At 37.5% G+C, this 72089-nt stretch overlaps 2 protein-coding genes and 1 long non-coding RNA gene across 4 annotated transcripts; 1 reads left to right on the top strand and 2 right to left on the bottom strand.

Annotated features, from left to right (window-relative positions):
- Window positions 1–24057: 24057 nt before the first annotated feature.
- Window positions 24058–56000, bottom strand: LOC134530236 (uncharacterized PPE family protein PPE62-like). The gene is made up of 3 exons (XM_063364910.1): window positions 55940–56000; window positions 28333–29226; window positions 24058–25962 (listed from the first exon to the last, which is right to left on the bottom strand). The coding sequence occupies exons 1-3, from the start codon at window positions 55968–55970 to the stop codon at window positions 25874–25876; spliced, it is 1014 nt and encodes a 337-aa protein (XP_063220980.1). The 5' UTR covers window positions 55971–56000; the 3' UTR covers window positions 24058–25873.
- On the top strand, window positions 46913–54286 carry LOC134530235 (uncharacterized). Its single transcript, XM_063364909.1, has 2 exons — window positions 46913–47099; window positions 51622–54286. Exons 1-2 carry the CDS (start codon window positions 47068–47070, stop codon window positions 52943–52945), a joined length of 1356 nt encoding a protein of 451 aa, XP_063220979.1. The 5' UTR covers window positions 46913–47067; the 3' UTR covers window positions 52946–54286.
- Window positions 56001–62845: 6845 nt separating the features above from the next.
- LOC134530234 (uncharacterized) lies at window positions 62846–70319 on the bottom strand. 2 transcript variants are annotated; one of them, XR_010074795.1, is made up of 4 exons: window positions 70244–70319; window positions 66650–66775; window positions 64905–65031; window positions 62846–63029 (listed from the first exon to the last, which is right to left on the bottom strand). It is a non-coding gene; the product is annotated as an uncharacterized LOC134530234 (long non-coding RNA). The 2 variants fall into 2 exon arrangements; XR_010074796.1 differs by having other exon boundaries at window positions 70231–70273.
- Window positions 70320–72089: the final 1770 nt, after the last annotated feature.

Here is a 72089-nt window from a genome sequence, read left to right as displayed (position 1 = left end):
AGAATTTTTTTAATTAATGTTGAGCCTGATAAATAAACTGATAAATAAAACAGTTGCTTTTCAAATACCAAACTTTCTGGATTAGAATCGCACACACGGTTTCTGCACACCAACAGCTGCACTGCCTAAAGTGTAAAAGTTGTTTACCACCATCAAACGTAGATATAAATTAGCAACACGAAACAAAAGGAAATTTTTAACTATTAAAAACGCTCTGTTAAAACCCCGGTTTCGGAACTGATTTTTAACAAGGAATTTTACTAAAATACTGCCCATCTTGTTTAAATTCACTCAACAGTTATAATTATTCTATGCCATTACTAAAATATGAAACTGAAAACTTTTGTTTGTATTTTTTTTTGTGCTTAAACGACTGAAAACAGTCCGTGAATACCTCTTACAAAACAAACCTCAACCTTATTGAGTTGATTCAATACAATTTTTGTTATATTATAACGTTATCAAAAAAGTAAAAAAGAAAAGTTTCTAGTGACGAGATTTCAGCCTTGCCCCCCGAGATAACCAAGCTGTGCTAGTATACTTTTTACAAATTTGGAAGGAGAGTATGTATTTTATATTGTAATGCCAGTTTTCTTGCGTTTTTTTAAACTTGTGATTACTTTTTTACCATGACCATTTTAGTTTACGAAATATATTCCAGGGTATTTCCACTATTAAAAAGTTTCATTTGGCACATCAATACGTTTGGTATGTACCATAATTAGAGACCGAAAAAGTTCGCGATTTCAAATCCCTAAAGGATAGACTCCATGATCCTCTATGCACTCGTGCAAATTACATCTGCTGATTGGTTACCGACTCGTAACACCTGTTGACTGGAATGATCGTGATTCACTAATTCTTCTGTTAAAGATTTTTCATTGGCCCAGAGTCCTTCAGATAAACTGTGGCCCAATCACTGAAGCAAAATAATGTCAAAAGTATTTGGACTCTATCCTATCGCGAAATGAATCCGCGAATTTTACAGGTCTCTACCCATAATGTTTACGGAAGTGACTATATACAGGTTTGTGTTGCTACACGTGGGTCCGCCATCTTTGTGAAACATTTCCGTTCATCGACTTCCGAACCATTTTCAAGAAATTACTTCTACTAAATGCCGTATACACATCAATAATTCACCTTAGAGTGGCCTCTGGTTTCAACTGCGCAAACAAGATGTCCGCTCGCACGTACGCGCATACGGGAAAGTTGAAAAGAAAGAAAAATTGGTTGCCTGTAAAGTCGGTTTACGGACGATAGTTTAACGTGACGTCATAACAAAAACATTGATGAAAAGTTTGCATACTTTTATGAATAAAATTGAATCATTTTTATTGAATTATCACTATTTTGTATGGATACAAAGAGGGAGTGAAATGAAATCTACAATTTAATTGATAAATTTACTTTTATTGCACTCATTAATTCAAATATGTATATTACTTTAACAAAGAGATTATTTTAACTATAACTTGTATACATGTTTGCTATTTAACTTCTTCCAATCTGTGTTATTCTGTTAAGGATAGGACGATGATAGGAAAAGTAGGAAACGAATGGGAGTGTTTCAAGTTTAATGTGCCTCGAAAAAGTCAAATCGATGGTTGTTCCAATCGAGTGGAAGAGAAATAGATGCGGCGCAAGTGTACAATGAGCGTAACGGGACACAGCGTAACGGGACAATGTGCGTAACGGGACACTTTTTCGTGCGTGCAGCCGGCGTTCATCGATTTATTAGACGTTGTCACGTCAAAAATGAGCTTGTCCCACGTAGGTACACACGCCACGTGATAGGTGAACGGCATCAGGATACACCCACATGCGAACGCAAGATTAGTGAGAAATACTTTGCACGATGCACACATTGAAACGAAGAATTTTATTTCCATAAAGGCCGTGCTACAATGTATCGGTTCTTGTTGCTACTGCCGTTCTTCTACCAGCGTCGTACTGGTTCAAACGTACTTGCATACTATATTATACAATGGCTTGGATTACGCGCATCTGTGTTTTTCAAAGAAAATAAATCGCAGAGCTACTATAATGAATAACCAATAGACTTGACGTCAACTTAATAGAACACTTAACACTGACTGACAGCGCACAGCTTAAACCGATGAGTCCAGATGTTTGAAATTTTTCATAGGATTTCTTTAGGTAGGTTAATCCACTATTTATCCCCCTTAGGGGGTTAAATGAACGTATGTTTGGAAGTTTGTTATTCTTTAAGTTATAAATATGATTAAGTCAGCTGTGTCAGTGTTTTTGGTAACCCAGCAACAAAATAAAAAAATGAAAAAAAAAAAATTTACTCATATTTTCAGAAGTGCCAACTTCATGATTAAAGGTGAGGAGATTGAAAATCGCACTAAAGCACACGTTTATTAACACCAATAAACTAAAGAGAAAGAAAATAATTGACATGTTGATTGAATATTGAAATTCGTTAAATTCTGCAGAAAATTAAATGGCAAATGTGGTAAATTAAAAAAAAAAATATGAGTAAAAATACACCAAAAGCTATGCACATATTTACCAAGAAATGAAATTGCACGGTTATATTTAAATCATTCTTGCAACGAGAAAGGTTCTTGGACATTTGCCATTGTAACTCCGCAGCTCCGCATCCTTGGATAAGGTTGTCGGTTTGGAACTGCAGGGGTTGGATCGGAAGATACGGGTGTCAGAAGAGGGTATCGCACAATTAGAAGTGGAGCAACTGGTTCACTTCGGTTCACCACGAGCGTGAGCTCAGGGGAGCAGGAACACGTGCAAGTGTACGTGAACTGCGCAGTGCAGTGCAGAGCGGAGAGCGCTGATGTCAGGGTGTCCACAAGGAAAAAAATATTTTGTACCAGTTTAGGCGAGAAAATAGTACTATATTAAAAAAAAGTACTAAAATATAATTTGTTATGGTTTTAACAATTTAGGAAGTTATTATGACATTGCAATGCTCTAACTTAAATATCACACCCAGTGGCGTAGCCAGGATTTATGTATGGGGGGTGTTGAGAAGAATGCCCCCGCCCCCCCCCCCCCGCCGCCGTATTAAAGCGGGGGGTCGGGGGGTCCTCCCCCGGGAAAATTAGGTTTTTAAGGTGTAAAATAGTGTTATTTTAGCAGTTTTCGGTACTTAAATTTAAATATTGTAATGGTAAAAATTTTATTAATTTTAAAATGAAATTTGTTTGAGTGATGAATAAGAAATTAATTAAAGATTTGGTGCTAAGGGGGAGGGGGTTTAAACCCCTAACCCCCCCCCCTGGCTACGCCCCTGATCACACCACACACACATACATTCCATATTTTTTAAAAATTAATTACGCTTAATAATAAAACATATTGGAGTTACTGTAATATTGTTATATTAAAGAAAAAAAGTGGGTACTAGATCTGAGCGTAAATGCACTAGACCACTATAAGTACTGGATCTAGTAGGAAAGAACTAACTGTGGACTCCCTGGCCTGACGTACCTATGGCGGCCAGCAGCAGCGCGAAGCGGGCGGCGCTTCTCATGACGACGGCGGCGGCTTCCAGGCGGTGACTGAGCTGCGACGCGGCGGTATCGCTGCTCCCAGACCGCGATAACAGCGCCGGATGTGCGGGCGACACGCACTCCTCCTCCGTCTGGAACACAGGCGCGCGTCAGTCGCCCCTCCCCCTTCCTCCACCCCCTCCCCTTTACACGGCGCCGAGGGGAGACGCCCCGTCCAACGAGGTCGGCAAACCTCCTTGGTCCCGCCGTCTCTCCGCCTCAATTATATGTCAGCCGGCGCCGTTGCCTGGCTCACAAACCCAGCAGCTCCGTAATAATCAGGGGTGCAACAACTAAATTTCCAAAAGGGGGGGGGGGGGCTTATACCTTTTTATAAAGGTATATTGAAGTGGGGGGTCCGGGAAAATTTGTATTTCAAGGTGGAAAATGGTGCTATTTAAGCAGTTTTATTATCTAAAAATTGATTACACAACACTTTCTTTGCCCCCGTTTGCCCCCACTTCCAGGTTTCAGAAGGGGGGGGGGGTGGGCAAAAAACCCTTGCCCCCCCTGTTGTTGCGCCCCTGGTAATAATAATAATAATAAGCGTGGTTCGTCCTTGCGTGTCGCTGTGACTACGCCATGGTACGGTAGCTCTCCATCCTCGCATCCATGAACAAGGTATTCTGTTTGGAACTGCAAGAGATGGGTTCGAAGATATGGTTGTCAAAAAAGGGCATCGCGCCATTGGAAGTGAAGCAACTGGGAATCGATCGAGTGCCGAAGTGGCCGAAAATTGACCGGAATGTTCCAGAAGGTTCTAAACCTTCGAAGGGACGTTCGGGTTCCGGTTTTTGGAGGGAGCTGGCTGGCTTTTTTCCGAGCGGAGCGAGGGTGTCTCCGGCCAGTTCTCTATTAAATAAAAACTACATAGTAAATTCTAATAACAGTAGGTACTAAGCTGGCCATCTGGATAGATAATACGTACGTTCATCCCCCCAACTTGCTAAAAATAAATTTCCCTCATAATTAAATCATCATCTTTCAAAAGCATAAAGCTGGACAAGTATTCTTGCAACAATAATCCCCCTCGAAACCTGAACCAAATTGCACTGATAACTGGAGGATGTGGGCTGCAATCCGTCGCCCGGAGGTCCCATCTGGGCCCCGGGGATAACGGGAAGCCTTCTTTTCACAGACGAGAGAGCCAAACTCCCGATCGTGCATCTTCGGGGTTTATTTATTTTGGACAACTCATGATAACTAATGGTCAATTAGGTTCGGTTAGCTACAATATAAATACCAAAAAACATTGTGGACGGTTTATTTGGTTAGGATAGCTACATTAAAGATACTGTGAAATAATTTAAACGGTTTCCTAGCCCTGGATAGCTACATATTAAAAAAGTTATTTGCTAAGCAACCTTCGGGGAACTTCGGGTGTGGCTCTCTCGTCCGTGAATGAAGGCTTCCCCGGGGATAACGGCCCGTGGCGAAGACGATAGCACAGTCGCAGCCAGCGATGGCTACGCGGTATCGGTTCACCAAGCAGTCATTCATAAAATAATAGGTTCTTGTCGGCGAGTAATAGTTACCAAAATATTTATCAGAGACATACAATGATGGAAGATTCCCTCACGAAACGACACGTGAACTCAGGTGACAGTCCTACTCAGACAGTTCAGTAGGGGGGAGACACGGGGGTTGGGTTACGCTTGCGTTAAATTTGTACTAGAAAACGGGAAACTAGAATTTCTTTGCTAACTTCTAATTAAATATTGTGCAGTCCTGGTACAGGCCAACTAGCAGGTGTGCCTGACAGGGTAAGTCGAAGTCACGACTCGTCTGAGCGTTACGAGAACGAAAATTGCCACGCTCAGGAGTGAATATCTCGACGATGGAGATGGGGAGGGAGGAATAAAGAATAAAGTAGAGCTTTAAGACAACTGAAAGACAATGTGCATGTTTTATTTTTCATCGTCATGTTTGTTACAATTTGGAACGTATCAAGAGCGAATCTAGCTCAATGAATCCCCAGAAGGAATTTTTCGGATATCAAATATTTTTAAGGGGAGGAGGGCCCACGGAGCCATGCAATACTAAACAATAACAAAAAAATTGGTTGTCTGTAAAGGCGGTTTACGGACGATAGTTTAATGTGACAACTTCATAACAAAACATTGATGAAATGATTGCATACTTTTATGAATAAAATTTAATCATTTTTATTTTAATAATAAAAGAATAAATACTTGAAATTATACCAGTAATCAGATTTTTAAAATGCAAGAATACTTAACCTTTATTGCCGAAATTGTTGTAATAAGCAATGAAAACCGTATTAACTTTTCACTTTACTTTATAAACAGTCGACGAAACAGTTCACGTGTAGATGACTTGTAAATAATTTTAAAAACTGGCGTTCAGCTATAAATTTTAAATATAATTATGAACAAGTTTTCATATAAATAAACTGTAATCAAATATCTATCATCAATTAAATGAATCACAATATTTTTTTAGTCAATTGTAACATAACCTATTATTACTGCTCTCGCCGACAGCGTAACGGAACACAGCGTAACGGAACAATGAGCGTAACGGGACACAGCGTAACGGAAAAATGTGCGTAACGGGACACTTTGCCGTGCGTGCAGCCGGCGTTCATCGATTTATTAGACGTTGTCACGTCAAAAACATCATTTACTAAATTTGCTTTTAGAATAATAACATAATAGAATGAGTTACTAATTTTATAACAGCTCCTTGATCCTTTTTTCCCCCCACTTTGGAAGTATCCATTCTTAGGTACGCATTTGCCACCAGTGCGAGCCTAAATTGTGTACTTCATTGAAGGCTAATAACTTGTCCCGAAAACAGATGACAGCAGCAGTGCTCGAAGCCATGCTTGCACAATTTCTCTCTTGCAAACACTACATATGCATTCTGATACTCGGACACATTATTATAAACTCGCATACCTATACTCTTGACAGTTCGCTTGTATACTTCCACACTTGTACACTTGTTCTAAAAATTTGTGAATGCTACACATTTCCTATCCCTGTATGAGTGAAGTCTCACTTCTAACGTGTGCGGCAACACCGTACGCGATAAATAATCGAAACAATTTATACATATACATTTTTCATTCCACTGGGAATATAATTCATATATTTTTTCACCATATTAATTTTTGATAAGCTCTGAGCATAGCGCGGGTTGTATCTCAGATTTAAATCTCTATTTTCTCAATTCAAACACATTTTAAGTCTTTTAATTCCTTTTTTTATAGTACAACCAGAACCTTATTTTTTTTTCTTCGGCATCGCGCAGTCTTGGATTCCCCGTGGGCCCGTGGTTCGATGCCCCGATCCGCAGTCTGACCATGAGGCCTGCAACTGCTGGCATGGTGACAGATGCACTGCACATCGCCACGGTGTTGTCTGATCAAAGACTGGTGTGAGCTTCATTTTTAAAATGTCATTTAATGTTCGGCAGCTTTCGCCGACTGCTAGATTTTTTTATCTTCTTTTCAGCGATAACTATATTAATTTATAGCTACTTCACTATATCTTCATATTTATAAAACAAATAATATCTTATTTGTATTTCACAGCATAGCCTAACCAACTCCCTACCTGACTAACGACAGCGGCCTTGAAAAAACAATTATCCTTTTTTTTGAAAAACAATCCTTTATTTATGTTTTCTGCTTATGAACATTGTCTCGTTGTTACAGAACAATGGTGATATGAAATGACATTCGTCTTGCCTACGATTTGCTATAAATATCTATGCAAACAGTGACACGTGATTGGTTTATTTATGGTACTCCATAACGTATAAGCACTTTTGTTAAAATAGTAAAATAAGTCTGTAACTTGACGCAATGGATATTTTAATGTATATTTCACAGCATGGCCTGAACACCTCTACACTAATATTACACATAACATGTGCTATAGGAATTATAGCCCCGAGAATGTACCAATGTACAAGTTTTTGATACTTCTGTTGACAAATAAGCCATTTACGCAAATTAGAACCTCGAAACACCCAATTGCCCAAGCGTTTTCTTGAGAAATCACGTGGCAGATGTTGCACTACATCTACGGTGCATCCTCCTCTGTGTTTACATAACCTCTATTACTCATAAGTAGAGACCTGCAAAATTCGCGGGTTCGATGGCCTTCAGGATAGACTGCACATACCCCTGTACACTCGGGCAAATAACGCAAGTTCATTGGCTACCGACTTGTAAGTCGTCTCAACTGGTTTGTCTGTGATTCGATCCTTCTTTTGTTGAGGGTTTATAACTGGTTGAGATTCGTCCAGATGAACAGTAAGCCAATAGAAAAATTATCTAAGAGGTATATGTATGTGTTTGAATTCTAGCCTATCACCGAATGAATCCGCGAATTTTGCAGGTCTCTACTCATAACTCATAAGCAAAAAAATAGCTAACCTCGGTAACGAGTAAATTCATGTGTTTTCATGTTGCAAATACACTTCTAATACGAAACTCGGACACGAATTATAACGTATAATTTTTAAAATAATGGTGAGCTTGATTTAATAGTGTTTACAATTAAATTTATGGACGCGCATCACACGTAGTTTTCGCACCCACCGCTAGAATTCACCGCTGGAGTAGCTACGTCCACTGAATAATTTGATATGCAGAGCGAATTTTTAAACTGTATGACGAAACGGCTCCGATAAAAGCGAAAAAGACATGGAAAAAAAAATTAAACCCCGGGTTTCGACCTGATTTTCAACAAGAAACCTTTTTTTCAAAATACTGCCCATCATGTTAAAATTCACAAAACAGTTAATACTGTAAAGTTTCCCTTTGTCTTTGTGATGTTTGGTTTGCACCATCCACCTCACGGATGGCAGCTCTGTGGTTACACATTTCCGTTCCAAGCGACTTCCGTTCCATTTACGAAATATACCGAGAGCTAAGAGGTTACACATCGAAAAAACATTACGTCTCCTACATATTTGAAAAAAATTGGTTGTCTGTAAAGTCGGTTTACGGACGATAGTTTAACGTGACAACGTTATGACAAAACATTGATGAAATGATTGCACACTTTTAGGAATCCTACAATTGAATCATTTTTATTGAATTATCACTATTTTATATAGATACAAAGAAGGAGTGAAATGAAATCTATAATTTAATTGATAAATTTACTTTTATTTGCACTCATAAATTCAAATATGTGTATTACTTTAACGAAGAGATTATTTTAACTATAACTTTTATACATGTTTGCTATTTAACTTCTTCCAATCTGTGTTATTCTGTTAAGGATAGGACGATGATAGGAAAAGTAGGAAACGAATGGGAGTGTTTCAAGTTTAATGTACCTCGAAAAAGTCAAATCGATGGTTGTTCCAATCGAGTTGAAGAGAGATAGATGCTGCGCAAGCGTACAATGAGCGTAACGAGACAATGTGCGTAACGGGACACTTTTTCGCGCGTGCAGCCGGCGTTCATCGATTTATTAGACGTCACGTCAAAAAGCGAGCGTGAACTTCGGGGAACTTCGGGTGCGGCTGTCTCGTCTTTGAAGCGAAGGCTTGCCATCTGAATGGTTGCGATCGGGGTCACGTGGCCACCACTGCGCATGCAAGTGGGGCGTATCTCTGCAATCGGCGAGGTGCGGCGTCGGGACGGCGGGCGTCGCTGGGGAGGGGACAGAAGGGGGATTGAAGCGAGCGCCCGGCGGGATGACGAAACGCAGCGCGAGTGTTGCCCGCCAGCTCGCGCCGCGCCGGAAGCCGGCGGCGGCAGATAGCGGCTTCCAGGGAGGCCGCGAGGCTTCCTGGAACTCGCCGCGCCCGGCCCTGGAATGTCCGTCCCGGCTCCAGGCCAGGCGCGGCTGTCGCGATGTGCTTATCGCCCACCCGTCTCCACTTACATCACAATTTCACTCACATTCAGAGCTAAATTATAAACATATACAGGGCAATTATAAAGTCCGTGAAACATTTCAAAAAATCGGTACTACAGTTAAATAGCTAAGAATTATGTAACAAATTATATACCACGTGGAAGAAAAACTCTCAAAGTTTTTTTCCCCACTAGTTATAAATGTTCTATGTGTCCACCTTGCGTCACACGACACACATCTAATCGATGGTCCAATTCTGCCCATACCCGACCCAGAATATCAGGAGTGATGGTAAGAGCAGCTGCTACGATGCGGTGTCTCAATTCGTCAAGGTTCTGTGGTAGAGGTGGAACGTATATTTTTTAATAACGCTACTTGTGAACAAACTGTAATTTTATCTTTTTACATTTTTTTTTCTCGTACAGCAATTTAGTGTTGAGGAAACCATTTTACAAATGTTTTCAAATAAAGGTGCGAATCAGCAAAAGGTTACACGATAAAATTTGAGTCCTTGTTTTTTTTTTTTTTTTCAAATCGCGCTCGTTAGAAGATTGTCGTGTTTTGCACATTCCTATCTGATATACGTATTAAAAATAATAAATAGGATGTATAAGTATTAAATAATTATTAGCGCCTCGAATATAAAGTAATCAGGGACCTCGGTAAAGGTTTATGTTTTGATACTAACATTCGTGTTAATTTTTGTGCGCCCATGTGTGTTTGAATGTAACAGTTGATTATTTGAAGGCACTAATTGTACATTCGTATTTGCGTATTTATAGCTACCCCTTTAAATAAAGTTAATATGTGTATTGCATTAATGGACATTTATATAAATTAATATGGCGATTTTAGGCACCAAAGATGGGTATGAATTGTGAAACAACTAGGTTAACCTAACATTATTTAGTACCATAAATGAACCCAACGTTTAGTATCTAATAAAATCTTATAAAAATCCTTAATTTTTTTGTAATGAATATCAAGACTCTTAAATAAAAATTAGGCGATATTTTATTAAATCACTTATATGTAGGTATTAAAAAGGCCTAGATCCTGAATCCAATCAAATCTGACAGAGTTCTAGCATTATACCATTCGGGACTTAACTAAATTTATGTGGGGTTGGTAGTGTCAGAATCGTTTGTGATAGAATTCAGAGGAGGGAAAAAAAGGAATCATGTTTAACATGGGAGTGAGATCTCTGTTTACTTCTATACTCCTTGTTCCAGGCGGCAATGCTCGGCCCTGTCTGGCTTCTGAAGTCGCGGCTTCATGTCTCCGTCGAGTTAGTCACTTTATATTATCGACATTACTATCGATTGAAGCGTTTCCCTGTATGTTTGATTCCTAAGTTCTCTTACGTTAGTTGTTGGGTCACAAGTTTCCTTAACATGTATTTACTAAAAGCTATTTTCGAGTTGTGGAAGATCCGCAAAAGACTTTTTACCGCTATTTACTATCTGTTGAAAAAATTTGAGGCAAATGAATGAAATGAAAGGAAGCTATCGTAATGAATTTTCAGAAGATGACTGTAAATAAAATAACAAGAAAAGTAACAATAATGATAATCGAAAAATGCGTTTTTACTTTCAAAAGTTTTTTATACCATATGAATTTTCAGCTTTTGAATTTCCATTTTTGGCTTAGTTAAAACATAATATATAATTCAGTCAAATGCCCGAAGTTAATTTTTTTTAATGAAAAAAAAAGAATTAATAAAATACTGAGCATCTTGATACTATTTGATTAAACAAAGGTATTGCACGGCACGGCACGGCAAAACTATGTGAACTCGTAAAACTATTTATATAATATAATTGGAGTAACACCATTAGTTTCCATGTATTTTCGTAACGAATTGTACTCTTACTATATAAAATAAATCATCTTAAGACAATTACAATTTTTTGGGGGGTTTATTTTTAAATTAAACATTTTAAAGACGTACAGTAGGCCATATTGAATTCTTTATCAATTGCTTGAGATAAAAAAATTTCTTAACTTCATCCTCAAAAGTGTTCCACTTTTGACCGTAAGTCTTCAATATGTTTTCATCTCCTTTTACCGTGACGAACCTCTATACATATCTTTGACGGTTGAATTCTGACTCAGACTGTACGAGTATTTAGATGTGGCTTGTAGTTTCTATAACGTTATGGATGATGAACATATATGGGTTTAACGTAGAGAATAAATTTACTTTTACTGCATTCAGTCTTGTGAATTTTTTTTAGATAAATGTGGAGGGAAAGGCTAGTGGCGGAAACAGAAATTTATTTTGGGGTGGGATTTGAAAATAAATAATACTTATTATATTCAAAAAACTTACGTCAACAAAGAGGGATTTGGATACGTTACATTATTATTCTCAACTGCATCACTGCCTTTTAGTTTTGTGATTCCAGGTGTGAAAACTGACCTTGTATCCCTCAAAATAATTTATTATATATTGCTTTCAAAGAGATCACGCAATTATTCCCATTCAGCGCCCACCATTGGAAAAGTAATTTCATTGGAAAAATGATACTGGGTCAGTACAATACGTGTTTATGCAGATAAATTTTCCAGTAAGTGGGTTTTTTCCAATTCACATTTGTTTTGCCAGTTTTCGAACTACGATTGTTTGTTTGTTTATTATAGATAGCGTCATACAGTTGTTTACTTATTCTTGTGTACTTGAACGTCATAATGGTTGCTAACTCTAGATTACCATGTTTTAAAAAACTGCATATTTTGTAATAGAAATAACGGTGACAAATGACTGGTGCAGTTTTTGTTTCTATAGCATATTAAGGTCGTGACCGAATTCACCCGAAATATATCTAACTTGTTCCCTCACGTCACGTCACAAGGGCTATCCGAACTGCAAATAAACGTATCCGCGTACTTCTCACCTAATTCCTGGCAAAGTAATTTCGATATTTTGAAAAGCTTTTGTAGTATTAATATGATATGATACTTTTGTATTAAATTAATTGTAAAATATTTATTAAAGAAAAAAAAACATTTTAACAGATACGAGAAATAACCAGAAGTACGTAAAACGATATTAAGGCAGAAACTTAAATAGCGTAATTAAGAGTAAAAGTTTACAATGTTAAGCTAAATATTTATTCTTGGATTACAATAATTTGCAGAAAAAAATCAAATATTAACAACCGGTTTAACTTGTATGTATTTTTTAGTTGCCAAATATAATACAAATACGAACTTCTATAGTACACTAACAAGAACAAGTGAATCACGCGAGGTCGCAAGAACATAATGTGTGCTTGAATTCGGTCACTCTCTAATATGTGTTCTGCACTAGGTCTAACTATGTGAGAGACTATTGATTACAGGTCCCAAACGCTTATGACAATTAGTAGATTTAAGATTATAATGTTTAGGTTATCAGCGTCTGACGTAAATTTCTACCTACATTTTCTATAATGAAACAATTACTCAATCTGTAAGCACTTTGACATCGGTTGCTCATCTACTAAAACAAAAATATTTTTTAGTAATAACTTTGTAATGCAAAGAGGGCCATTCTATTAAAAAAAAAAAACACCACGTAACTTAGAAGTTTTCCCTTGAAACTGATATTTATCTGTACATTTTTCGTTACATTTCTTTTAACAGGTAATTTTTTTAAAGATTTGTAGACATATATTAAATAAAAATATCATTTTAAAAACATATTAAAATAACCTCTACGGTGATACAAATTTCCTAGAACGATAAACCTTTCCTGTTATCATCCACTTATCATATTAAGAATGGTTTTAGGAATAAGTGACAACCACAACATTATTATATAGTCACGTTCGTAGATATTAGCGTACATAGGTACCAAACGTTTTGGTGTACCAAATGAAACTTTGACGATAGTAAAATTGCCCTGTAATATATTTCGTAAATTAAATAGTAATAGTAAAAAGTAATCTTAAGTTTTAAAATACCTAAGAAACCTCGAATTACAGAGCTTCTAATTCCTATTCTCTTTTTAAATTCCTAATTGGCATAAAGTATATAATAATAATATGGAATCAGCTCGATAGGTTAATGTTTGTTTGTAGGAAGTATTTACATGCTGATTTCAGTCGTTTAAGTAAAAACAAATATACAAACAAAATATATTATAGTATGTGTTTTAAAATGTTTTATGTTAATATTATGGTAATTCCATAGAAGTATAACTTTTAACGTGTGCGGAAACTTTATAGTATTAACTGGTTATTTTTTTTGACGTAACAACGTCTAATAAATCAATGAACGCCGGCTGCACGCACGAAATAGTGTCCCGTTACGTACATTGTCCCGTTACGCTGTGTACCGTTACGCTCATTGTACGCTTGCGCCGCATCTATCTCTCTTCCACTCGATTGGAACAACCATCGATTTTACTTTTTCGAGGCACACTCCCATTCGTTTCCTACTTTTCCTATCATCGTCCTATCCTTAACAGAATAACACAGATTGGAAGAAGTTAAATAGCAAACATGTATAAACGTTATAGTTAAAAATAATATCTTCGTTAAAGTAATAAACATATTTGAATTAATGTGTGCAAATAAAAGTAAATTTATCAATTCAAATGTAGATTTCATTTCACTCCTTCTTTGTATCCATACAAGATAGTGATAATTCATTAAAAATGATTCAATTTTATTCATAAAAGTATGCATCATTTCATTACTGTTTTGTTATGTCGTTGTCACGTTAAAGTATCGTCCGTAAACTGACTTTACAGACAACCAATTTTTTTTTTTTAACAAGATGGGCAGTATTTAAATACAATTACTTGTCAAAAGTCAAGTCCAAAGCCAGGGTTTAGGATTTTTTAAAGTCTTTTTCGCTTTTTATAGGAGTTGTTTATAACAGTTTAAAATTTTAATTTTCGTTTGTTTCGTGCTCTATTTGCGCGTGATGTTGGCAATCAAAGTTTACGATTCAGGCAACGAATTATAGCGGTGGGTGAATATTTTATTTATCGGTGTGTGTGTATATATATATATATATATATATATATATATATACACACACACACACACACATATATATATATATATATATATATATATATATATGACGCTCTTTATTTAAAAAAATGATGTCCGAGTTTCGTATTATAATTTTATTTGCAACATGAAAACACCTGAATTTTCTCGACTGGGGTTAGATATGTTCACATCACTGGGGAGTACAGAAGACTAGCTCATTATTTTATTCTCATTTCTGCATTTTACATATCCGTCACGTGTATCTCTCCACCGGTCCGTGGTTCGATGCTCGGTTCTGGCGGTCTGACCACTAGGCCACAGCTACTGTGATGTCAACACAATTTGCGACACACCCTGTCGATGTGTTGTCTGATGATGAAACTAGCCTTAGCTTGAAGTCACAATGCAAATCGTACTTTGTACTTGAAGCTTTAGAAACAAATATTACGTAGGCTGCGTTAGAACGTGTTTGTGACGTGACAACGACTAATAAATCGATGAACGCCGGCTGCACGTACGAAAACGTGTCCCGTTACGCACACTATTCCGATGCGCGGTGTCCCGTTACGCTGATTGTTCCGTTACGCTGTCGGCGAGTGCAGTAATAATAGGTTATGTTACAATTGACTATAAAATTATGGTGATTCATATAATTGATTATATATATATTTGATTATAGTTGATTTATTTGAAAACTTGTTCATAATTATATTTAAACTTTATAGCTAAAAGCCAGTAATAAAAATTAATTACAAGTCATCTACACGTGAACTATTTCGACGACCTTTTATAAAGTTAAGTGAAAAGTTATTGTGGTTTTCATTGCTTATTACAACAACAATTTCGGCAATAAAGGTTAATTATTCTTGCATTTTAAAAATCTGATTACTAGTATAATTTCAAGTATTTATTCTTTTATTATTAAAAAAAGATTCATTTTTATTCATAAAAGTATACAATCATTTAATCAATGTTTTTTATGACTTTGTTACGTTAAACTATCGTCCGTAAACCGACTTTACAGACAACCAATTTTTTTTAAAAACTAAAATAATACGTCACCAGATTTGTTCTTTATTTGACGATTTATCAATGCATCCTACATGTTCCAGGCTGGCGAAAACGAATTCTGTTACTAGCATATTTTATGTTTGAAATAAGGAGCCAAATATATGTATAAGCTTTTACGAATGAATTAGGGTTTAACGTCTCTTCAACATCAAAATTATTAGAGCGAGAAAGAGAGAAGAGACAGAGATAAGAGATTAAACACGAGATGAATCAGATCATTTCAATTTCTTAGCATTTACCCAGTATTTTAATCTCTGCTTTCGTTTTTAAAGTTACACTTCAAAAGAGCCAATATTTGTCAAATGTCTTAAATGTTTCTTTCTCGTAACTGGCTGAAGGTATCGCCTACTATGAATGGGCAGCGCTCATGTGGCGATAATCGTGGCTTTGTAACCAGTCCTGCCGATTCTCAGATTTAGAACACTGATTTGGTATCTAAATATGCACCTGCGAAAAAACTATTTCAAACCAGAGATATGTGACTACAAATCTGTTGTAACAAATATGCTGATGGGTCGGGTTTTAAACGATTCGATGTCGGTTTTTACTAATCAACAACAGTTTTCACAGTTTCTCATTTGAAGTTGAATTCGGAGACTCCTTTTATCTCGAAGGTCAAAATGCCTTAAGCTCTTGAGCCAAATATTAGCATGAGGAACACTCCACGCTAAACGTTTCACCAATTTGTTCCGTGGTATAAAGTCAATATTACTGTACCGAATGTGATTTTCTGTTTTTACTTGGCTATCCATAGACTGGCTTCCTGCTTTCTCAACAATTCCTTCATTACCTACAATGATGCGAGAGTAAAGTCCCCTGGGATTGTAAATTACACTATGATTCCTTATGAGTACATCTACCTACCGCAAAAATACATCACACTCTATACTTAACTGAAAAAAAAATTGGTTGTCTGTAAAGTCAGTTTACGGACGATAGTTTTAACGTGACGTCATTACTAAACTTTGATTAAATGATTGCATACTTTTATGAATAAAATTGAATCACTTTTATTTTAATAATAAAAGAATAAATACTTGAAATTATTCTAGTAATCAGATTTATAAAATGCAAGAATAATTAACCTTTATTGCCGAAATTGTTGTTGTAATAAGCAATGTAAGCCACATTAACTTTTCACTTCACTTTATAAACAGTCGAGTGGAAGAGAGATAGATGCGGCGCAAGCGTACAATGAGCGTAACGGGACTCAGCGTAACGGGACAACGTGCGTAACGGGACACTTTTCGTGCGTGCAGCCGGCGTTCATCGATTTATAAGACGTTGTCACGTCAAAAAAAAATTGTTAAAAGTGCTTCAGTTTGAATCGATCCTTCTCCGACAAGTAGAATGACTCGAGCGCACGGAGCTGCGATCTTACAGACCTCACACGAGAGCAAGAACGTCAGTTGCGCCACAGCGAGGGAACGGAACGAATGTCAGTGCCGCATCGTGCGCACGGGCGGAATGTCTGGAGGTGCAGCGTGAGAAGGCGCGGAGAGGAAGCTGAAGGGAGCAGAGGACGACGACTCACCTGTGCTACGTCTGCAGCGGCGTCTCTTCGGCGTCCGGCTGCGTACTGAGGTGCTACCCGGCGCTCCTAGAATATTATCCCCCCCCTCCCGCGGGACAGAGCGTCGCGACACCCCTTCTTTTGTCCACCCCTCAGCATCCCCCCCCCTCTCCCTTGTTCCCGCGCGATACACAAGGGAGACCTAAAGATGCACGTAAAGTTCTGCCATTCCCGATTACACCCGAACAATTCACCTTCGGCCAACTTCTGGATTTGTTTTATTTTTGCGCAGGAAAAATGAATTCAAATATTAAAAGTGGTCGGTTAGGTTGGCTACATTAAAACACTTTGAAACACTATGGACGGTTAGTTAGGTTAGTATAGCTACATCAAAATAAACAGAGAAATATAAATGTATATAAATAAACCCGAGGTTGGCCGAAGGTAAATGTTCGGGCGTGTTCGGGCAGGGACAGAACTTGATGGACATCTCAGGCTAACCCGACACACACGCTCACGCGCAGTGACGACACCTCCTCCGCCGCCGATAACCCCTGACCCGCCGCCGCGACATGCGACGTCCCGCCCCTGTAAATACGCGCCGATAAAGCCGCGGAGATAAGGCGGCCGGCTATGTTTAGCCCCCGGACGGACAGATGCCGATGCGGCGCGACCTTGGGATCTTTGTCCGTCCGCGGCGGGCAGAGCGACGCGACACGAGCACACCTCCAAGCTGCGTGGCCATTGGCTGAACTCCTGTGATTTGAATTAGTTAGCGATGACCAACTATATGGATCCCACTTCCCCCCCCTCCCCCCTTCGACATACAGAGTGTTCAAAAAGTCATCGTGCACTTTCGACCAGTCACAATAAAGCCTCAAAATGTGAAATCTTCGCCAAATAAATGTTAAACTCTCCAAGAGTAAAATCTCCATCGTGAACTTTTGGAGGATTTACCTTTTATTCTTCGCCAAATAAATGATAAACTCTCCAAGAGTAAAATCTCCGTCGTAAACTTTTGGAGAGTTTACCTTTTATTCTTCGCCAAATAAATGATAAACTATCCAAGAGTAAACTCTCCATCGTAAACTTTTGGAGAGTTTACCTTTTATTCTTTTATTCTTCGCCAAATAAATGATAAACTCTCCAAGAGTAAAATCTCCGTCGTAAACTTTCGGAGAGTTTACCTTTTATTCTTCGCCAAATAAATGATAAACTATCCAAGAGTAAACTCATCCATCGTAAACTTTTTGGAGAGTTTACCCTTTTATTTGGTGAATATTTCACATAAGTATCTTGTTTCGTTGCTTACTTGTGATCGGTTGAAAGTGCACCGTGACTTATGGACATGCGGTATTTTGGCACCCGCCTGCCCGGGCACACATGCGGTGGACAGAGGTTCAGGAGGAACCACGCGGTTCCAAAACTGCTAATGCTATTCGGCCGTGAAACTTACCGTCTGTATTTAAGTATGAAGTATTATTCTTGCCTGCGCGTTGTGCACGCGCCTTCATTTTATCGCTGCCTTGTAATGTTATGTATCGTAATAGCTATCAATGTTGGACCCTTCAGGTCATTTGGATTTGAGTTTCTTTTGCTCACGCCGAGTACTGCCCGTAGCTTTGTGTAATATTTCTGCGGTTGTATATGGGCATGCCACGATGACATTGGACACTTCTTGTCAAGCCGCATTATAAGTTTTTTCTTGATTTTGCCTTCAGTTTTTTTTTCAGCCTAGCGGCCCATATTACTTGTTTGCTACTCAAGATATCCGGGCGGTGTCTGTTTACGGAAGGTATTACCACGCTGAGGGTGGATAAGTAGGTCTGTTTTCCATGGGCGTCGCCAGGATATATTTTTTTGGGGAGACTTCCCCTGGGAAAAAAAAAGTGGGGGGTCCGGGGGTCCTCCCCCGGGAAAATTTGGGGTTTGAAGGTGCAAAGAGGTGGTTTTTAGGCATTTTTCTTTCCTAAATATTCTAATTATAGTTGGTTGCAATATATAATTTATTTTTTATAAAAAATATTTTCAGAGAACAAATTTGTAAAAACACAGTTAACATATCTGCTGGTGCTATATCCACACAAAATCATTAATTTAAACATCAGGAGAAACTACGAAACTACGAAAATAAATACATTATTGGAGGGGACGAAATTGAAGACTTTTATTATTAGGGGGGAGGGGGACGTGTCCCCCCCCCCGGTGCACCACGGTTGCGACGCCCATGCTGTTTTCTAAGTTTAGTTTTAAAATAGTATTTGTAGAAGAGTGAAAATTGCCAAAACTCATGGTTTTAGGATAACTCCAAAGCATGAAAAATCCAGTACAGATACTTGAAAGCACTCATTTATCTTCATTTATCTGACATTTAATACTGTACAGTATTTTTAATAAAATTATTTTATGTGTCATTATTACATTCCACATATTTATTATATTTACTGGTAATTATACAGTAAAATACGACATTAAAAATTTTGTTGGAATTTTTGTATTTTTTTCATACATGCCCGGCTCTCGGAATAATTTTAAAAATAATATTTTGACGAGACAACGTCTAATAAATCGATGAACGCCGGCTGCACGATCGAAAATCTGTCCCGTTACGCACATTGTTCCGTTACGCTGTGTCCCGTTACGCTCATTGTACGCTTGCGCCGCACCGACAGAAGTGAAAACTTAAAACTATGTTTATAAATGTCTATCTACGTCAAATATACGTAAAAAGATGAATATGATTATTAGTATAATTTCAAGTATTTATTCTTTTATTATTAAAAAAAGTAGCATCTGTCGGCGAGTGCAGTAATAATAGGTTATGTTACAATTGACTAAACAATTATGGTGATTCATATAATTGATGATATATATTTGATTACAATTTATTTATATGAAAACTTGTTCATAATTATATTTAAACCTTTTATAGCTAAACGTCAGTTTTTAAAATTAATTACAAGTCATCTACACGTGAACTGTTTCGTCGACTGTTTATAAAGTGAAGTGAAAAGTTAATGTGGTTTTCATTGATTATTACAACAACAATTTCGGTAACCAATGTTAATTATTCTTGCAATTTATAAAATCTGATTACTATTATAATTTCAAGTATTTATTATTTTGTTATTAAAATAAAAATGATCCAATTTTATTCATAAAAGTATGCAATCATTTCATCATGTTTTGTTATGACGTTGTCACGTAAAACTATCGTCCGTAAACCGACTTTACAGACGACCAATTTTTTTTCCTTTGAAAGTAATGTTGGCTAACACGGATTCTAATAATTAAGCGGTTGTTTATGGATTCGCGAGGGAGAAATCGTTTGACGCATTCTGAAACTGAGATAGAATTTTTTTAAATGATAATAATGGCAACGGAGGGTGAGTAGCCAGCCTTCGAGACGCAGCTGGAAGCAGGTCGGCTATCGGCTCGAAGGGTTACGGGTTCGCGTCCCCGGCGAGATAGGCATGTGGGTCAATAAAAACATATTACTAATTAAACATTTGACAGTTACTTAAATAAGAATAGGTATAAATATGTATACTAAAAAAATGGCCAAATCACTCGTCTCTCACCAAGACGATGCGGGTTTTGATTCCCGGCGGCCAGGCCGATAAAGTTAAGTCTTTCAATATTGTTTTTTTTAATAGTGGGTTTTAAAAATGAGAAGAGGACGTGATGAGGAGGGGGTTTCTGCTCGTCGTCTCCAGCGAGGGAAGCCTTCATTTCACAGACGAGAGAGCCACGCCCGAAGTTCCCCGAAGTTCATGCTCGCTTCCCCCCCCCCCCCCCCAGGTTCTATCAGATTGTATAAACCGGTGTGGCATTAAATTTTGCGGTCGATTAGGATAGGTTAGCCACATTATAAATACTTTAAAACATTGTGAATAGTTGGTTATATTAGGTAAGTATAGCAACATTAAAAATACTGTAAAATTATGTTATGGTTGCTTAGCAAATAACCTTTGTAATATGTATCTATCCAGGGATAGGAAACCGTTTACATGATTTCACATTATCTCTAATGTAGCTATCCTAACCAAATCAACCGTCCACAATGTTTTAAAGTATTTATAATGTAGCCAACCTAACCTTTTACAATGAAACAAAAAAAAAACCGAAGAGGCACGATCGGTCGTTTGGCTCTCTCGTCTGTGAAATGAAGGCTTCCCCTCCAGCGAGCCTGGTGTCGCCGCAGACGCCAGGACACAGTCCACGCGACATTGCAGCTCCGCGCTTCCTGGCGGCGACAGGACGCGACAGTGGCGCTGCCGAGTCCTGGCGGCGACCTGCGGCACCACACGCCGATAGCGCGCGGCGCCACGGAAATGTGTCGGTGTGTGACTGGAGCCGCACCCAGGAGGAGCAGCAACAGGAACAAAAATCGACAAGAACAAAAACTAATAACAACAAATATTTTTCAGCAACATCCATTTTCAAATGAAGAGTAATTTTTCTATAATGAAATCCTGATGACAAAGCGATATAAACATTATGAAATATAAAGACAAAAACTCCAAACTGCATTATTTATCCATCATGTTACCTTATTTAAAAACCAAATAGTTTCTGTAAATTTAATTGTAATTTCTAACAGCGTACTTCGCGTTTTGCACTGCCTCCCCTCTGAAATAAATAATAAAAAATTTTCATTGCCATCAACAAAGAGTTCCTACGTGGACAGCCTCCGCAAACCCAAAGAAAAATATCTGTGTTGGCTTCTGAGTGTTACGGCAGCACGTGACATTCAAAGTAGAGTACCTGTCAGATGTTTAGGACCATTACGGAATTTGCACGAATACGTTTTTGTCCTCAAATAGGTTGAAATCACACTCGGCAATATTTTAAAGAATTCTGCGTTTATTTTAGTGTATATTAAAAAAAATGAAAAAAATTGAGGCTCGTCAACGTCGTTATATGTTACGTAACTCTGAAAGACTCACTGTGTTTTTTTTTTTTAATGAAAGGAGTTTGGGAACGTGTTCAAGAATGAACAGTGCACTCTGTGGTGTATCTGTCACGTAGCTCGGCAGAGCGGAGCGGGACTGATGAGATGCCAATGCCATGTACATAGCGGCCGCGGCCTGCTCAGTAGCTGGGCCAGGCCATTTGAGTGTGTGCGGAGACCTGTTTTTAAAAAAATCTTCAAACAATCCATGCAATTGAAAATTGTGATTTCATTACAATTTCTTGGACATACGCTATTGCAGTTTTTTGTTTTTTTACTGTTTGTCGCGGGAAAACATTTTCGGTTTGACATCAGATGATCTTGGCTTGTTTTCTGTTGGTTTATGATTTCATTTTAATTTCTTGTTTTGCATTTATTAATTTTTCCCATGAAAATCAGTATGAAACTGCAATGGCATACGCCAAAGAAATTTTATTTATTGTAAAATTGTCCTATGACGTTTCGTTTTTATGTAGCTCTATGATAGGGAAGGCGTAAAATAAGGTAATTTTTGAAAGTAGCATACAGTTTATGTACTAAATATCAATTCTAGTATTTTTTCATCACAGGTCAAAATACTAACGAAAATTAACGTAAGAATATATGAATTAAAATGTTTAATCGTGTTTACGAAAAAAATACGAAATACCACTCTAATGTTTGTTTCCATATCAACACTTGTTATTGCAGTTTGTAGCTAAGGTTGTTATATTTGCACATACTTGCGCAGTTTAACGCAATCAATTTTTTTTAGATGCGGTACTGGAAAATTAATTAAAACATTTTACTTCCGTGTGATTAAAACGTACCAAAAACACTGTCAATTAAGACAGTTTTAAGTTTTCGGTTTGCTTGAATAGTATTCTGTTGATGTTCTCGATTAACTTAAATAACGCATCGAATTTTTTTTCTGTTAAATACAAACAAACAAGACATTTAAGCCGATTTTTGAATGAAATTGTGGCTAGCCTAAAGACAATTTTAGATTACCTGAGTCTATTTACATAAATATTTGATCATATAGATTCTAGAAAACAAGATCTCAGCGTAACAGATCACATCACGGATTTCCAACAACAAATATTCAGAAAAAGTGGTAGCAGATGTGAGAAAAAAAAATTTACAAACGCTACTAGAAACCAGAACAGCCGCTTTTGGTAAAAAAGATGCTTCACATATCTCGAAAGATTCGATTAAGGCATCCCCACAAAAAATCAACAAAAATAAAAACAATGAGAACAAAAATATTTTTCAGCAACATCCATTTTCAAATGAAGAGGCATTTTTCTATAATGAAATCCTGATGAAAAAGCGATATAAACATTATGAAATATAAAGACAAAGCTCCAAACTGCATTATTAATCCATCATGTTACCTTATTTAAAAACCAAATAGTTTCTGTAAATTTGCTTGTAATTTCTAACAGTGTACTTCGCGGTGTGCACTAGGGCTGTGGGTAGCACCCGTGCGTCGACACGATGACGTCATGATCTGCCAACCATTACTCCGTCATGCGCACTGGCAACTCACTCCACTCGGTGTACCGTGCTCATCATGATGGAGTGGAAAAGTTCAATGTAATGCATACATTATCACCCAGTTCAACCTGTGGATATTTGTGTCAGTTACAATTCCTATCCTTTATCCCCGATGCCTACGCACTAGAAAGTTAAAACACGTAACATGAAAACATAACTCAAAAATTATGTTTGGGACGTGAATTGCTTAATAAAGTGTACTTCCATTCATGATTATAATAAACTTTGATTTAGAGCAGCTTTTATACCCTGACGCATAGGCACTACGCTCAACAAACGTGTAAGAGTAATAGCGTGTATGCAAGGCGTTATTTGTAATTAGAACTAAATGTTTTATGGGAAGCGATTGTGTGTTTATTTAATAATATGTACACAATTTTGAAATACAATCACATAAATGATCTTTTATTATGAATATACTGTGACAGCATGCGTAAGGGTTAAAAAATAATAATATTTTCAGTAGAGTGAAATGTTTTTTCTCTACAAACACGTATTGTATATTATTATTTTTAAATGAAAGTATACTTTGGCTTGAACTAAATAAAAAGTGTATAATAACTTAATTTTTTGCTTCACATAGTTGATTAATTAAAAGTACAACGTATTTTTTATAAAACTAATAATTTATTGTCTAAAAACAAATACAAAAAATGCTGGGATAAGGTAAAAAAAACACGAGTTTCAGGAATGTGAGCTAAATAAAAATATATGTGTACATAATAATTTATATATATATATTCAAAACAAACAACTCCTTTAGATATGAGCCCTTAACTATAATTTTATAAAATCAGTGAGTAAAATAAATAAAAATTGTACATTCAAACATAACTAAATTTTATGAGGTTCCTAAAATTAATTTACCCTTAAATTCATACAAAACATATGTTTCGGTCATTACAGTTTTTGCAAAACATAGTAGAAACATTACAAAGTCCAGGGAAAATACATTAAGTATCTTAAATGCATATGAATTATTTTGTGTTGCATGAGTCCAATGCACTAAAAATAGATCATAAATAAAGTAAATGAGCGAAAACCTTGTTGAAACTTTGCTGATTTAGAGATACAATACTGTATTATTCCAACATAATTCTTTCACCATTCTATCCTAATTTTCATTCATACTTTGGTATTTTTCCCCTCGAGAAGTAGAAATAAATATTCCAAAAATTTAATAAATTTAGGTTGGACAATCACGCACTGATTATTAAATGTTTTTTTTTGGAAATAACAAATTCCTCCTCATTATACATACATTCAAACAAGTATGCGAAAGTAGCAGTAGCAACATGTTATGAGTTACCAAAAATTTCAGTTGTTGTGAAATAGTAAAATGCGTTCAAAAAATTTCCTGCCTATCCAATAGAGCTTCTTTTTTATGTATGGATGCAGTATATATCATTTATTCGTTAAAGGTAGTTTATAATGGACTTACAACATTGTGTGAGCGAATGTAAGTTTATTTATAACCTAGTATCGGCACCATGGGTATTGAAAAAGGAAGATTTTCAATAGTATGACATGCGTTTGGTGCATAAACATTAGCATTACTTGCACTTGTTTATTCTTCCTCGAAACGAGCACAAACGATTTTAAATTAAGTACATATCTGCAAATTTTTGGACTGATGGTCTATTTATTAATTTAACACTAAGCGTATGTAATTTTATAATGTTAAACAATAAAGAAACAAACTATTTGGTTCGGAACCTGCCGTAAAATATTCTGCATCGTTCGCAAACAATAAATTGTAAAAAATAAAATAGCAGGTGTGTTCCACAGGCAGGAATCTATAGCAACAACGGTAAAAGGTTGCTGTTGCTATACTTGTTTGTACTTCGCGGCTGCGTCCGTCTGCAAGAGTATCGTGTCGCCGCGGTAACGGTGAAGTGGTGCGGTCGCGACCTCTTGGTGGCCTGTTGGTCGCCTGTTGGTGGTCTGTAGGTGGCCTGTTGGTCGCCTGTTGGTGGTCTGTTGGTGGTCTCTTGGTGGCCTGTTGATGGCCTGTTGGTGGCCTGTTGGTGGCCTGTTGGTGGCCTGTTGGTGGCCTGTTGGTGGCCTGTTGGTGGTCTGTTGGTGGCCTGTTGGTGGCCTGTTGGTGGTCTGTTGGTGGCCTGTTGGTGGCCTGTTGGTGGCCTGTTGGTGGTCTCTTGGTGGCCTGTTGGTGGTCTCTTGGTAGCCTGTTGGTGGCCTGTTGGTGGCTTGTTGGTGGTCTCTTGGTGGCCTGTTGGTGTTATGTTGGTGGCCTGTTGGTGGTCTGTTGATGGCCTGTTGGTGGTCTGTTGGTGGTCTCTTGGTAGCCTGTAGGTGGTCTCTTGGTGGCTTGTTGGTGGTCTGTTGGTGGCCTGTTGGTGGCCTGTTGGTGGCCTGTTGGTGGTCTGTTGGTGACCTGTTGGTGGCGTGTTGGTGGCTTCTCCTCAGCCTCGCGGCACGCTCCTCCGACTGGAGGTCGTCGGTGGCGCCGTGGTTGTCGTGATGCACGTCCCGTAGTGCGACAGGTTCACAGCTGCTGACAGGAAACAACAAGTGTGTTCTTGGAGTCCACTCACGACAGAAGTAAACCTTCTTGCTCATTAGGTACTGCCAGAAATAAATTACTAGTATTTATTGTTTATTGAACATGGGATAATAATTTGGAACAGTAGGAATGTGTGTATGATATTAAAAAAATTGGTTGTCTGTAAAGTCGGTTTACGGACGATAGTTTAACGTGACAACGTCATAACAAAACATTGATGAAATGACTGCATACTTTTATGAATAAAATTGAATCATTTTTATAGAATTATCACTATTTTGTACGGATACAAAGAAGGAGTGAAAAGAAATCTACAATTTAATTGATAAATTTACTTTTATTTGCACTCATTCATTCAAATATGTTTATTACTTTAACGAAGAGATTATTTTAACTATAACTTTTATACGTGTTTGCTATTTAACTTCTTCCAATCTGTGTTAATCTGTTAAGGATAGGACGATGATAGGAAAAGTAGGAAAGGAATGGGAGTGTTTCAAGTTTAATGTGCCTAGAAAAAGTCAAATCGATGGTTGTTCCAATCGAGTGGAAGAGAGATAGATGCGGCGCAAGCGTACAATGAGCGTAACGGGACACAGCGTAACGGGACAATGAGCGTTATGGGACACTTTTTCGTGCGTGCAGCCGGCGTTCATCGATTTATTAGACGTTGTCACGTCAAAAAAGTTTTTGCCTGGAGTCCACTCGCGACAGAAGTAAACCTTCTTGCCCATTAGGTACAGCCAGACATTAATTACTAGTATTTATTGTTTATTGAATAAGAGATAATAATTTGGAACAGTAGGAATGCGTGTATGATATAAAAAAGAAAACTGAAGCGTTACGAAAATTCCGTAGCATCACTGCTGCGTCATTTTTACCTCTTTCCTGCCGTATCCCCTTTTCAGTCGTTACAACTAGCTTATAACATGCTATGCTACGTACCTATCCCCTCCCCCCTTGCTCTTCCCATTCTACCGCTAGCGCATGCGTTGGAGTGGCGTCGCCGCTGACGCACTCTCCTCCTCTTAACAGTTTCCTCGCCACGTTCCTAACTATTCTCATACGATCGTAATTTTCGTAACGCTCGAAAAAAGACGACTCTTGGTTTACAACAATTGATGAAGAAAAATAAATACAATTTAATTGTATGTCGCTAAATTTATAATTATTAGATGTTCAATATTTTTCTATTACCAAGATAGATACCTACACCAAATATAAAGTTAAAACATTTTTGACTGTCTCTCTGTAGGGAATGATTAAACGAAAATTTTTCTGGTGCTCATGACTTGAAACTAACACAAATTTAAAGTTATAACCCCAATATTAATTAAGACTTTTTTTATTGGGATTTCTTAATGGTTTATAAGATGTTATAATAGTTATTCATCAAAAAATTGTAGGCCCCTCAGCAAAAATTGTTCTGCGTACAGCATTGCCCACTCAAAGTTACAAATTCACTGTAATCCAATGTCTAGGATAGTTTACAAAAGCGCTAATGTATTGGAATTTCATCATAAATTAAATTTTAATATTGGAATATCCATCACTTAAGTTAGGAACTTAAATATACTTAAAATTTGTATTGTAACTCGCTTGAAGGTCACCGAATATATATATATATATATATAAATATAATCTGTTACTACTGAAAGTGAAAAGAAAAAAAACGAGAAAAATATTCTAACCATACACACTAACTACCCAATTTCGTTCAAAACACATATTTCCGTTAATATATGTTTTTCTATGACATTTTATAAATGACAGTGACAAAGTCTTCCCAAACAAATATTGAAATTATTGAAAGTTGTTTCAGCCATGGATAAGCTTGTTTCCCACTAAACATTTTGGCGTAAAGCAAAAACGTTACACTTTCAATAGTAAAATAATGTGTAACTAACCTAAAACATATATATATATATATAGAATGTCCCAGAACGCAATGTCAAGATGATAAATGATAGGCCAATTAATTACGGCTCTGAATAAAAACAAAACAAAATTAAAAATTATCGTGGATTTTGTTTAAATTAATTTGCTTGAATTAGCCTTTTTTATTTCCTAAGTTAGCATTGTACATATTTTACAGTATAAATAGTTCATTTTCCCACATAAGTCGTGCAAAAATGCCCTATCTCAAAAATATAGTTATCAATAGTAGGGTTAATTATGATTTCGCAGCAAATAGTTTGTCACAGTATCTAATAATTTTAAAAAGTGAAGCGATTTTGAAACATGAGAATAAAATGGCTATGATTGTGATTATTTGATTCAGAACGGTAGTAGATTGGCCTATGAACTGTCCTAGTCTTGAAGTTCAGTTCTGGGACGACCTATAAATGAAGCACTCACATCGCCCGCAGCTGGCGGCGCAGTTCAGCTTGCCCGGGTTGGTGTAGGTGACCCGGTCAGAGCCGCACACGGGGTTGAACTCGCCCGTCGTGAGGCAGCTGCTGACGCACGCGTTGGCCGTCGAGGTTTCGCCGGGCGCCTGGGTCGTGGGGGCGGTCGTCCTGGGTGGCGTGGGCCTAGCCTGGGTGGGCCTCGGCTGCTGGGTGGGCCTCGGTCGGCTGGGGGTCGGACGGTCGAACACGAACACATCGTCGTCGTCATCGTCCCCGCCGAAACCCTGATTTTCTTGGCCCTGGTTTCCGAACCCCTGGTTTCCTTGACCCGGGTTGCCGAATCCCTGGTTCCCTTGACCCTGGTTGCCGAATCCTTGATTGCCCAAGCCCTGGTTTCCTTGACCCTGGTTGCCGAATCCTTGATTGCCCAAGCCCTGGTTTCCTTGGCCCTGGTTGCCGAATCCTTGATTGCCCAAGCCCTGGTTTCCTTGACCCTGGTTGCCGAATCCTTGATTGCCGAACCCCTGGTTTCCTTGGCCCTGGTTTCCGAATCCTTGATTGCCCAAGCCCTGGTTTCCTTGGCCCTGGTTTCCGAATCCTTGATTGCCGAACCCCTGGTTTCCTAGACCCGGGTTTCCGAATCCTTGATTGCCCAAGCCCTGGTTTCCGAACCCCTGGTTTCCTTGGCCCGGGTTGCCGAATCCTTGACTGCCGAAGCCCTGGTTTCCGAACCCCTGGTTCGCGGGCGCCTGGTCGCCGAAGTCCAGGCTGCCGAGGCTGGGCGGCAGCTGGGCCAGCTCTGACGGCTGCTGGTTCTGGCGCGAGAGGCGGTCGGAGCGCCCCTGGTCGAAGCTGCCTCCCAGGAAGGGCGCGCCGCCGGTGCCCCGCAGACCTGCCAACACTGCAGCACACACGGGCCCAGTCAGCAGTCGCCACGTGTCTTACAAGTGAAACTTTACACTACAATCATCCGTATGGATGATAAACTGATTTAAAACATACATTACAGGTTTTCATTGCATGTCCTGGAGAAACCACAAGAATAAACTAGAAAGATGAATAACCAAACACACAGGGAGCAAGCGCGAAAATCAGCCGATGTCAGAAATCAATCATATTGACAGCACAGAGAATTCCGAAGAAGTACTGGGAAAAAAAAATTGGTTGTCTGTAAAGTCGGTTTACGTATGATAGTTTAACGTGACAACGTTATAACAAAACATTGATGAAATGATTGAATACTTTTATGAATAAAATTGAATCATTTTTATTTTAATAATAAAATAATAAATACTTGAAATTATACTAGTAATCAGATTTTTTAAATGCAAGAATAATTAACCTTTATTGCCGAAATTGTTGTTGTAATAAGCAACGAAAATCACATTAACTTTTCACTTCACTTTATAAACAGTCGAGTGAAAGAGAGATAGATGCGGCGCAAGCGTACAAAGAGCGTAACGGGACACAGCGTAAAGGGAACAATGTGCGTAACGGAACAATGTGCGTAACGGGACACTTTTTCGTGCGTGCAGCCGGCGTTCATCGATTTATTAAACGTTGTCACGTCAAAAAAAAAAATTGTAAGCGTGTTTTGATGATATTATTTTTCACTGAACGTAATGCAATACGTCAATGACATCACATCTCTCCTGAGACTGTATTGCTGCTCCATGGTCTGTCGCAACCGCCAGCCTCGAAGACCGCTGGCGCTGTGAAAGCGCGCGCGCTGGCACGTCCGCGCAATCTCGCCTGAGAAGCCTAAGATGTCCAAGTTCTGTGCCTGCCCGAACACGCCCGAATATTCACCTTCAGCCAACCTCGGGGTTTATTTATGTGTATTTATATTTCTCTGTTTATTTCAATGTAGCTGTACTAACCTAACTAACCGTCGATAGCGTTTTAAAGTGTTTTAATGTAGCTAACCTAACCGACCACTTTTAATATTTGATTTCATTTTTACCTGCGCAAAAATAAAACAAATCCCTTGGGTTGGCCGAAGGTGAATATTCGGGCGTGTTCGGGCAGGGATAGAACTTGATGGACATCTTAGGCTTCTCCTCGAAATGATGAGCGCCTCGCCTCGTTCGAGAGGGAAGCCACAGATTCACCTACCCCCGATCAGGATCCGACACAAACGAAGTTCGCCGCACGCTGGTGCCGCGTCGTGGTCGAAATAAAAACAAATTGCGAGGAATTCACGCTTTTAGAACATTTCGTCGAAAGTCACTCACCTATAGATGTGCGGAGACCTACCCTCACGCAAAAATAACTAGCGACAAATTTAAAGGGGAATTTTAATACTTTAAGAACTATTTTATGCAATATAATATAACTGACATAACAATAAACCAATTTTCATTTAAATGATGATCACTTAGAAGTTCGCAACCTTTATTTTTACAACAGCCAAAAGTAAAAAAATTAATTAAATGGATTCATGGCCGCTATGCGTGTTAAAAATGAAATATATTCCACTTCATGATAAACAAAATTAAAACTCACTGGAACTAAACAATAAAGTACACAATAAAAATATATGAAATCTATTTATATTAAAAATATCCAAACAAATTTTCGTAATTCTAATTTAAACTAATAAAATTATCAAAAAGAAGACTTTTCATCGTTTCAAGTGTGACGTAAAATGCAGCACTGTAGCGTCGCATCACTACGCTTGCTCGAGAGTGAGGAGTGGGGTGCTCAATATTCTTCCTACCCCCGCCATCAAACGGCCCACTCCTTTGCGTCACACATTTTCTTTGTGCTCTGGCGAGTCGTCGCCTCGTTTTACACTAGCGATTTTCCCCCTAACCTAACTGAAACTATTTGCATTTTATAGGAGGGTTAGCGAAGGACCTATGTGTGTATCAGGCCGAAGTCATGCTGGGTGTTAGCCATGCCGAAGCAGAAAGGGTAGCATGCATCGTGTGTTTTTGTGCGGGGTTTGGCCAGCCATGGCAGCGAACTGAAGCCACGACCACCTGCCCTATCTTAAATGTAGCTTGAAACTAGGTTAAGTTGGGCTCAGGTGAAAACCTGCACGCAGGGAAAAACCGGTTGTTAAGAAGTTCCCGAAGAAGCACAAACGCGTATTACCTACTCGGGCGTCTAACTGTGGGTCAGTGAGTAGCAGGTGACACGGTTGATTGACAAGAGGAGGGGTGTGTTTATTGGGAAGCCTTCATTTCACAGACAAGAGAGCCACACCCGTAGTTCCCCGAAGTTCATGCTCGCTTTTTTTTTCTCCCGTACCACAACAGGTGTATTTATTTGGGATGTAGCTTACTCATACGCATAGGTGTGCCCAGACATTTCCATTAGGGGGGGCCCTGCTAAATTTTTAAATCAGAAGCTGAATTTAGAATGTTAAATAGCCTGAATACATTCACTCATTGACTTGTTGATATTTTTGTGCAGTATCAACGAGATATGTTTACTAGTTAATATTTATATCCGTATAGTTTTAACAATCTTGAAAATATGTTTTTTTTTTTCCATAGACAACGTTTAAAGTGTACTTACACATTTTTCCCCCTCGAATTTCCAATAGCTTGGTCCAGATCTACCTTGAAATGAACTTCTTTTTAGTGAATGCAAACACAGAAATTCAGACAACAGAACTTTAACAAACCTCTTAAAATATATTTTTTTTTGCTTGGCCATTTTAAGGGACCTCATGTTTTAAATAAACTAAGGCTTCTGTATTTCCAGAACGATAAAATGTTTAAAAATATTGTTAATTAGCATTCTGCAACACTGAAACACAGTTTGAATGTCACAGTGCCAGGAATTTACAGAATATTAACGAACGCATTAGAGAAAATTCCGATCTGAGTGATTACATTAGGGGGGGCCATGGCCCACCTGGCCCCCCCTGTAGGCACGCCTATGCTCATGCGTCATACGCCGTTCTATCTGACTGTATAAACCAGGGTGGCATTAAATTTTGCGGTCGATTAGGATAAGTTAGCTACATTATAAATACTTTAAAACATTGTGGATGTTTGGTTATATTAGGTGAGAATAGCTACATTAAAAATACTGTAAAATCATTTTATGGTTGCTTAAGCCTGCCCCACACGACACCCATTTCCTTAGCAGTTTTCATGTAATTTTTATGCTAGCGCGCCTGCTCCCGTGTGGGTAACATTTCAGCACCCTTCCAAGGGGTCTGGCTCTGGGTATAAAAGTTTTCATAACCGAAGTCTTAGCCAAAACCGTAATAGACGGTGTTCTATTTTTCTGCTATACCCACGAGCTGGAGCCGTCAAGATGGCGGACCCACGTGTTGCAATATAACCCCGTATATAGTCTGTATTGTCAACATTAAGGGACGTAACAAATGTAATGGTATGCCAAATGAAACTTTATAATAGTAAAACTACTATGGAATATATTTGTTAAGCTGAAATTGCCACAGAAAGAAGTAATCGGAAATTTTAAAATACGTTATGAAAATACATTGCATTGTATATTACCCATTATCTCCTATCACATTCGCAGCGGTAGAAGGGTGATTTTGAATGTGGTTCGAATCCTCATCAGTTCAATTTTTTTTTTTTAGTTTTTTTTAAAATAACAAATAATTAAATTGTACATACTGTGCTTTCTGCAAATATAAATTATTAGAATTAATTTATGGTATAATAGTATTAACTACATTTAGGTGTCTCAGTCCATTGATTTTATTCATAGTACTATGTACCTAGATTTATTTTTACTTTTAAAAAAGTAAAGTAAAATCACATGTTCACAAATAATTTAAACCAAAAGTTAATTTTATAATTAAAACGCCAACGTTTATTAAGAAACGAGTGTCCATAAATTAATAATGAATAAACTGATACTTCATAGCGACACACCTGTGAGGGTAAAAAAAAAACATGCAAAATGTTTTTCTTCACCTAAGATTTAAATTTATTACGCCGTATGTGCGTGTTTATTTGTCTCACTGGGTTACAAAAAATATTAGTTACAATTCCTCTAATTATGTAGTTAAATATATAAGTAATCAATAAATCTTATATATAACATATATGAATCGGTAGCATTTTTTTACTATTACAATGAAATTAGCTTGATTAACTGTATAATTAAATTAATATTAGAATTTAAACCGTACATAAACTACATTTAGTAAACCCAATGTCCCTTGTATCATTTAAATTTATATATTTTTAGATTTTGAAATTAACCTACAACTTAAAAATATATTTGTAATTCCAAAATTGCTCTTAATTTGTTTTTAAATACTAAACCAATTTTTTTATTTATTTGCAAATGAAAAATATAAGATAAAATATCAAATAATATTTCCGCAAGTTACATAATTTTTAACACAAACAGGTGTAACTTTCACTTTTTTTTTCAGTATTTTGATAAGTTGACTACGACAGGTTTATCCTCCCCTGATATGTTTGCTTTGGTCGGCAACTGCGTTGGCTGGTTTTCTGTTAGCATTCTAGGTATCGTGTGTATGGAGTTAAGAAATCTTTCTGCGGTTCTGCTATACAAATTTTTATGAAAATTTTTATACCCATGGGTATAACAGAAGTTATAGCATAAAATGGGCATCGTGTGGGGTGGGCTTAGCAAATAACTTTTTAATATGTAGCTATCCAGGGCTAGGAAACCGTTTACATGATTTCACAGTATCTTTAATGTAGCTATCCTAACCAAATCAACCGTCCTCAATGTTTTAAAGTATTTATAATGTAGCTAACCTAACCTTTTACAATGAACAAAAAAAAAAAAAAACAACCGAAGATGCACAATCGAGCGTTTGGCTCTCTCTTTTGTGAAAAAGAAGGCTTCCCGTTGAGAGGCAAGAAGAGGGCTGTGATTTTTTTTAACCTAACTAAAACTGTGTATTTGGGAGGGGTCCGGGTTAGGGAGGGACCTAGGTGCGTCTCAGGCCGAAGCCTATACGCCTAGTCATGCTGGGATTATCCATGCAGGGAGAGGGTCACATGCATCATGTGCTAGGAGGGGATTGGCCAGCCATGGCAACGATTGGCGCCATGACTAACTCCCCTCACTCTTAAATCTAGACTATAACTAGAGATAGGTTGGGCCCAGGTAAAACCTGCATAGGCACATGGAAAACCCTGGGCACATTCATGCGGGATGCAAATTGGCATGCATTACGTGTAGGAGAATACAGGAGACAGAGGATGAAGAGGGCTGTGTTTGTTGGCTCTGCTGCTGACTGCAGCCGGGAATCACCGACCAGTGACGTCACCCTGCCTGGGGGGGGGGGGGGGGAGGGAGGTCAGCCCGCAAGGTCAAGCACCTCGCCCCCTTGCGCGGCGACGTGTTGTGAAACAACGCTTTCCTGAGCTTTCCCCATAAGCTGACGTGTGTCGTCTGCCCACGAGACAGCTAGTGCGCCGTCGAGCGTGGTCCACCCAGAAGAGAGTACGCAGAATTTCATTTCACAGGGAATAGAACCTCTTTGCCCGCTGTTGTTGGTGGGAATCAAGGGCGTAGATCACAGAGTGATCGGGGGGGGGGGGGGACCCCCTAACATTTCATAAGCCCCTTCTTGAGGGGGCACGATTGCGCCTTGAAAAATAGCAACAGTGAAACGGGGTGGATAAACGTAAACTTCAAAACTGAGAAACCTTATTATCTTTGAAAGATTTGTGCAATGGGAGTGCATGACTTGATGTAAGCTTTTGGACATACGCCATTGCTACGCACATGTGTGTCTGTAGAAGAAAACTACAAAAAAAAAAACCAAAAGACAAAAACACAAATTAAGCAAAAAATTGCTGTTGTCAACACGATATAAACACCACGTAATATTCCATAACAGGAATATGGTCAACAAACAAAGAAAAACAAAGAAAAACGGAGAAACCTTCTGTATATTGTAAAGTTTATTGCTTATTGCACGTACACAGGCGAATATATGGGTGGTATACAACAAACGAACATCTTGACCAGGGATGACTTGTGTCGGTTAACACCACGTCACAACTCTCAGACCGGGTGGGCGACTCATACAGATTTGCGCCCTTGGGTTTACCGATCGTTTCACATGATTAACCAAAGTGTTTTACTCGATCATTAAGGTTGGACGAGGAGAAGGGGGAAAGACTGTGACGTAGAAGGCTTGCATGAAAACCCTTCAACCATAACTTTTTTTGACGTGACAACGTCTAATAAATTGATGAACGCCGGCTGCAAGCACGAAAAAGTGCCCCGTAACGCACACTGTACCGTTACGCTGTGTCCCGTTACGCTCATTGTACGCTTGCGCTGCATCTATATCTCTTCCACTGGATTGGAACAACCATCGATTTGACTTTTTCGAGGCACATTAAACTTGAAACAATCCCATTCGTTTCCTACTTTTCCTATGATCGTCCTATCCTTAACAGAATAACACAGATTTGAAGAAGTTAAATAGCAAACATGTACAAAAGTTATAGTTAATATAATCCCTTCGTTAAAGTAATAAACGTATTTGAATTAATGAGTGCAAATAAAAGTAAATTTATCAATTAAATTGTAGATTTTATTTCACTACTTCTTTGTATCCATACAAAATAGTGATAATTCAATAAAAATGATTCAATTTTATTCATAAAAGTATGCAATCATTTCATCAATGTTTTTTTATGACGTTGCCACGTTAAACTATTGTCCTTAAACCGACTTTACAGACAACCAATTTTTTTTAAGCACTACCAGTCTTCTTAGTTTCATTGGAAAACTCTTTAACAACTATATTTCGCCCACGTGTTGTTATTAAAATATGTATATCTAAATACTATACTTTTGCTATCGTTCTGTGTTACGTATGTGAAATCACTTTATAAACATGATTATTTTTGTCTTAGAGTATTCTTGTGATGTTTGAAACGTTATAACCGTTCTGATATTTTACTTCAACATACATATTGCACCACTACAACCCCTTAAAGTTTGTTTAATAAGAAACTGCTAAATATGTGTTTAATCATTATCTTACAGTACTTACACTATATATTATTATGACCATAAACTTTGAACCCATTTCACCTCTTAGTGGCTGACCTCTTAGTTAAGGAATTTTTTTTAACTGTCATATTTGTACTATCAATTGTTGACTGGGAGTTAATGTGACAATGTCTCAGAGCCAATTTTCTAGTGTTATATCTAGTTAAGTTAAAATGTATGTTTAAGCATTTTATAACATCATTTTCCTGTGATTTCACTTTCACGGCATAGTTTACAGATCGCCTTGGATTTTATACTAGCAATAACTAACAATTTCTGATTTTACGGTGCTATAAGAATAAACGAGAAAGCCAAAATTTCAAAACGTTACAGCTAACCGATAGAAAAGCACTTAACATTTCTTCGGCACTGCTGTCACCTGTTGGGCTGAGATCATAGTACTGCGGATCGAATAGCAGAATGATTCAGCTGACCATTAGGGTCATACTTAAGCCAAAATGGGGTTAAAATGTATACTACCTGTCATCACTTGAAACAGATGTGTGTAACAGACGGTGTTTAAATATAATTTATTTTATTTTTGAAAAGATTTATTGTTAGAAGTTAGTTTATTCCCAGATGTTAAGGTTAATTTGGCAGTATACCTCGTATTTGAAAAACCTAATATTCTCTAACCTCGAATCAGCGTGTGTGTGTGTTTCATAAATAAAATTCTCATTAAAATTAGTTCTTGATGATTTTAAATAATAAAAAAATTGCTGGGTTAGGTAAGCTACTTTCAAAATCCTCTGAAATCATTAAAGGCCGGTCCACACGCAACGTTTTCAGCATCGATTTACCTGCGCAGGTCACATCGTTGTAGACAAAACGTAGCGTGTAGACAGGAAAACTGCGCAGTTTTGTGAACTGCGCGGAGACGGAACACGGAGAAGGAAAACTGTGGCCAAGAGCATTTATGTGCGCGCAGTTTAGTCGACCTGCACAGACTTGTCGTAGCGTGTGGACACTTCCTCCGTCTTCTCCGTACACGGGGCTCAGTTCTCCCTCGGTATTTGTGCCGGAACAGTGTAATCTGTTCAACGATGACCGATTTGCGACAGTGTTCACGTGAATTTCTAACAGAGTTCATTGGTCTTTACAAGTCCTTTCCGTGTTTGTGGCGGGTCAAATCAAAAGAATATAGCGATAGGGACAAAAAACCTCAAGCGTATGAAGCACTTGTGCAAAAATACAAAGAGGTTGACATCGCGTCTAACAGAGATAAAATTACAAAAAAAAAAAAAAATAATTAATTCCTTCAGGTCGGTATACCGGAAAGAATTGGCCAAAGTAAAGAATTCACGCAACTGATGGGATAAAACTTGGCTGCAAACTCTGTTGTGTGGACACGGCTAAACTGCAACCTTTTGTTTGCACAGTTTTTCCTGCGCAGTCAAAACTGTGTACAAAACGTTGCGTGTGGACCGGCCTTAAAATGTGTGAACCTTGCAAAATTTGTGTATGTGTTAATTATATTTTCTTTCCGAACCGCTAAGTTATTAGCGAGCGGCGAACTTCAAATGTGTTCGGGACTGTTCGGGGGTTAGTGAAAAGTAACGCTCCGCATGTGGAGTGTGTCCAAGTCTTCCACAACCGGTCTTGGACGGCATATATATACATCTCTCTCTCTCTCTCTCTCTCTCTCTCTCTCTCTCTCTCCCTCTCTCTGTCGTGGCCGACCTTCTTCGCGAGACCTCGGCGGGATGTTTCCGCGTGAGCTGTGACGCGAAGTTACGATGGCCGGACACTTGGCGTGTAGGTGGCGAGCCTGTCGCCTTGCAACAGCACTTACCCCCCCCCCCCCCCTCCCCCCCAACCACCTTCAGGGCTGTACGCAGACAGGGAAATCCCCAGAACGAGAGAAGGCCCGCAAACCAAGACCTCGCATTGAACTTTAAAAGGCTCTATTTCTCTCAGCCGAGCCGATCTAACTGGTGGGGAGCTTCACTCCCCCGCCGAATTAGGTACACGTAACTTTTATAGCATTACACAACCTACCAGCGCACACACAGGCCCGTGTGCCAAACCTATCCCACAAGACACGCACCCCTGCCGTCGATTCAAATGATTCTTCACCAGTGTGGGGTGCACCTGAATTACTATGCACTTAGCGAGTTGTAGAAACTTCGGTTTCTGGCCTCGCCCACGCTTACTGGCCCCGGATGGCAATATGATGAATCGGCGTTGGCCGGATCAGATTTCAGGGACCGCCGCGCCGTGCCGGCTACGCTGGAGTCACGACAACGCAACGACGGAGCGATGCGAAGATGGTAATGCGACGGCAAAATATCGCTGTATTGTGAACATACGGTTTTCACCCGCGCGACAACCAAAAATAAACGGTTCTTACATACGAACCAAACATACGACAGCTATCAATACTTGCTGTATATTTTTAATCGATATGTTTAAGAGAGTAATTTGTTTAATTCAAATTTAAAATTCAATTCTAAAAATCATTCTGCGTAATTTATTTGATTTACGTTTCCGCAGATATATTTAGTTAAAAAAAATTAAATTGCAAGAATGATATGTATAAGTTTAACCACCTTCCGAAAACAATAATTATAACATGCAGTTCAGTAACGCTGAGCCTGCGACGCGATGAAAATAGAGAATATTTCTAATCGGGAATTCGGTCGCGTCCGTCACTTTTGTCGCGCTTGATTGGTTAGAAAACTTTGCGTCTCCGTCCCGCCATTGTGATCCCAACAAAAGGCGAGACAAGGGGCGATGATTTGAGACGACAGGAGCCAGTGTGTGGCCACGCATGCGTTACTACACGGACACTTAGCGAAGCCTGTTTTTGTCCGGCTAAAACTTTCGCCGAAGTATTGTAAACAGTTTCAAAGACTGTGTTTTATGAAAATGGCGGTGTTTAACGACGTAAATTCTAATGCATACTTATTAGCCATCGTCAGGAACGGTCAAGCACCATTTCAACAATGTTATGGGTGTTTACAATGAGCTGATGGTAATGTAAAATTTGGCTTCAATTACGTCTTAGCATGCCATCTCCTGATATTTCCTAACTCCATGACTAAGTTTCTGCCTTCGGTATAACTTATATAAGTTTATTTGGAATGGTACAGGCATGAATTTCACTTCCATCAACGTTAATTTCTTTGCCGTTTCATTCCATTACTTGAAGAACAACCCTTTTTTTTTTGGCATTTTAAACTATATAAACTGCTTACAAATATGATGTAGTTATTTGGGTATTCATTTGCAGATTAGTTACATGGGATGTTCTTGGTGATACACACCTGTAACCAATTTGTTCTCTATAAATAAAATTATAAATTTATAAATGTAATGGAATTAGAATTCCAAATATAGTATTCTGCAGCTCGCATTGAGTACAGCGGGGCTTAATAAAAATGCAGCAGCCAATGTCTTAACAACAAATTAATGTGTAGATATGTGAAGAATTCTTTTATGGATTTGAAAACCAGTCAATGACCTATCAAATTAGTCCATAGGAGTACATTTAAAGTTTTTTTTTTTGTAAGCAAAGAATGAGATATTGTATTAACACTCGGAGCAACATAAATATAAAAGACTTAGAAGGTTGATTTTTGTTATAGCTTATATTACAGTTCAATCACAATGCCGTGCACAAATGTTTTGCTGGTGTAATTTTTTAAAGGATCCAGGTTTCACTGTGGAATAAACTTACTGATAATGTTTGGTAAAATAATTGACGGTGTGAGCAGTGGATAGCCAGGGAGGGGGGAGGGAGGGCTAGGGGTTCTACCCCCCCCCCCTTAGCCACTGTTTTTTTCTTATCTGAAAGCAGGTTAGCTAAAAGCCTGGGTGTCTTACTGCTATCACTGGCCACTGCACTGGAGGGGAAGAGTAAGCGAGCCCTACCGATTCTCCTTCCCTTCCCCTACCCCTGTCACGAGCAGAAGCTATAAGGTTGTGACGCCGTGACGGGTCCCAAGCTTTCAAATATCTTACACCTATTGTATTTAACCAGCGCGGTAATTATAAGCAGGTGGTGACTGGGTAACTCTTCAAGCTAAAGCTAATTGTTTCCAGGAATAGGCCAGTTCTGCCGAAACCCAACCATTTTTATTCCTTTTTTTTTGTATTGTTGAGCTTCGAGCATGATTTATGATTTTGAGTGGACGTGCACAAGGCACTTGGATTGATTAAAATATCTTTAATTAATTTCTTACTTTAATACTCAAAAATTTTTTTTTATTAAAATATTAATAATATTTTTACCATTACAATATTTAAAGTTAAGTACCGAAAACTGCTCAAATAGCACTATTTTACACCTTAAAATCCAAATTTCGCTTTAATAGGGGGGAGGACCATGCTTCTTAACCCCCCTCCATACACAAATCCTGGCTACGCCACTGGGTGTGAGGGATTTTAGGCTAGCAAAAATAAAATCATGCAATTTAAAATTTTTTTAATTACCATTTCTACTATTGTAAGTTCAGCGAGATAGACCAAGTATTATTTAGGATTTTTAATACCAAAAAAATCTGATGAACTTAATAATTCATTTAGGATTTTTAATTACTAAAATAAATCTTATGATGAACTTAATAATTCCTTTAATCTTACATGAATAATTGTAGTTTATAATTAATAATCTTACTCTAGGCTGCATTAGACGAACACCGGGAAAATACCCTAATTTCATTTCAACCACGTACTTTTAATTTTCGTCATTTTTCTGCTACTCGCGGAATTAAATTGTTTCTTCAACATCTCAGGAATGTGATTATATTGAAGCCTGCATGTGGCTTCAACTTGACATTAGTTTGTAGGGAAATAATATATATATTTTAAAGTTTTACTGTAAATAATCTTATCAATATACCAAGTAAAGACTTTTTATGGAGTGAAAGTCTGATATAAAGTTGAAGTCACTCTGGTTTGCAAATAGTAAGCAAAACAATTCGTAGTTGTATTAGGTAAGGCTAATGCTATACGTTCGTTTGTTAAGTTGAAAGAAACTTTGTAGGAAGAATCGTAAATATGTCATCAATTTTTAGACAAAGATTTTAACAACACATCAGGATAAAATAAGCGTCAAACTTAGTTTTAATCAAAACTTTTTTTGCTATCCAGATGTGACAGAGTGTATGCAGGATCGTAAAGACAGAATAAATAAATTTATGGCTTTTGTAAATCTCTTGATGTGATATCTCTTCTTTATAGAATGCGAACTTAAAATATTGAAAGTAAAAAGTGGGTACTGTATAAATCTGTTAAAAGAAATATTTTCTAATTTTGAGTTTTAGTTCTCCCTCTTAGTCACAGTCAAAAAATTAAACAATTTTTTTTTTTAAATTTGGGGCTTAAGTCTCGCCGATAGCAAGGTCATATTGTCGTCGTCTTGTAGCCAAGGATTTTCTGGAGGTGGTATTGTAACAAAAATACGAGCGAGTATTTTAGTACTCGCCAGTGATGGGTAACATCTAACATCGGTAACAAGCAAATTCATGTGTTCTCATGTTGCAAATGCACTAACAATACGAAAATCTGACATGAAATTAACGAAGAGTTTTTTAAAATAATGCCGAGCGTGATAAATATATGGCAACGATGTTTTAAACTACATTTCTGGACGCGAATCACTCTTAGTTTCCGCACCCACCGCTAGAATTCGCAGCCGGAGCGGCTACGTTGACTATAGAATCATTCGATTTGCGGTTCGAAATTTTAAACTGCATAATGAAACGGCTCCTATAAAAGCGAAAAAGACTTGAAAAAAATATACTAGACCCCGACTTCATACGTGCTTTTCGTCAAGTAATTTCATTAAAATACTGCCCATCTTGTTAAGATTCACTAAATCGATAATACTATAAACTTTGTTTCGCGCCATCCACCACAGAGGGCAACACCGTGTTTTTTTTTTTTTTTTTACACATTTCCGTTCCTTGACTTATATCGCATTCACAAAGTTGCTCCCACCCATAAAATGCCGCATACCGAGAGTTAAAGGCCGGTCCAAACACAACGTTTTGTACACAGTTTTCACTGCGCAGGCAAAACTGTGCAAACAAAAGTTTGCAGTTGAGCCATGTCCACACAACACAGTTTGAAACCAAGTTTTATCCTATGAGTTGCGAGAATTCCTTACTTTGGCCAATTATTTCCGGTATACCGACCTCAAAGAATTAATATGTGTGTTATAATTTTTTTTTTTTGTGATTTTATCTCTGTTAGACGCGATGTCAACCTCTTTGTTTTTTTGCACAAGTGCTTCATACGCTTGACGTTTTTTGTCCCTATCGCTATATTCTTTTGATTTGACCCGCCACAAACACGGAAAGGACTTGTGAAGACCAATGAACTCTGTTAGAAATTCACGTGAACACTGTCACAAATCGGTCATCGTTGAACACTGTTCCGGCACAAATACCGAGGGAGAACTGAGCCCCGTGTACGGAGAAGATGGAGGAAGTGTCCACACGCTACAAGTCTGTGCAGGTCGACTAAACGGCGCGGACACAAATTATCTTGGCCACAGTTTTCCTTCTCCGTGTTCCGTCTCCGCGCAGTTCACAAAACTGTCTACACGCTACATCTTGTCTACAACGATGTGACCTGCGCAGGTAAATCGTTGCTGAAAACGTTGCGTGTTGACCGGCCTTTAAGATATTACTCATAAAAAATTTGGTTGTTTGTAAAGTCGGTTTACGGACGATAGTTTAACGTGACAACGTCATAACAAAATATTTATGAAATGATTGCATACTTTATGAATAAAATTGAATCATTTTTTATTGAATAATCACTATTTTGTATGGATACAAAGAAGGAGTGAAATTTTATCTACAATTTAATTGATAAATTTACTTTTATTTACACTCATTAATTCAAATATGTTTATTACTGTAACGAAGAGATTATTTTAACTATAACTTTTATACATGTTTTCTATTTAACTTCTACCAATCTGTGTTATTCTGTTAAGGATAGGACGATGATAGGAAAACTAGGAAACGAATGGAAGTGTTTCAAGTTTAATGTGCCTCGAAAAAGTCAAATCGATGGTTGTTCCTATCGAGTGGAAGAGAGATAGATGCGGCGCAAGCGTACAATGAGCGTAACGGGACACAGCGTAATGGGACCATGTGCGTAACGGGACACTTTCTCGTGCGTGCAGCCGGCGTTCATAGATTTATTAGACGTTGTCACGTCAAAAAAGAAAACTGATATCAAAACGGCCAGACTGGGAGTTTTAACTTTGTCCTCGGGAATGCGGGACCACATTGTCACCACTGAGACGTGTCGCTACCCTCGCGAGAGAGTTGTTTTTTCTACTTGGACGCATCCGCAGCCCGGCAAGTTGGAATCAAACAAATACGTTTATGAGTAAAAAAACATACCGTTCAAACCGGTCGCTGAGGTGGTCACGTGTCCTTCCAAGGCCGGCCACTGGCGCGCACTGTGAGTTCGACTCCCGGGTTAATTCACCTCGTTGCTTCAGTTTAAGGCTCCGGGAAGCCTTCTTTTCACAGACGAGACAGCCACACCCGAAGTTTACCGAAGTTCATGCTAGCTTTTATTTTTTCCCTTACTATCTCATTGTATAAACCGGTGTGGCATTAAAATTTTGCGGTCGATTAGGATAGGTTAGCTACATTATGACTACTTTAAAACATTGTGGATGGTTGGTTATATTAGGTAAGTATAGCTACATTAAAAATACTGTAAAATCATTTTATGGTTGCTTAGCAAATAACTTTTTAATATGTAGCTATCCAGGGCTAGGAAACCGTTTACATGATTTCACAGTATCTTTGATGTAGCTATCCTAACCAAATCAACCTTTCACAATGTTTTATATTATTTATAATGTAGCTAACCTAACCTAATTGACCATTAGTTATCTTGAGTTACAATGAACAAAAAAAAAAAAACCGAAGATGCACGATCGGGCTTTCAGCTCTCTCGTCTGTGAAAAGAAGGCTTCCCTTAAGGCTTCACGTGGTGTTAGACATAATTTCGGGTACTTTTCAAGTCAGTGTGTGGTGTTCACGTCAGCTCTAGTCTGTCTCGTGCAGTAATCAGTCGTTTTTTCCCCCCAGTGATTGCTCACTGCAATTTTTAAGAAAGGATCAGTTTGTAATGTCAGTATAAAAGCTTGGCAAGGAAACAATATATGTGCCCTGCCAAACAAGGGGTTAGAATAAAAAACAATTTTAAAAAAATTGAAAAAAACACAAGATTGCGGGGCTTGATTGTCCTTGAGGCTGGGTTTCATACTATAGGTTGATTTTTTATTTTTTTTATTTTATCATAATAACTATTATTTAAGGGGAATGGAAAGGTAAAATATCTTGGGAATGCTGGAATCGAATATCAAGGATAAAATATGAACTACTCATCATATTTCTTTGCGGTTTGTTTTGCCAACTAGATAATTTATTTACAGAGGGTTGTGTGTACAGAAGTGGCCACAATAATGCATAGTTTTTTAGAAAAAAATTAAATAAATTTATGCAGAAATAAGGGGTATTAGCTACAAAATTATAAATTATACCAAAATATAATTTTTGAATGGTGTAATACAATATTATCTAGAGCTCTATAATACAGAATTTTACGTAATTGCTCAAAAAGCGTGTCCTTCCTTACCTAAATGTTGCATGGCAGGTTTTAATTGGTTAAAATTCCTTTAAAATTCAGCGATCAAGTGTTTTTCACTTTTATTATAATATAGTTCTAGATAATATTATATTACACAATATAAAAATTACATTTTGGTATAATTTTAAATTTTGTGGATAATACCCCTTATTTCTGCATAAAGTTATTTAATTTTTTTTCTAAAAAACTATGCATTATTGTGGCCACTGCTGTACACACAACCCTCCGTAATTAAATTATCTAGTTGGCAAAACAAACCGCAAAGAAATATGATGAGTAGTTCAGATTTTATCCTTGATCTTCGATTCCAGGATTCCCAAAATATTGTACCTTTCCATTCCCCTTAAGGGCTACTTCTGTAAATTTAACTTTCTTACATATGTTGTTCCGTTAAAAAAAATATATATTTACTGCGTGTAAGAAGTTGCGCAAGTGTTAGTAATTATTATCACTTGAACGAATTTTTACACCCCTTATATTAAACTTTGTTAATATGAATTGAAAATATTTGTGCCAGAACAACATCTGAAAGAGATTTATAGTGTTAAATTTACCGAAATAGCCTTTAACTAATAATTAAGATGAGAAAATAAAAAAATCAACATGGCGTGTGTAGCCTAGCCTAAATCATATTCCTTCTATATTTCTGCGTTTCTCCCCAAGATTTATATTTAATTCATTGCAAAACTATGAGCACATACGGATAAAATGGTTTTATTAAGTCAATAGATGTTTATTCAAAGGTTTTAAATCAATAAAGACCGATTTATATTAAAACATTTGCGTGAATTGAGAGGGCTGCATTCATGAAATAAAACTGTTTGGAATTAACCGTTCGTATGTGTACTTGTCGTGAAACTGTTAAATTTGAGCAATTAGTACATGCATTTCTAAAAAAATTTATCCACCCAAAATTTTAAAACACTTAAGTTTTCAAGTCATTGGGTCATTCAAACGGCAAATATCTATGAAAGATTTCCTCAAATAAAGAGTGACATGAATGAAAATACAGACAAATGTTTTCATAATTCAGAGTATGTTGTCGTAAGCACCTAGTTATTTTAGTTATTTTGGGTTAGTATTAGAAATATAAATATACTATAACTATAATTTTGGTATTAAATTGTATTATAAGCATAAGGTGAATAATGAGTAATGTTTCAATAGAGTGTTTCATGTCTTGTGTATCGAACGATGAGTATGCCTGTCGAAGGTTTACAAGCCTTCTACGTCAGTTGGCTAACCAAATGTTAGCTATGTGTGGTGGTTCAAACAGACTGTTTCCTGCAGAGGAAACTACGCATCACAAGGTTAAACAATGACTGAATCCTTGGACTGAACATGAAACGAGTGTGTAAATGAACACGACGAATCACGAGAAAGGGTGGGGGGAGAGTGCGCTCTGCCCCGGGAGAAGGAAGCGGACAGACGGAGAGTGTGTCGGGAGACTCCCGAGGAGGAGGTCCTAGGATGGGGACTGAGAGCTTTGTCAGAAGGAACAGACTTGTAGAGTCTTAAGTTTGTACTTGTAATTTCTATGTATCAAGAAGTGGATGTAAAAGCTTTGTAGAGTTTAATACTTGTAACGAGCCAAGAATGATGAATAATAATAAGAGTTGTCCTGTCTGCAGTATTAAGTTATTGCTTTTTATCGCTCCGCTGCCCCACATAGCCTCACCTATAAGGAACCAGCCGCTCGGTCACGACATTATGGTGTCAGATGTGGGGTTGCTGTGAGTGAATACTGCGTAAGGACAGTCGAATACAAATCTACGAGAGAATAAGAGAGAAAGGAAAATCGTCCGTCACTGGTATCAGAGCACCGCATCCCAGGAGCGACGGCGAGTCAGATTGTTTGAAGAAGATATCAACTTCCGCGAGGCAGCGACTGGACTACTGATAATCAGCGAGGAAAAGACAACAACGTATCCAAACAACATCAACAACGAAGACGACGTAGAGCCCCACTCGTCATACTCCAAGAGTCCAAGAGGATGTTGACATAGCAGATAGGAACAGCCGACGCCGCCAGCCGATGATAGCCCCGCAGTAGGGAAGAGAGGACAGCTGCAGACGGCAGCGCGAGAGACGACCAACCGGAGCTACGTGTGAAGAGCTGAGGGCCATGGGTACCCTCACGAAATTTATTATAATAAGGTCAGTACGGCTAATACGTTAAGCATGATACCTACAGTTTGGTATAAATAGGAGGGTTACGTTTACTCCACAATTATGGCTGACAGTAACGAGGAAAGTGAAACTGGGGAAGTTTTTATTTCCGTAACAGAGGCGTTAAAATTGATAAATAAACCATTTGATGGTACAAAAAACAAACTCAAAGAATTTTGCGATAATGTTGACACAGCTTTTGAACTGGTGAACCCAGAACGTCATAGAGTGCTGTTAAAGTTTGTAAAATCAAAAATAGTTGGGGACGCGAAAGCCAAAATTTTAGTCCGCGAAAACACTGATACTTGGGAAGAGGTAAAAGAAATTTTAGAGGAGAATTATGCGGTTCGCAGGACTTTAGATTTCTACGCTTGTCGGTTATTTAATGCTCGACAGGGATCACATGAGCCTGTTGTAAACTGGGGTAGCCGAGTCGATACAATGGTAACTGAACTTAAAGAGGCGGCCTTAAAGGTATGCACCCGCCCGCAAGAAAACGGGGCAATGGCCTTAATACAACATTTGGCTAGAGCCTGCTTCGTACAAGGGTTATCTGATGAAAGAATTCAAACAGTTATTCGGAGCAAGGGCGCTCAAATTGAGACTCTAGGGTTAGCTGTAGAATCGGCACTAGAGGAGGAGTCTAATATTTTGTCTCTTAAGGAGAGAATTAGACCCCCAATGTTAAAAGTAGGAGATACGGTAACAAGAAGGCCCAGTTGCTCGAATTGCGGAAAAGGCGGACACACACTAGAAAAATGTTTCTTACGAAAACCCGATAAAAATAAAGGATGGAAAAAATATGTACACGTAGGAGAGCTATTTTGTAAAAATTGTAACACTACAGGACACACAGACGCGAATTGTCGACGTAAACAAAGAGATGACAGAAAGACTTTTCAGCCCTACAAAGAGGAGAGAAACAGGGGAAACTCCACATGCTTTGAGTGCGGTAAACCGGGACATTATGCCCGAAACTGCTTTAACAAATACGGAAAATACAACAATACCAATTTTTCAAAAGGAAATGATTACCCAAATCAGTACAGGTATGACCAAAGAAATCACAAGGAATTAGGATATATTAACAAAGGAGGGCGAGAGGATAGACCTTCCTATACTGAATCGCGATTATGGAAACATGGGGAAAACGCGGGAAACTAAAAAGGGGGCATTACGAGCAGCGGTGTATGCACCCTAAGGAGCCAAACACAGACAGCTGCAATAGAAAATCTAGAATAGAGTATGAACAAAGTAACGACGATGCTATCTGTACCAAGAGTAGTATAGTTTCTTTAAAGCTAGACGAAATACGTGAAGCAGTAGACTGCCTTATAGACACAGGGTCCGACATAACGCTAATAAGAGAGAATGTTCTAAATAAGAGTATCCTATCGGCCAGTGATAAAAAGGAGAAAACTAAGATTCGCGGTTTAGCCACCGATGTAATGCCTACAAAAGGGACTGTTAATTTAAACTTTTGTTTACCATCTTCCACAGTAAGATATAAATGTCACATTATAGAATCTTGTCCTCATGCATGTATTTTGGGCAAAGATTTTCTAAGTTTTACTAAATCTGTTGTTGATTTCGAATATAATAGACTGATAATCAACAAGGAGCAAATCCCCTTTTGTGAAGAAGATCATGCTGTCAAAAATATGAGAATTCATGTACCAGCTAGGTGCGAAAAAATAGTGCAATTAAATGCTAGCAACGAAGGATTAGGACTAGTAGAAAAACGAGAAATAGAAAAGGGAGTTTATCTAGGAGATGGATTGACGGAAGTGATAAATGGCAAATGTTTATGTTCTATATTAAATACTAACGAACACGAAGTAGAAGTAGATATGCCCGTCGTTGAATTAGAGGAAATACCCTCTACAGCGAAATTGTTGAGTATTCAAAATTCCGATAGGGAAAGGAAAGAGAAATTGGCATCGATGTTAAGGGTAGAACATCTACACGACACAGAGAAAAAGCAATTGCTAAAATTATGCAAAGAGTTTGTAGACATTTTTCACTTGCCCGGTGATACACTCACATGTACGCCGACCATTGAACATAGTATCCCTACAGGTGCTGAGACGAGGCCCATTAATGTAAAACCATATCGTATTCCGGAAATTCACAAGGAGGAAATTAAAAAACAAGAGACACAGATGTTAGAACAGGGTATTATCAAACCCAGTCTGAGCCCTTGGAACGCGCCTATATTAGTGATTCCAAAAAAACGAGACGCTTCCAATCAACAGAAATGGAGGGTCGTTGTAGATTTTAGAAAACTGAATCTTGTGTCAGTGGACTCGGTGTATCAGATGCCGAATATTACAGAAATATTAGATCAATTAGGACAAGCAAAATATTTCTCGACCCTAGATTTGGCTAGTGGTTATTTGCAGGTAAGGATGAAACAGGAAGATCAACCCAAAACCGCATTTAGTACCCCGACGGGTCACTATGAGATGTGCAGAATGATGTTTGGGTTAAAGGGAGCTCCTGCGACCTTTACGAGATTAATGAACACTGTTTTGTCAGGACTAAATGGAATTAAATGTCTTGTTTACTTAGATGATATCATAGTACATGGCCAATCAGTAGAGATACATAACGACCGGTTAAGAGAGGTTTTCACTAGAATGAGAGAGCATAACCTTAAGCTACAACCTGATAAATGCGAGTTTTTACGCACGGAGGTAACATTTTTAGGACACATGATTAGCGACGATGGCGTGAAACCAGATCCGGAGAAAGTAATCAAAGTACAGGGATACCCTAGACCAAAGAACGCTAAAGACATCAAAATGTTTTGCGGATTAGCCTCGTATTACCGAAGATTTATACCGAACTTCAGCAAAATTGCAAAACCCCTCTACAACCTTGTAAAAAGTGACGTTCCCTTTATCTGGGGAGACGAACAGGAAACTGCATTTAACACCCTAAAAGAAATCCTGACCTCAGAACCAATTTTACAGTATCCGGATTTTAATAAACCGTTTATCGTGACGACAGACGCTAGCAAACTAGCTATAGGAGCCATTTTGTCCCAAGGAGAAGTAGGTAAGGACAAGCCCGTCGCCTATGCCAGCCGTACGTTGAATAAGGCGGAGGTCAATTACTCGACGACTGAGCGCGAAATGTTAGCGATAGTGTGGGCTGTAAAATATTTCAGGCCCTATCTATTAGGTCGCCATTTCATGGTGATAACCGACCATAAACCTCTACAATATGTTTTTAACGTAAAAGACCCTAGTTCCAGGTTGTTAAGATGGCGGTTAAAATTGGAAGAATATTCATATGAGATTAAACACAGAGCCGGTAAAACTATCATGCATGCCGATGCGCTGAGTAGGCTTTGCGAAGTAAAAGAAATGGAGGAATTGACAACAGACGAATCTCACTCTGTAGAGGATAACACTGAGAAGCGAGAGGGTGAATTATCCATGGAAAGGAAACGGGAAATTATTAAGGAATTTCACAACACACCGATAGGAGGCCATCAAGGGATCGCCCGAACATACGACCGAATAAAACAATATTATAAGTGGAACGGGATGAAAACAGACATAGAAACCTATATTAGAAGGTGCGACTCTTGCCAAAGGAATAAATTAACGCGACCTTACATAAAAATGCCGCTTGAAATTACGGACACGCCTAATGTAGTATGGGAAAAATGTGCTCTCGACATTGTGGGACCACTAGTTGAGACTGCCAATAATCATAAATATTTACTAACGTTTCAAGATCTATTATCCAAGTATACGGTAGCCATACCCCTTTTCGACCAAACAGCCGAATCGGTGGCGCGAGCTTTTGTGAACGAAATAATACTAAGATTTGGTATACCACAAGTGATAATCTCAGATCAAGGAAGCAATTTTACAAGTGATCTGTTTAAGAAGGTGTGTAAATTGTTAAAAATTGCCAAAATCAAAACAACTGCCTATCACCCTCAATCTAATGGGAGTCTAGAGAGATGGCACCATTCCCTCACTGAATTTTTAAGACACTTCATCGCCACCAACCAACTCGATTGGGACGAATGGATAAATTATGCCACTTTTGTCCATAACACTACGCCTCATAGGTCCACGGGATTTACACCCCATGAATTATTATTTGGTACATTACCTAATATTCCTGGCATCCTACAGAAGGACTTTATAGAAAAGAATTATAATTATGAGGATTATGTCAAAACCTTAAAAACAAAATTGCAAGAGACTTTCAAATTAGCAAAAAAACATTTAATCATCTCTAAAGAAATAAATAAAAGGAATTATGATCAACATGTGAACCAGCACATTTTTCATATTGGTGATCAAGTCCTTCTGTATGACGAGACTGTCAGAAGAGGTAGGTCCAAGAAACTGTCCAGCCAATATGTAGGCCCCTATAATGTTGTAAAAGTAGAAGGAGTAAATATAACCATCCTTACCAAACGTAAGAAGCTTGTAAAGGTACATGCAAACAGGTTAAAGCCGTACTTTTAATTGGTATGTTACAGTCAACTCATTTTTACCCTGTTGCTGAACCCTGAACATGTGAGTGGAGTGTCATCAAGACTAGACATTCAAATCACTAAAATTGAAGAAACTTCGGGACTGTACTACGAACATAACAGCAATGGACGATTGTATAATACTGAATGGAGATTAATCTCCTATTTAAATTTAAGTCAGCCTGAAAATAATTATAATACGTTAAGACGATATGTAAGTGTTGTAAATGAATTATGTAATAAGGAAATTCCGGTGTATAAGGGTAAAACTCTATGTTCTAATACTATAACAAAATTATCAAACAGGTTAGACGCCATTGCGCGCACCATAGAAATTATAGGAGGTATAACCAAAGACCATGTTAGTCCTAGAGTAAAAAGAAGTTTATTTCCATTTAACCTAATAGGGCAATTGAGTAAAGTGATTTTTGGTACGCTAGACGAAGAAGATGCAGAATTTTATAATAATAAAATTACGAAACTTGAGAGCGAACAATTAGACTTTCTTAAGCTGAGTAAGGAACAAATTTTTATTGTAAAATCGACCTTGCAAACCATGAACCGAACTGTTAAAGACTTAAATGGGAATCAGCAAATGTTAGCTGACCAACTAGTAAAACTTACAGATGAGATAAACCGCATAAACTCGAATGTAACCGACGCTTTATCTCATCATAACCTACGAATACGAGTAAACGAGCATTTGACTCTATTAAATCAAGAAATTGAAACCCTTTCATTTCAATGTGAATCTATTTTGAATTCCATAATAAATGCATTTAAAGGGATTTTAAACCCCCATATTATAACACCACAAAAAATCGTTGAATATTTCAATGCATTTCAATCTACTCATTCTCGAGAATTTAATTTACCATTACCAGAAGGAACAATCAAAGATAGTTCTCTTCTTAACCTGATGGAGCTGGAAGTGTTTAGCAAAAGGAACATTTTATGTTATGTAATTAGACTACCAGTAACTGATAATTTAATTTTTGATATATATAGAATCATTCCATTGCCTGTAAAAATGAAAACTGCCACAAACAAATATGTTTTCATAGATCCGGAAACGGATTATATTATGATGGAACACTCAAAACAGTACTACGCAAAAATAAGCAAGTATGAATTGAATAAGTGTAAAGTAATAACTAAAACTCTTAGAGTGTGTAGACAAACCTTTCCATTGATAAATACTTATGCACGGGAAGATTGTGCAGCCAAATTATTGTATACTACAGGTCCTATACCTAGCAATTGTGTTAAGAAAATAGTAGAGCTAAAGCAGACCCTTTGGATTCAGCTAGAGCACAATGAATGGTTATAGATTGCGCCAGATAAAGAAAAAAATTACTATAGTTTGCGATCAAACTGGACCTTTTGACGCAACAGTGGAAGACACTGGCAAACTTAAGTTTATAAGTGCATGTAAAGGTTATGGTACCAACATCTTTATATCCTCCCAACTGGAGTTAACTACTAACACTAGCACAAAAGATGTTATTCCCAAAATAAATCTTGACATAGATTGTGTGATGAAACAAACTATAAAGTAACACTTGAGAAATTAAAAACAAAGTTACATTTGAAACCTACAATAACTCGGTTAGACGATTTGAAGATTGCCGGTCACAAAATAGAGGAAGTAGAACATATGATAAATGAAGAGGAATGGAAAATAAAACACACAAACGTGATTTCACGAGTATCTGTAATGTCCTATATCATTATCATATCATTAAGTTGTATTTTATGTATATATTGTTGTATAAAATGTGGATGTTGTAAAACTATTGTCGGTAATTGCTACAAGAGGTGTAAGGACGGTGATTGCTGTAATTGTAAAACCATATGTTTTAAACCAACAATTGTAAACACATACAGACCTAGGGAAAGCAATGAGCTGGTCCATTCCGTTAACGAAAGACAGCTAGAGGAAAGGATCGAATTGAGAGGAAACAGTTTACGGAGAACTCAGACTAGTCGTTGATGGCTAAGTCCCATTTCAAACTAAGAGAGGTGTAAAGAAACAATTGTATTTTCTTTAATTGTTTCTTTTTCCCCCGCAAGGGAGGTGTCGTAAGCACCTAGTTATTTTAGTTATTTTGGGTTAGTATTAGAAATATAAATATACTATAACTATAATTTTGGTATTAAATTGTATTATAAGCATAAGGTGAATAATGAGTAATGTTTCAATAGAGTGTTTCATGTCTTGTGTATCGAACGATGAGTATGCCTGTCGAAGGTTTACAAGCCTTCTACGTCAGTTGGCTAACCAAATGTTAGCTATGTGTGGTGGTTCAAACAGACTGTTTCCTGCAGAGGAAACTACGCATCACAAGGTTAAACAATGACTGAATCCTTGGACTGAACATGAAACGAGTGTGTAAATGAACACGACGAATCACGAGAAAGGGTGGGGGGAGAGTGCGCTCTGCCCCGGGAGAAGGAAGCGGACAGACGGAGAGTGTGTCGGGAGACTCCCGAGGAGGAGGTCCTAGGATGGGGACTGAGAGCTTTGTCAGAAGGAACAGACTTGTAGAGTCTTAAGTTTGTACTTGTAATTTCTATGTATCAAGAAGTGGATGTAAAAGCTTTGTAGAGTTTAATACTTGTAACGAGCCAAGAATGATGAATAATAATAAGAGTTGTCCTGTCTGCAGTATTAAGTTATTGCTTTTTATCGCTCCGCTGCCCCACATAGCCTCACCTATAAGGAACCAGCCGCTCGGTCACGACAATGTATCATAAGAATATATTCTCTAAGTTCACGCTTGCGATAAAACAATAATTTGCAATTAATTTTTTTTAAAATCCTTTCAATAAACACACACTGATTATCATAGGAATTCTCCGTCACCTTTCTCAGGAACCGTGGCTTTTGGTTTCTAGCCGCATCGAAGGCAAATGGGATCAGTAAATTTTCGTTTGACAGAGCAGTCGCCATTTTCAAGGAAACAGTCCTCTACTGTAGGAGGCTGCTACCTTTAAGATTGCGACCGAAATGTCGACGCGGCTAGGAGCCACAAGCCAAACAACCTCAAACCCATGTTGACGTTTTGGGACCCTTTAATAATATCCAGCTAAAGTTATGTAGTAAATTTAACTCGAATCATGGGGCAAAAACAAGATATTACAGAAGCATAATAATTGAGATTTTTACCCTTAAAGGCTTGGTCTCTCACGGCATGTTGATTTTTTTCGTTTTTTTCTTTCATTATTACTTTTTAAAGGGATACTTCTAAAATTTTAACATGATACCTCCCTTGCATATTTTCAACATATATTTACCTCTTTTAAGTAATGATAATTACCAAGAGTTGGGCGCCTTTTACATCCATTATATTACACTGAGGGGGGAGCTGAATTGTTGCCCCTTGTAAGGGCAGCCCTTCAGGAATTTTTCTGGCAATGGTTTGTTTGTACAGCGACTGGAAGGGCAGCCCATCCAATTTATGAAAACTTGTTTCTTTAAGTGTTTAAATAATCCTGAAAACTTGCCCCTTGGAAGGGCAGCCCATCAGGATTTTTCTGACAGTAGTGTTTTTGAAAGATTGACTGAATTGTTGCCCCTTGGATGGGCAGCCCTTCAGGATTTTTTCTGACAGTGGTTAGTTTGTAAAGCAACTGGAAGGGCAGCCCTTCCAGTATCTTAAAATGTGTCTATTTTCGTAATTTGATAATCCTGAATTGTTGCCCCTTGGAAGGGTAGTTCATCAGGATATATTTAAGAGTGGGGCTTTTGAAAGGTTGTCTGAATTGTTGCCCCTTGGAAGGGCAGCCCTTCAGGTATTTTCTGACAGTAGTGTTTTTGAAAGGTTGTATGATTTGTTGCCCCTTGGATGGGCAGCCCTTCAGGATTTTTCTGACAGTGGTTAGTTTAGGTTAGGTTAGGTCACTTTAAAAACTAACCACTGTCAGAAAAATCCTGAAGGGCTGCCCATCCAAGGAACAACAATTCAGACAACCTTTAAAAAACACCACTGTCAGAAAAATTCTGAAGGGCTGCCCTTCCAAGGGGCAACAATTCAGACAGCCTTTCAAAAACACCACTGTCAGAAAAATCCTGAAGGGCTGCCCTTCCAAGGGGCAACAACTCAGACAGCCTTTCAAAAACACTACTCTCAGAAAAATCCTGATGGGCTGCCCTTCCAAGGGGCAGCATTTCAGTCGCCCCACACTGAGTATCTGTTGAAAATATTTGAGGTGGAACCACAAATGCACGAGAGGTATGCAGTAATTATTTTATAAATAACCCTCAGATAAAAGCAATGACGAGGAAAGGAAACAAAGGAGCGTGCCTTGAAGCGACTCTTACCTGCGACGGCGAGGAGAGCGTGGGCGACCATGGCGCTGCGCGGGCAGGAGAGGACTGGACCCGGGCCGGCTGCGGCGGCCAAGATATATGCTGCGGCGGCGCGGCAAGGTGACCTCGACTCACGATCCAGCGCGTAGCCTGCTGGGAGATACCCTCCCTCCCTCCCTCCTCGGCCCCCTGTGGTCACTCAGAAACACACACGCCTGTTCTAGTCGACGATTCTAAGTTATGTGGATCAGTCGTAGCTTAGAATCCTCGAAAAAAACATCACATTAAAAACACATTACGACAAAACACACAACTTAGTAATGTCGTAACTTAGAATTATCATAACTTATAAAAATACAAATTATAACGGCCATAACTTACAAAAACGTAATATATAATCACACAACGCCGAACCACATAACTTAGAAACATTATAACTGAGAAACACGCAACTTAGAAACACACAACTTTGAACATTCATTGCTTAGAAACACACAACGCTGATCCACATAACTTAGAATCGTCAATTAGAACAGGCGCGTGTTTTTCTAAGCAATGAATTAAGTTGTGTGTTTCTAAGTTGCGTGTTTCTCAGTTATAATGTTACTAAGTTATGTGATTCGGCGTTGTGTGATTCTATATTACGTGTTTGTAAGTTATGGCCATTAACATTTGTAATTTTTATAAGTTATGATAATTATAAGTTACGACATTACTAAGTTGTGTGTTTTGGCGTAATGTGTTTTAAGTTATGATCGTTCTAACTTAAGATAGTTCTAAGTTATGAATGGTCTAAGTTGTATATTTCTATGTTATGTGTGGATTCCTCCCTCTTCCTTCCCCCTTCCTAGGCGCACCGCGATTACGGGAGTTCGGGTATATGGGCTGATCCAGAATATTGTGTTCGGGAACTAATGCGTTCCCTAGAAAACGTCATTTCGTCCGGTGTATATTGGATTAAGGGGGAGTGGGTTTCTTTGAATCCCACACCGCTCTACCACACCATTTATAAGACTTTGTTTTTGATCACTTAGGACACCTATCATGCAGGCTTTTAACGGGATTGTTGCAATCTTGAATATCTCTTTCAAAATTTCAAAATTTGGGCTGTGATGTCGTTTACCTCAGTTCAATTCTTCGTTGAAATTTCCGTGAATTTACTATAATTTCTAACAGTGCAGTCTAGTTACGTCCCTGCCCAGGTCAGAATATCCAGAGCTTCGTCTCGGCCTACTGCGCCGGAAGTGCGAGAATTATCTTTGAAAGATTTGTGCAATGGGAGTGCATGACTTGATGTAAGCTTTTGGACATACGCCATTGCTAAGTACATGTAGAAGAAAAATACAAAAAAAAAATATAAAAAAAGAACCAAAAGACAAAAACACAAATTAAGCAAAAAATTTGCCTGTTGTCAACAGGATATAAACACCACAATATATTCCATAACAGGAATATTCCTGTTATCCCCATATTCCTGTTATGGAATATAATGTGGTGTTTATATACTGTTGACAAAAGCAATTTTTTTTGCTTAATTTGTGTTTTTGTCTTTTGGGTTTTTGACGTGACAACGTCTAATAAATCTATGAACGCCGACTGCACGCACGAAAAAGTGTCCCATTACGCACATTGTCCCGTTACGCTGTGTACCGTTACGCTCATTGTACGCTTGCGCCGCATCTATCTCTCTTCCACTCGATTGGAACAACCATCGATTTGACTTTTTCAAGACACATTAAACTTGAAACACTCCCTTTCGTTTCCTACATTTCCTGTCATCGTCCTATCCTTAACAGAATAACACGGATTGGAAGAAGTTAAATAGCAAACATGTATAAAAGTTATAGTTAAAATAATCTCTTCGTTAAAATAATAAACATATTTGAATTAACGAGTGAAAATAAAAGTAAATTTATCAATTAAATTGTAGATTTCATTTCACTCCTTCTTTGTATCCATACAAAATAGTGATAATTCAATAAAAAAATATTCAATTTTATTCATAAAAGTATGCAATCATTTCATCAATTTTTTTATGTCGTCACGTTAAACTATCGTCTGTAAATCGACTTTACAGACAACCAAATTTTTGTAGTTTTCTTCTACAGACATGCATGTGCTTAGCAATGGGGTATGTCCAAAAGCTTACATCAAGTGAAGCGCGAGCGAATCCGCTTCCCTTCCGCGTCACGCGGCATGCAGCTGGCCGCCGTTCAACGGGCTTCCCGCGGACCACGTAAGCACGTGAGTCAAAGATCCGGACGCTCTGTCCGCTCCGGTTTCCCGCGCCAAGGTCGCGCGTCCGTTCTTCGTCAGCGTTCTTCGCGCAGTTCGCGCGAAACCCGCCGTCTTGATCGCTGTCGGTGACGCGACAGCGGGCATTCCAGAGCCACGCGTGTGAGACGTGCCAAGTAACCCGTCTCAATTATTGTACAGTCCGCAATAGCATTGTACCAGTGATATACATTAATTCGTGGGTTCAATGACCTGTAGGATGAACTCCATAGTTCTACATACACTCGGTCAAATGTCACCCACTCATTGACTGCTGTGTTTTGAGACGTTACAACGTAGCAGCCTGTGATTCGATAAAGCTTTGGTTGGGTGTTTCTCATTGGCCCAGAGTCATCCAGGTGAGTTGTGAGCCAATAGCAGAGGTAGCATTGAAGTATAACTATTTGTATTTTTAGCCTATCGCGAAATGAATTCGTGAATTTTTCCGGTCTCTACCATTAACTAGAGACAGGAAAAATTCGCGGGTTCAATGACCTCCAGGATAGACTCCAATATCATCTAGACACTCGGAAAAATGCCAACTGTTCAATGGCTGCTGACTTGTGAGTCGTCTCGACTGGGTGGCCTGTGATTCGACACTTCTATGAGTGAGGGTCTCTAATTGGCCCTCAGTCCTCCAGATTAACAGTCACCAATGGCAGAAGCAGCACTAAGGTATAATTATTTGAATTTTAGCATAACACGAAATGAACCCGCGAATTTTTCAGGTCTCTACCATTAACCCATCGTAGGGGCATGCATATTTCGCGAAAAGATTCCGAGACTAGCTGAAAGTTAAAACATTGTAGCATCGTCTGCTTCTCGTGATTGGGTGAGTTTCTTTCAGGTTCATTTCGATTGTTACAACACTAATCACGGTGAGTCAGCGCGGAAGCAAACACGTCCTGAGTGGCTCAGGTCAAATAAGGAAACGACTTCTCTCGCAGACGTCCGCCAATCACAAGGAAGAAACCGCTGGTGTGAGTAGTATAACTTGTTGCAGTCTAATAGGCGTTCATATTTATTCGCGAAAAATGCTTGCCCCTACGGCCATCTGTCACTCGCATACAACCGCACGATGTTCGTTTGCTGGCTTATATAATACATTTTGAGCACTCGAGAAGCTTTGATGGATGAGATATATGTAATCGTATAAAATGGAGCTTGTTAAAGCATAATATAAAATGTTGTGGAATGCTTGAAGATAATAGTGACTGCATCAAATACTTTTTCCTGTGTCAGTGGCGATTACTATTATTTTTTTGCACTAGCTACAACTGGAGTAATAGTTTCTTTAAATGATTCTTGCAATGGGAAAGATTAATTTTAAATTTTTTATGAACGTGCGCCACTGCTGGTTTTCATTGTATGTGTTAGATAAACCACAAGATTGATACAATATCTAATCGTGTGTTCCCTGCGTTTAAAGAAAAAAAAACAGAACAACAGTGGCAGAAGTATACGTTGACCATTGGTACTAATTTTGAGAAATGTCAAATTCGGGACCATTTACGTGGCGCAGACTGTATTTTGCAGATGATCATAAAAACTCATGCTCCTTAAAAACTGAATTGTACCAACTCACGACTGCTAACTGAATCTGTAATATTCATATTTGTAAAAATTGGAGAATTTTCATTTGATGAAAAATTTCTTATTTAGGGCCAGGAATAGAAGTTGTTTTGTCCTCTCACTTCCGTACTGAGAAAGGTCGCAATGACTGTGGATTAAAGCTAGCATCTGATCACTTCCGGTTCAAGTACCGACTAACCAATTTTTTGGTAGGCAGAGTTAGATTTTATGACCTCTGCATTTTGCTATCAATATGTCAAAGATGTTACGCTATTAAGTCAAGCCTGTTGAACTAAGGTAAGGTGAAGAAGGATATCATCATTGCGAGACCTTGAAAACGCACAATTATAATAATTCGTGTATTTTATTCACTGTATCTGCGCAAAAATTACTGACATATTTTGTTTCAGCACTAAATTTTCGATATTAAGAAGGGTAGGGTTCCGTGTTTTATATGGGGGCCCACGAGGTGTAAAGTGGAGTTATTTTACTTGCGCGTTCGAGGAAAAGCGGGATTCCTTGCAAGTGGGGACATTGAATTAAGCAAGCTGGCATTACAGTGCACCCTGCTTTGTCATTACTCAATTCCAATTACTTAAGCTATCCTAGTCTATATCTATCGATTACGATCCCAACGTGAAGTTGAGCTAAAAACCATTACAAATGTGTTGTTAAGAAAGGTTTAATTAAGTTTACGGCCAACACGAATTACAGTTCATGCAGGAATCTTCGTAAATTTACGGACAAATAACTAAACATATTTGCAGTCATGAGTTCTCTTACTTTAAACATGAACTCGCAAAAGAATCATTCTGGAGTATTAATAACATATTAATAAAACTGTTAAGTCGACAGCAAAAACATTTTTCATATTTACCCGTTGGAAAACAAAACACATACCCACCTCCAATCTTGGTTTACGACGTAGTTTGTACGAAGATCCACTAATCCGGAACTAAGAAGAAAACTAGATTAGTTTGAGGTGCGTTATTCGTTGGGAGGCCGTAAAATAACTGTATAATTTCTAGTCGTGTACATTTTCCTCCTTCCCTTGCCCTTGTAACCTATGAGTAGGGACCGGAAAAATTCGCGGGTTCAATGACCTCCAGTATGAACTCCATAGTTCTACGTACACTCTGTCAAATGCCACCCACTCATTGGCTGCTGTCTTGTGAAACGTCCCAACGTAGCAGCCTGTGATTCGATCAAGCTTCAGTTGGGTGTTTCTCATTGGCTCAGAGTAATCCAGGTGATTTGTGAGCCAATAACAGAGGCAGCACGGAATTATAACTATTTGTATTTTAGCCTATCGCAAAATGAATTCGCGAATTTATTCCAGTCTCTACCGATGAGTCAGAGTTGTGTAGCTGGCGTTGGCCTGGTTTAGGAGTTTCACAGGGAAAATTTTCTCTTCATCTTCACATCTTCCATGATTGAGACTTGTGATCAGCAGAGCTATCAATTTTAATATTATGTTTGTTAGATATCGTACAAATTTTACGTCATATTATCGTTCATTTAACGGAGAAAAAAAATGTTGTTTCATTCTGAGGCGACTTACTTTTGAGTGTGACTGTGCTCTCTGCTGCAATACTAGTCTCGAGGCAAATAATAAATGTCATAACTTCCTCAAAAGGTGTTCCCCCGTGCTACGACACGGCTTAATGGTACAACGTACCGGTAGATAGTTTGCAAATTAATTGAATGCAGGGGTCTTTACAAACCTCACGGGACCATAATTTTGTCAATTTGCAATGATGTATGTATTAAACATACTATTACAAAATTTAATCACAATTTTTATATTGTTTATAAATAAACTTTAAATAAAATAAAAATTTTTTCTAGTTTAGTACATGTTTAGTAGACATGTAATAAATATGCTCCAAGAACATTTTCACACAGTTCTAAAAAGCACCATACGATTTTTTATGGATTGTAAAATACAAATTTAGAATAAATACGCCTTTAGCTTAAAAATATATATTCTGTGCTGATACTATTTAAATGATTTAAGACAAAGGATAAAACCGTTTACGAATCACCTACAAATTGAAATATTGCCATCATTTTGGAAGAATACTATTTATAAAGATTTTATACCCCCCTCAACCTACACGGTACCAAAGCTTTGGCATCAGTAATATTTTAGTTGAATCTTCTCATTATTTTTTACATTATTTTTATATATTTGTACTATCTAACTTTAACTTCATGCAACTTTTGTACAATTAGAAAAATAACAACTTTTTATAGCATAACAATCCTAATTTGTATTAAACTAGTGATTGTTCGAATCCCAATATTCTCGAATTCTAATCCCAAAGAGTACTTCCAATATACCCTTGATTCTGAATCCAGGTTCCAAGAGTCAAAAATAAAGAAATGTATAAGAAATTAAAATATGATATATGGTGTTGAAACATTTAACCCTTTAAATGTTTCATTCGTAAAATATGTTTTCAGAATCAATACATCTTATAATTTTAATTTTTATGATTACATTTTAAAAGTTCAATATGTTAAGAAATGGTAACAGGATAGGTATTAAGAAAAATAAATTACCTAGTTAACTTCAGAGGTTATCAATGATCATTATTTTTAATTAATATTATTTCCTTTAATATATTTAATTAAATATTTTTTATGGAATATCGAACCCTTCATACAGAGGATTTTATGGTATTAGAGGATTTCATTGGACCATCACTATATTAAACTCAATCACTAGAGACTGGAATAATTCGCGATTACGATGACCTCTGGGATAGACTGCACAATCCCCTACATACTCAGGTTAAATGCCACTTGCTCATTGGCTATTGACTCGTGACACCTGTCAATTGGGACGCTTGCGATACGATAATTTTTTTGGTTAAATGTTTTTCATTGGCTCAAAGTACTTCAGATAAATTGTGACTCAATCACAGAAGCAATATAAAGATACAGTTGTTTAGATTCTAGAATATCATGAAATGAACCATCGAATTATTCCGGTCTCTATCAATCACGTATAACTGTAACTCCTATGTAATTTCTAGGGACTGTGAAAACAATTTGTAATAGTGAGAGTTTTGAATGAATAGGGTTTTTATTAATGAACTTTGACTGTAATTCTTCATAATCATAGACGTATCCATCCTCTGCCAACAGGTGTGGAGACTATTCGCACTTGGGCTCAGGACAGCAGTCTGGGTACGGCAGCGTGTCGTTGGACACTACAGTACAACCGGATGGCAGCCCTATCAAGCCGCATCTGAAAAAAAATTGATTGTCCGTAAAGTCCGTTTACGGACGATAGTTTAACGTGACAACGTCATAACAAAACATTGATGAAATGATTGCATACTTTTATGAATAAAATTGAATCATTTTTATTGAATTATCACTATTTTGTATGGATACAAAGAAGGAGTGAACTGAAATCTATAATTTAATTGATAAATTTACTTTTTATTTGCACTCATTAATTCAAATATTTTTATTACTTTAACGAAGGGATTATTTTAATTATAACTTTTTCACCTTTTTGCTATTTAACTTCTTCCAATCTGTGTTATTCTGTTAAGGATAGGACGATGATAGGAAAAGTAGGAATCGAATGGTAGTGTTTCAAGGTTAATGTGCCTCGAAAAATTCAAATCGACGATTGTTCCAATCGAGTGGAAGAGAGATAGATGCGGTGCAAGCGTACAATGAGCGTAACGGGACACAGTGCAACGGGACAATATGCGTATTGGGACACATTTTCGTGCGTACAGCCGGCGTTCATCTATTTATTAGACGTAGTCACGTAAAAAAAAAAAAAACAACGCATTCCGCAAGTCGGACAAGAGATGATATGTTAACCATGCATATCTTCGGGGTGACTATCAAATCTCATCACTCGCAGAAGATGAATTTTACAGGAGAGACCAAAAACCAAGACTTAACTCCAGCCTTAACAAAGATATTAACAGTATGCAGCCACCTTAACTCCTTCGGTTAACATAAAATATTATCCGTACGTAGGAAATTTATACACACACCTATCTAAGGTTCTTCATTCCAATTTTTAGATTATTATTAGAGTTCGTACGTTTACTAAAGTGTAAATGATGTTTCATTATAAAAAATAATTGGCTTTAAGACCTGGAAGAAACGTGTGGAACATATATGCAAAAAAATTATATTAATAAATTAAGTGAAGTAACGAAATTTGCTACTCAGCAAGATGATTTTAATGTCTATCAGGCTACTTTACCAAAGTAAATTGCAAAAGTTGGAAGCATTTGTCTCGTAGTCTCAATTCTGATTTTAGGTTTTTATGCATTCCAGCATGCTTCATCAGGGCTGAGAAGCAACTTCTCATACCTGGTTTCTCATCCCTAACGATACCTGCTATAATTTTGATAGAAATGTTGGTACACTTATACCAACCGGGTAGATGCTTCTTAATATTAAGGCAGTATCCGGCCCAACGACTAGAAAGAAACCGCATATTAAAAACCATTTCCTTCTTTTTTTATTTTGTGGTATCAGTTCATAATTTGTTTTTTTCAACTTTATATTTTTGAAGAAGAAAAATATAATAATTGAAAAATAAGAAAAAAAAACTCTTTTAAAATTTATAAACTGTTGTGTAGTACAAATTATGACATTGTTTCCCGTTGAATTTTTATAATGGGAATAAAAATTTCAGTATTGTTAGAACATAAAAAAAAAACTGTATTCGCTAGTCTTTGGTTAATACTCCCGACTCCACGGTACCTAATGAATTTGTATAAAACCAGTAATTCGAATGGAAACCACTAAGAAATGTAGCTTGGCCTTTGTATTATTATTTTATTTGTTATAAAATACCCTGAAAGAGATGTGATAGTTTATGGGGTGAGAATAATTTAAAAAAAGTTAAATCCCTCGTATATTCGCAATTATTCGTAACGAGCTTACAATTAAAATATCGAATCTAATTTACGTTACAGTGAATTTATTTTAGCATTGAGTATATTTTCATTGGTACATCTTATAAATGATTCTGATTATACTTTCTATTCGTGTTTGATTTCAACCATAAACGAGACGCACACCAGGTAAATCCCGCTGTCTGCTCAACTCAATCTCTAATTCTAAGACATGATATTACTCTCACCCGGCTACGGTGATTTCATATTTTCCATCTTGGTTCTTGTGACAAGATCCTCGTTGGCATCCAGGCACTGTCCACTCGGAGCCGACGTCATGAGGCTCGTTCTTGTACACGCATTTCCCCGGGTGATCTGTGACAGAAAACGTCAGTTTTGTAGTCACGGGAAATATTAGTAGAGGCCTACAAATTTGGTGTCAATTTAAGGCACCCTTGAACATAAAATAAGTCGGTGTCTTCTGTGTTCATTGGCTGCTGTTTCTGTCAGGATTATGTATGATTTAAATGTTCCGATTAGTTTCTTGTCGTACAGGACTTGTCTAACTATGTGTGCATGCTCGAATGAGATCTTCAAGTGTGTTTTGGTATTCACTCTATCTTGACTTCAAATATTTACAACCTGGATTTTGCAGATATATTATTTTTAGTATAAATACACGTGGCCAGCTTTGTGGATTAAATAATACACTTTGAGAACAAAGAATATTTTATGGGAAAGATATAGGTATATACCGAAACATGCCATCTTTGTTTCAGTAGTATTTAAGCCATAACATTTATACAATGGCATAATTTTTAACATTTGGCTCCATTACAGCATATTTTAAAATAAGTGGAATAGCTGAAGATAAGAGTCGATATCTGCTACAAATATTTTCCCCAAACATTTGGCGTTTATTATTAATTTAGTTTCTAGGAATTACTACATATAGAATATTACACTGATTTATAGACTTAGACAATATTAAATTTTATGCCTCCTGCACTAAAGAAAACAAATTTTAAATTTCGAAAGATGAATAATTATTACGGTCTAAGAACTGCTGAATCACAAATTATGTTATTCGATTTATTTATTCTCCTTAAGCGCACAAATTAATTTCTGACAATCTAACAAAATCTCTTTTTTGTCATACAGTTCTTTGTTTATTCATTTAATTCCAACTTTTTCTCTCTCACAAATGTGTTATATGTAAAAATGTAGAGTTTGGTGTTTAAAACCAGCAGTAACAATTATTGCTGAATATGATTTATGCTCACAAATAAAGGTATGCAATGTATAGTTAGACCGAGTATGAATAACCAAACAAATAAAATATCAAAAGTAACTAAAACCAATACAAGTAATAATATTCTAAAGTTATGAATGTATATGGAAAGTTGATAAAAATTAATTGTAATTTGTTTTATCTAAAATTGTAATGCAAAGTTTGTTTAGCTTTGTAACAAGAACTAAGTGTCAAAATGGAGGCCATAAAATTAAATTATTTTAGGAGCATATTTTTTTTTAGCAAACCCTTTAATAATGGATGATAACCACCCAAAAGATTAATGATTTCTCAAATAAACAGGCCAATGCCAAACTTAAATTGCTCGTTGAAGCAAAAAAAACCTGCCAAATGTAGATGTGGACAAATTATGTTGGTGCTTGTTTACCATAAATGTCCTTACGAACTTTCGTTGCTGGAAAATGAAAATATAATTTTTTAAGTTACTTTTAATTTAAAAAAAAAGTGTAATAATATTTTACAATTAAAATGAGGTGGCCTCTGTCAACGCAATGAATTGTGAATATGAAAGATTGCAATGCAAAATGAACTAGTCTATTACTTGACTAAAAACATCATTTTATTTAGTTCGTGTTCTCTGGCCCATAATTATCCTACAAAATTGTGAGAATGTGTTTCTTCTTCGTCTTATGACATTTTTTAAAATTTCATGCTTTTTGGTTGACCTGAATTTTAACTTACTAGGATCTTCGTTTTGCGTAGTCAGATATATCTGGCACTCATACTGCTGAAGAAACAGAAGGGCCGAAACTGTCATAGTCAAGGTGACACTTAGCAGAGACATCTTGATGTTTTGAAATCCGATACCTAAAACAGTCAAAAAGAAGCACCATAAAGTATAAAAAAATATTAGGCTGTTTTAAATATACTAAATTATTCCACTCAAAATTTTACCATTAAATATAAATTAACTTACTATTAAATCCAATGATTGTATTATGTAGTAACACAAATAGAATATGTATTTTATTAAATAACCATAGGACACTTTATGCTAATTAAAGTACTTTTGGATTTGATGAAAATAGGAATGAATTATTTACGGAACAAACAAATTGGAAAAATATTTTACTAAACAGGTTCAATAAACAATAATTACGATTTAAATACGCTATGTCTTCTACTTGTAATGTACTTGTAATATTGCTATGAATTTTAAACTCCGCTTAGGAATTTGAAGTGCTAATAGAGTATTAAAAAAATTAATTTTTCCTCATCTGTAGGCACGGAATAAATCTACAAGCTACTTCAATAATTTCCACACATTCAGTCACCCATAAGTTGTTACAACAGCCACTGCTATTGTTATTCGATGTTAATGTTTATCTACAAAAGGTTAAACAAATACGAAATATATATATTTTTTTGTATGTTTAAGGTGCATGGAATAATTACAATAGCTCTAAACTGGTTGTTTCAAGAAGATAATTAGTAAATTATCATGCCTAAGATTAAAATATTATTGTTTAAATAAAATATAGATATTTATAATTACTACGAAAATATTGTCAACGATTCTGTGTAGTAAGCATTTAGTATTTTTACTTTATAGTTTTTAAACCTTATGCCAAATTTTAACATCAACTATCACAGATCTGCTGATAATAAATGCAGTTAGCTTAAGTACACCTATGTTTCTGAAAATTATTACTTGCTGCTTAGTTAAAATTAATTAAAATAAAAAATTGCATATCACAACTGCAATATTATTCAGCTTTCTTGTTAGTTTTTTTAAAATTAAATCGTCATTATTATAAATGTTTTAACTTGTTATACTGAAAACCTTAGAACATATTTAAATTTATAATTGTTGACATAAAACCCTACTACAATCCACAACATGTTTTAAATTAATCAGTGACAGCTATCTTAAGTTATGTTGTCTGAAATAACACAAAGCTTTCAAATAGCGATAAAGATCAAAATGTATTTCAAAAAGTGGCGTCGCTCTTCCTTGCCATTTTACTATACAAACCAGTCCGACGTATTCTTTATAACAGCTGTATAATTTTCACTGAAACACGATAGAACATTATTGACGAAAATAGTGACAAGTGGACAATTTTTATGCTACACTATCGTATATAGAGTTCAAAATCACATGATATATAATTGGTCCAGCGAATATCATCACTTGAACAAAAAACAATATAATCTAAGCATTCGTCTACCTGGTATTTGTGCGAACGACGTAACACAATCGCAATCTCTTCACGTGCGAATAGAAAAAATGCTTTGTACCAAGTCATTTCGCATCTGTGAAAATTACATTTAAGCCCTTCACAAACCTAAACATGTTCACTCGGTTATTATATTTAAAATCCTTCGTACTGAAAACCTTATGAAACAAAGTAAAGGATTAGTCGCATACGTTTGTTCTTGATTTTCTAAGAATGAAACTAACTCAATTGTAATTCAGGGCTTCAAGTCCTACGGTCACCCACATCAATGTCAAATGACTACACAACACCTAAATGCTACTTGAAATGCGTGTCGTTTAGACAATAGCTTTGAAAGCTTCTTTCCATATAGTTATAATAAAAAAAAACCCAAAGTACCTCTATGTACATTATCCACTTGTGCAAAACTGCTTTGTAGAAACAAATACTCGAGATATACATATAACGGACAGCTAAAACAATTTTCTGCGTAAATGTAGCATATCTGCGTATTCAAGCCACTAGATGGCATATCACGTTCTTATTATTAAACCTGCGTGTATTTAAAATTGATAACACAAATATATTTGAACATGAAGATATAACCTACTCTTGTCACTAGGCAAAAAAAAAACTTTTTTTTTCTTCATATTTTCGGTGCTAAAATCCGACTTTAGCATGCCGATCGTAATCGTAGTGAAATATATATAATAGGGCCATGCAAAATAATTAAATGTTTATTTATTATACTAAACCTTTTGCCACTAGTTGTTTCTCTCAGTAAAGCCCCTCTCGTTTATATACCAAATACCTCTGTATTTGTCTCCTGTATGTTTGGCCAAATTTCACGGACCAGTAGAGATTTTAGTTTACCGGAAAAAGTAAGTACTTTTGTGGAATATTAATGGAATTAATTCTGCAGAGCCACAACATTTTCCCAATAGTCTTTTTTTTCTTCACAGAAACACACAAATAAATATTATTAAATTTTTTATACAATCAGAACCAAACACAACATACATTTTTTTCTTTTTTTCTACCAGCTAAAAGCTTACTTAACATTTGAGGGTTGAATAGGACCAATGCTACATTCTACGAACTGATAGGAACAACAAAAAAAGTTTAAATAGTTTTTTTATAAAAATTCAGAAAATAAATATTTGTATATTCTACATCAATAAATTGCTCTTTTTACTTTCATTTTTATATAACTAATGTAAAGTTAGGGTTATATTTTATATATTTATTTCTCATTTACTATACATTTACAAATGTTTACAATCGTCAAAATACCGCATGTAATTTGAAGTGACTAGATGCACTCACATACAAGCTTGCTTTCGTGAGTGCTAAATTTCCTGGTTAATTAAGTGAATATTGTTAACAAAGTCTAAAAAAAAAAAAAAAATAGTGCGTGGCGTCCCTCCGCGCGGAAGAAGTGAAACTTCGTAATGTGGAAATGAAAATAAGAAGGGGTAGAAATTGATTTTTAGTGAAATCGTATTGTTTCTTTAAGACAAACTTTATTAACATTGCTTACAATTCACAATTGATGGCATCTTTTAATTATCATTTTCGAGTGGAGAAATATCCAAATCTATAACATTTACAATGGGATTATGATAACTAAAAAAGATACGAAAGGTTTGAGTTCTATTTTTTCAATACTTCTTGCAAAAACTGCATCAGTGGTAGTTCCCCCTTTGGTTTTCACGACGCTCACACTGTTTACTTCGCTGCATAGCAAGAATACCACGCGCATGTGCTTGGGATCTACCGACTACCTCTCTTTCTCTCTCCTACTTTCTACTTTTGTGTATATTTCTTTCTCTCTCCCTCTTGCGTTGGAATATTGGACGCTACTCGTTGCTAACGCTCGCGCTGGCCTGTAACAGGTATACTACGCGCATGCGTTCGAGTGCCACGCATTCACTCTCGCTCTGTCTCTTTCTATTCCCCCTCCCCAGGATCGTTGAACGTTTAACGCAACCTTGTTGGAAGTCGCACTAGAAGTTTCACTTCAAAAAGGAAATAAATTATTAATAATTTCCCTTAAATAAATACATAAAAGACAATCTTCCTCTTGAGATTGTCCCCGCTCACCATCTGCACTCACCTGCGCCGGAGAGCCGCGAAGAAGAGGAAGATCTGAGTGGTGGATCGCGAGAGAGTCGCGCGCCTTAAGTAGACGCGGAAATGACATGTTTTGCCCGCCGGACGGAGAGAGTACGTCTTAGAGGTCACGCGGAGACGCCTCGACCTTGGCCGGGACTCTTGGCCTGAGCATCCCATAGCAACATCTCCCCTCGCCCTCGCGCTATTTCCGCTCGATTAGATAAGACAGGCCATTAAATCTGACACTTGACACCTCCCGGCAGTGGCGTAGCCAGGATTTGCGTATGGGGGGTGTTAAGAAGCATGCCCCCCCGCCCCCATATTAAAGCGGGGGGTCCGGGGGTCCTCCCCCGGGAAAATTTGGATTTTAAGGTGTAAAATAGTGTTTTTTTTTTAACAGTTTTCGGTACTTAAATTTAAATATTGTAATGGTAAAAATTTTATTAATTTTAATATGAAATTTGTTTGAGTGATGAATAAGAAATTAATTAAAGATTTGGTGCTAAGGGGGGGGTTCGAACCCCTAAAACCCCCCCCTGGCTACGCCCCTGCCTCCCGGGCACGTCTGCAACACCTCGATCGCTCGCTCGTGCAACTTCGCAGTGGGATCGAGAAGTAAGCGAGTTGTTTAGTCGACTCTAAAAAAAAATTTGGTTGTCGGTAAAGTAGGTTTACGGACGATAGTTTAACGTGACAACGTCATAACAAAACATTGATGAAATGATTGCATACTTTTATGAATAAAATTGAATCATTTTTATTGAATTATCACTCATTTGTATGGATACAAAGAAGGAGTGAAATGAAATCTACATTTTAATTGATAAATTTACTTTTGATTGCACTCATTAATTCAAATATGTTTATTACTTTAACAAAGAGATTATTTTAACTATATCTTTTATACATGTTTGCTATTTAACTTGTTCCAATATGTGTTATTCTGTTAAGGATAGGACGATGAAGTAGGAAACGAATGAGAGTGTTTCAAGTTTAATGTGCCTCGAAAAAGTTAAATCGATGGTTGTTCCAATCGAGTGGAAGAGAGATAGATGCGGCGCAAGCGTACAAATAGCGTATCGGGACAAAGCGTAACAGGACAATGAGTCATCCATTTTCGTTGCATACAGCCGGCGTTCATCGATTTATTAGACGTTGTCACGTCAAAAGCCAACTGCTGTTTCAAAATGGTCCGAAGCACACAGGGGGTTCTCTGCCTGTTGTGTTATGGCTGACTCCCATGTACTATGGGCACGGACTGCCTGGCAGGCCTCACCTCCAGTGCCAGCTGTGTTTCTAAAAGGCATGGGATTTATGATTTGCACATTAAAAACACTTATAAGTTAAATATGAATGCTTGTTTCTCCCTATTTTCCTATGACTTTTACACTCCTACAGCTCCTCTAATACTATTGTCTTTTATATTATCAATTGTTGTAGTGTATAGTATCTAAGCCCTAGTAACTAGGTAATAGCCTTAAGAAAAATAATTTAAAATATATAAAAAACCAAACAAAATAAATAAAAATAATTAATTTAGTTTTAGTAAGTATATTTATTATATTACATCCTATTGCAAGCATTCACGCCTACACCTTGATTGTGAGCTGTTATTATCATTGACACTAATTATTCAAATGTATAGTATTTAATTAGGGCTAAGTGATTTTTTTCTTATCTAGTTCTGGTTGCGGAGTGGCAGTGGAGTGAGTGGCCCGTGTGACCACTCACCACCAGGGGTGCGAGTGCCCCTGGTCATAAATCCAGCAGAAGTTTGAGAGCGGACTACGCGACCAACTCTCCAACCCACCGCATGGTGGACTCTTTTCTAATCTGTCCAACTCTTG

The sequence above is a fragment of the Bacillus rossius genome, chromosome 3 (assembly GCF_032445375.1).
Source record: "Bacillus rossius redtenbacheri isolate Brsri chromosome 3, Brsri_v3, whole genome shotgun sequence".
NCBI lineage: Eukaryota > Metazoa > Arthropoda > Insecta > Phasmatodea > Bacillidae > Bacillus > Bacillus rossius.
This window is presented reverse-complemented; position numbering and strand designations above follow the sequence as displayed.

Excerpts from the sequence above, each read along its gene's own strand:
- LOC134530236 (XM_063364910.1), bottom strand. The coding sequence starts at position 55,970 with ATGGTCGCCCACGCTCTCCTCGCCGTCGCAG. Across the intron at positions 29,227-55,939 it reads CGCTCTCCTCGCCGTCGCAG|TGTTGGCAGGTCTGCGGGGC; the intron begins GTAAGAGTCGCT and ends TGTGTGCTGCAG. Across the intron at positions 25,963-28,332 it reads CGCCGCCAGCTGCGGGCGAT|CTGTGAACCTGTCGCACTAC; the intron begins GTGAGTGCTTCA and ends TCCTGTCAGCAG.
- LOC134530235 (XM_063364909.1), top strand. The coding sequence starts at position 47,068 with ATGGGTACCCTCACGAAATTTATTATAATAAG. Across the intron at positions 47,100-51,621 it reads ACGAAATTTATTATAATAAG|TCAACTCATTTTTACCCTGT; the intron begins GTCAGTACGGCT and ends GGTATGTTACAG.